The sequence below is a fragment of the Rattus norvegicus genome, chromosome 20, assembly GCF_036323735.1.
Source record: "Rattus norvegicus strain BN/NHsdMcwi chromosome 20, GRCr8, whole genome shotgun sequence".
Lineage (NCBI taxonomy): Eukaryota > Metazoa > Chordata > Mammalia > Rodentia > Muridae > Rattus > Rattus norvegicus.
In genome coordinates, this window is record NC_086038.1 from 12368065 (window position 1) to 12429012 (window position 60948).

General features: G+C 48.6%; 3 protein-coding genes, 1 long non-coding RNA gene and 2 other non-coding genes across 17 annotated transcripts in view; 4 read left to right on the forward strand and 2 right to left on the reverse strand.

Annotated features, from left to right (window-relative positions):
• Positions 1-5455, forward strand: part of Dip2a (disco-interacting protein 2 homolog A) — an 89483-nt gene extending 84028 nt beyond the window's left edge. For 3 of the 4 annotated variants that reach the window (XM_039099077.2, XM_063279522.1, XM_063279521.1), the window contains 2 exons: positions 1-87; positions 686-5455. The exon at positions 1-87 is cut by the window's left edge and continues 37 nt beyond it. In XM_039099077.2, the coding sequence (XP_038955005.1) occupies positions 1-87; positions 686-938 (340 nt within the window). In that variant the 3' untranslated portion in view covers positions 939-5455. The remainder of the gene's footprint in view (positions 88-685) is intronic. The other variant, NM_001191564.3, reaches the window with a different exon arrangement.
• Positions 4281-13095, reverse strand: S100b (S100 calcium binding protein B). 4 transcript variants are annotated; one of them, XM_008772868.3, is made up of 4 exons: positions 12906-13095; positions 11030-11145; positions 8987-9132; positions 4281-5509 (listed from the first exon to the last, which is right to left on the reverse strand). In XM_008772868.3, the coding sequence occupies exons 3-4, from the start codon at positions 9122-9124 to the stop codon at positions 5369-5371; spliced, it is 279 nt and encodes a 92-aa protein (XP_008771090.1). In that variant the 5' UTR covers positions 9125-9132; positions 11030-11145; positions 12906-13095; the 3' UTR covers positions 4281-5368. The 4 variants fall into 4 exon arrangements, with proteins under 4 accessions (XP_008771090.1, XP_063135056.1, XP_017457057.1 ...); XM_063278986.1 differs by having other exon boundaries at positions 11855-12946; XM_017601568.3 differs by lacking the exon at positions 11030-11145 and having other exon boundaries at positions 12849-13044.
• Positions 13096-19732: 6637 nt separating this feature from the next.
• LOC134483887 (uncharacterized) lies at positions 19733-22578 on the forward strand. The gene is made up of 2 exons (XR_010061046.1): positions 19733-19907; positions 22399-22578. It is a non-coding gene; the product is annotated as an uncharacterized LOC134483887 (long non-coding RNA).
• LOC120099045 (U6 spliceosomal RNA) lies at positions 19959-20064 on the reverse strand. The gene has a single exon (XR_005497869.1). It is a non-coding gene; the product is annotated as a U6 spliceosomal RNA (small nuclear RNA).
• Positions 22579-23323: 745 nt separating the features above from the next.
• Prmt2 (protein arginine methyltransferase 2) lies at positions 23324-52032 on the forward strand. 6 transcript variants are annotated; one of them, XM_063279461.1, is made up of 11 exons: positions 23324-26299; positions 27196-27358; positions 35581-35706; positions 36457-36639; positions 39787-39948; positions 41022-41186; positions 42771-42946; positions 48861-48990; positions 49654-49790; positions 50563-50734; positions 51461-52032. In XM_063279461.1, the coding sequence occupies exons 2-11, from the start codon at positions 27251-27253 to the stop codon at positions 51491-51493; spliced, it is 1392 nt and encodes a 463-aa protein (XP_063135531.1). In that variant the 5' UTR covers positions 23324-26299; positions 27196-27250; the 3' UTR covers positions 51494-52032. The 6 variants fall into 6 exon arrangements, with proteins under 6 accessions (XP_063135531.1, NP_001020315.1, XP_063135532.1 ...); NM_001025144.1 differs by having other exon boundaries at positions 26251-26299; positions 27196-27304; XM_063279462.1 differs by lacking the exon at positions 23324-26299 and adding an exon at positions 26315-26651.
• Mir678 (microRNA 678) lies at positions 51847-51929 on the forward strand. The gene has a single exon (NR_032769.1). It is a non-coding gene; the product is annotated as a microRNA 678 (primary transcript).
• Positions 52033-60948: the final 8916 nt, after the last annotated feature.

The following is a 60948-nucleotide window of genomic DNA, read 5'->3' on the forward strand; positions in this document are numbered from 1 at the left end:
CGAGACGCTGGAGCTGAGGGGCATGCGCTATCACCCCATCGACATCGAGACCTCTGTGATCCGGGCACACAGGAGCATCGCGGAGTGGTAAGAGGGAGGGCGGGAGGGAGGGCTCTCCTGTGCTGTCCGTCAGCCTCGCCCTGGGCTGGAGCACCGCCCTGGGGCAGTACCAGGCACTATTCTGGCTCCAGCACCGTCCCCACTCAATTACAGTCCCCGGCGAGCTGGATTGCCTCTTTCTCCCAGAGCTCAGGACCCAGGCTTCTTATCCGTTCTCCCACATACATTCCTACAAGACAGCACCAGAGAGTGCCTCTGCGTCTCTTCCTTCTCCCAATCAGATTAAATCACACAGTTGTCTCCAGTATACAAAGTTCTCATCTGGAGTGTTTCTAGTGTGAATGTGGTTTTCTCATTTAAACCTCGGTGAGCCATGATCTCTTCACCGTGTCAGGAGCTTGCCCTGGGCAAGCACAGCTTTCAGCAGCAAGTGCTGGTTGTTCTTGTCGAGAACGTTAGAGCAGATTCTCCCTGTGAGATGCAGTCGGCCGGGCCTAAGGTTGTGCTGCCTAATAGCAGCATTGTGCTAATGATGTGAGCGGCTGCCTTGGCTGCCTGGGTTACTGGCCGAGCATCTGCCTGCTCCTGGTGCTGACGATCTCCGCCACCGTTTATTCTCCTTCAGTGCCGTGTTCACCTGGACCAACCTGCTGGTGGTGGTGGTGGAGCTCGATGGTCTGGAGCAGGATGCCCTGGACCTGGTGGCCCTGGTGACCAATGTCGTGCTGGAGGAGCACTACCTTGTGGTGGGCGTGGTGGTCATTGTGGACCCTGGAGTGATCCCCATCAACTCCCGGGGCGAGAAGCAGCGCATGCACCTGCGCGACGGCTTCCTGGCCGACCAGCTGGACCCCATCTATGTGGCCTACAATATGTGAGCCCACTGGACAGAGCTAGCTGTGTGAACCAGCGGAGGCAAAGCTGGCTGCAGGGTTCCTGCCCTGGGGGAGGGGTCTCAGGCTTCATCAGCTCAGAGCTGCGTGCTGTTCAGACCCTCAGCAGTGTCCTGAACGACCATCATGTTAGAACGTTCTCGGAACCAACAAAAGCAGTGTTTTGGATCTGCCAGGGATATCTACCAAAACCTAGGTGACTGGGAAGGGAAGGCAAGGCCTGGCGTTCCGCTGCGGACATTGCCACGCCACGGCTGTTCTCTGCCCTACTGCAAGCTTGCACTTTTTTTAGGGTAAAAAGTTATTCCTGATTTCTAAATATATAATTTCCTGATTATTTATTCCCACTTGTAATAAGAAGCATATATGTCAAGCCTATGCTGGAGAGAACTTTTGAGCCAAGCCTGCTTAGGAAGGCTGACGAAGAGAGCAGCCCCGTTCCCCACGCAGCCACACAGCTTCCTTTGTCCAGTGCGATTACTGAAGCGGTGGCCTGCCTGTGTGTGTGTCATCACTGATGCTCAGCAAGTGCCATTTCGGACTGTCTAGTTAGATCCTGTGTCAGAGAGAAACCAGCATTAATTTAAAATTAATTTAAAGGTAACGTGGTGACCTTTAAACTGCAAGTTCTCACAACATCACAGTATCCATCCTCTCGTGAAGCATACGGAATTATTTTTGTGAACAGATCTGGACGAATGAGTGGCACCCCGAGGTCTCCTCACCCGTGTGTCAGCCAGGCCTCTCACTCAGCTGCGTCACCATGGGAGCCCGTCTGTCTAGGGTGGACATAGCTGCAGCCTCTTGGCTTTGCATTTGAGTTATGTGCCTATAAAACTTGGCCAAACCGTTTTTAGTTATTTTATCCAAACTTGAAATCCGAGTGATCTAATATTGTACTTAAGTCAGAAAAGAGAATGTAAAATCTTTTAGATACTTATAAGAGTTTGATGTCAAGCATGAATCTAAGATTATTTTTATATAACTAATGAAAGATTAATGTTATCGGGTTGTTGGGGTTTAGGGGTTTGGAAGGATGGAGATGTTTAAGAATCGTATAGAGACAGCTAGATCTTTCTAGAGTTGTCCTGGACTTGTGCTTCGGTGAGTCCAGCTAACTGGTTCTACCCTCCTATCTCACATCGGGAAGCACTACGTGGTGTAGCCCTGTTGCTCATGGTATCGAACTGTGGTGTAGTATGTTAAAACATGCTGGAGCTGTAATAATCCTGTTATAACCATGTACAGAATCCACATGAGTCTAGCAGCAGACCCACCGACAGGGTGCGCGGTGGACGGCCGAGAAGGGGCCCGAACTACCTAGCCACCATCTCAACGCTGTAGTTTTATAGCAGACGGCGCCTGTAAACTTTTTGTATTGAAAATTCAGTGGCGGTGAGAACATATCTGTTAAGATTTTAAGAATCATATTAAAATGTTTTAAGATTACTCTCTGGGAATTCTGTAGATCACACTAATTTTTTATATCATGTTAATAAAAGCTATTGACTTTGTAATTCTGCATTTTGAAGTGTGTGAAAGGGTTTTAAAAGTTTCCCAAAGTGGGATGTATTTTATTATGCATTAGTTCTTTCAGAAATATAAACACAATTATGCTTATTATATGAAATCTAGAAAACACATTGAAGGGTCAGAGAGGAAATTTAAAATCTTCCAGAGTCCTACTTACAAGTGACAGCAGCCTTAAGATTGCCAAGAATCTCAGGGGGTTTTAGCCTTTAAAACTTTTTCTAAACAAAATTAGGACCACATACTTATTTTATAATCTGCTCTTGTACTTAATAAATTACAGACTTTTGAATACATTACATACATTCTACATGTCTTAGTGACGGCACTGTGCCAGCACCGCCTCCCCATTGTACCGTGAGTCACCTCCCCGGTGCCCACTCTGATTTCCACGGTGGTATGTCTGCCTAGCCTCAGCTCTGCTTGTCGCATGGGTAGGTCGGAGTTTGCGGTGGGTGTGGTGCCTGGACACCCATTACCCCAAGAAGGGCCACATGGGAGAGGTCACAGCCCCAGCACTGGTTACTACCCCTTGGCCACTGTCACCATCCTGGGGAACAAATGGCCTCAACTCGTCCTTTCCTGTTCTCTTCTTGGGTACCTTGTGGTGAAAGCCTGGAGTCTCCTCCCTGAGCTGCTGCTCTGCTCATGTCGTTTGGAGAAGATCGGCCACCACAGAGCACCTCTCCAGAGAGGGCCAGGCTGAGAGTGCAGCTTCTCAGCAGGGTTGGCTCAGGAGCCCCGCTCACCAGAGGGCAGGACCTGGTGCCCTGCCCACACCCAGCAAATAAAGTATCACTTGGGGCGGGGACAACATATAGCAAGGGAGCTTTCATTGGTATGAAATTCCTGTCGAGCTCTAGTCTCACGGGCAAGAACCTCCCGTCAGTCACCACAGCTGCCTTCCTAGAGGGGTTCAGGAGGCGTGGCAAGGCAGATATCCTGACCATGTGTCAAAACTGTGACCATGTGTCAAAACTTGTCCCTATGAGGCTGGGGACAAGAGGACTCAGGGAGCCCCTGTAGATAGCCCTCGGCAGCTCTGGTCCCCCACAGTGCCTTCCATGTGCCCCCAGCCCCATGCATTGCCAGGTTCTGGTCTTCAGTGCTGCCCTGAACTCTCTCACCGTTCTTCATAGCTCCATGTGGTAGGCCCCTTGGTCTCCAGGAGGGCTAACTAGGAGTAGGTTGCTGGGGCAGGCCTTGAAAGGTGTACCAGTCTCCTGTCCTTTTCAATCTACTTCCTACCTGCCCCGGTGTGACCTCCACCACCATGTCCTTCCCTCTATGATGAACCTCCAAAAGCAGGAGCTAAACAAATATTTATTCTTCTTCCGTTAAGTCGGGAATTCTGTCACAGTGGTAAGAAAGCTAACAGGTGATCCAGCCAGGGCAGAAAATTGCCTGTCAGAGCCACATCATAGTCTCTGGTCATGGGGCGATCTGATTCTGTGCAGCCTTTGACCGTTGAAGAGCCTCCCGAAGTTCTAGAGTTCTAGCTGCCTTTCACCCACCCTTGGGCTCTTTTTTTTTTTTTTCCGGAGCTGGGGACCGAACCCAGGGCCTTGCACTTGCTAGGCAAGCGCTCTACCACTGAGCTAAATCCCCAACCCTCACCCTTGGGCTCTTAAGGGTGGGTGATTTTTATTTCTTCAGTGGTGATGGAGAATTGTTAACAGTTTTTATTTTACCCAAGGGCATTGTTCAGTTGTCTTAATGAACTTCTAAGTCTCGACTCCTAAAAAAAAATAATAAATAATAAATAACAGTACTAAAAAAAGAGGTGGGTGAGAGCAATTAGAATTTTCCTAGAATGGCTTTTTAATACTTGCAATGCGGTTTTTATTTATCTGTAACTTGGATTGTTTGAACCTTCGGCATTCAAATATGCAGGTTAGAAAGCATCAAGTCCGGCTTCCCACAGTCCTCGGCTCGCAGCCTTGCCGAGTGTTAAGCAGGCCCTAGGCACCAGCAGGTCAGACATGACACCCAGCAGCTAAAGGACACATCTCAGTGGCCCTTCATTCCTCAGCAGCTCACCCTGCAAGTCTCACCCTAGAGGGTCACTCACATTATGGGCAGCAGAGGGAGAGAGGAAGATACAGCTAGAAAAAGACCTGACACTCTCTCCAGTGCCCTCCTCTGTCCGTGTCCTATGGGGACAATGGTGTCATCCTGAAAGGAGACGTCTACTGAGCAGAATTTTGATTCTCGGTCGTGAGTTAGGATGCTAATACTTAGTGTGCGAGATCTAATCGTTCCACCAGTTAGAACTGTTGGTGTCAAATACGTACTTAGTAACAAACCACGGTTCACTGTGGAAGAAGAGACTTGAGTGGGCTGTCCTTTTGGGCTGGGGGTGGTGGGAGGGTGTGGGTGATAGGTCTAACTTTCCGGGGCATCGTTTGCACAGAGGACAAGCAGTTGTAAGGGCGAGCCAACCTCTTCGGGTGGCAGTGGATCCAGCTGTGGGTCTGTAGATGCATGGACAGCATACATTACACCTAAGAAAGCTGTCCAACGGAGGTGCTATTGGTAGTCTGCCTTGATTCTTACAGGTGACCCTTCCACAGGAGCATGGTGGTCTACAACCAGTGCTATACCCACAGAGTGTTGATTTCGTCCCCTCAGTGACTCTTATCAATAGTTCCCGGGACCATTCAGCTCACAGGAATACCTAGTGTAGCAGAAACGATGTGCTAACTTAAAGCAGCCCTTGGGAACGGGGTCAGAGTTTCATCCCTGAAGCAAATCAAGCTTCCTAATTAGTTATATGCGTCTAGAGAGCGCAGCTCCTTCCAGCCCACGAGCCTTCTGCCGTGCCTCCTCTCGTGGCCCTCATGTCTGCCACGGGGAAACGGCTCAGCCACTTTTTTTTTTTTGTCTCACTCATGTTCAAAGAACTCATGACAGGCTGTGGTCACCATGGAGACGAAGGCCATAAACTCCTGGAAGTCACACTCCCCATCCCCATCTTCGTCCAGCGTCTCCATCACTTTGTCCACCACTTCCTGCTCTTTGATTTCCTAAGAGAGAGAGAGAGAGAGGAGACGATTTAAACCGGAGCCGTCAGAGTGCTATTAAAAGTGCCAGGCTGGTTTGATTTGCGTCAGAAACGATCCCGGTACAGGAAATGAAGAATCCTAACAGCCCCTTGTGAGCATGGACAGTCAGCCACGGGTAAGGGGTGGGGGGAGCGGTCTGTTCTCTTCCCTTTGGCCTGGATTACTTCAAAATGGGGGGAAAGGTGAAGGAGTAACAGACTGCCCCGTGAATGTGTGTGAAGCCTGGCTCAGACTGGGCTAGTGACTTGAGAGACATGAGCTCAGCGCTTCTGAGTGTCCATGTGTTTGGGAGCTACATGGATCCTAACATTCACTAAAATACCACTTGGGAGCGTGTCAGAGTTTTCTCTTCATGAGTAGCTTCCTAGCGTCGTAGGCTTCCCCCCTGACAGTTCTGATGCCAAAGCCAAGTGAATGGTAAGGCTACTCCTAACTGATGCCCCAACTGTGCGGGCCTGAAACCCGGTGGGAAGAATGCAGGCTCTGAGCCAAGACTCTTAGTACAGCCTGCTTGAGTTAATACCTATCCCCTACCCCACCTCCCTGACAGGAGAGCTATGTAGGGAAGCCTAACTGTTTCCCTAAATACAAACATTCCCCTGGAAAAGATGGTGATTCCCAGAGGCGCACTGGAGGCTGTTAAAACATCTCCTGAGAGAGATGGGAACAGTGTCGTTCTCCCAGTTACAACATAGGTGCCTTGATTTCGAACCTACATGGCCTCCAGAGGCTTATGTAGGAGGCCTGGTGCCAACCTGTGGCACCACGGGGAGATGATAGAGCCTTTGGGAGGTAGGCAAAGTGGGAGGAAGCTGCATCATTGGGCCACGCCCCTTCATTTCTTTGCTCCTCAGTGGGTTGGTCTGCCTCATCCAAGGCCCCCAAACAGTGAAGCCTGACAACTGTGCACCGAAATCATGAGCCCAAATAAATCGTCCTTGTCTGGCCATGGTGGTGCATGCCAATAATCCCAGCACTAAGGAGGCAGAGGCAGGCGGATCTCTGACTCCGATGCCAGCCTGGTCTACAGAGTGAGTTCCAGGACAGCCAGGGCTACGCAGAGAAACCCTGTCTTGGAAAACAAAACCAACCAAATAAATCAATAAACCTTCCCTCTTTCAAGTTGATTTTCTCCAAGGCTTCTGTTGAACCAGGCCAGCAAACAGGTGAGATACTTTGATAACTTACATGAGTTATCATTGATAAATGGGCCATTACCGGCTATTTTTTTTTTCCTGTCGTCAATCAGGGGAGTAGCGAGGATCTTAAGCTCTTATCAGCTGTGCTTTCCCTAACCGTGAGGAGCTTGACATGCTCACCGTGTCCCTGCATACTCTTCTTCAAACATGAAGAGATTAAGTCAAAAGGCAGAGTGTGGGGGGGCTATAACTAGTTATGCATCCTGTTCCTGAGTCCCTGTTACCCAGTATCTGAATGTCTTAGGAATTGATCCCCAAAAGCCCACTTGAAATCTTCTCCAGCAAGCCCACAAGGAAGGCCTGCTCAGTGAGTATCAACCTACCCAGTTAACTCGGAGTATGGTTACCTGTACCACGTGAAATGGCCGTGCCCGGGAGTCAGACCCAGACTCGGCACTTGATCAAACACTGACTAGTTTTCCTCTGTCTGTGTGCTTGGCTACTTCTGTGGCCCAAGGGGGTGCTCTCTGTGGCAGGACGCATTCCTTGAGCACCGACAGCATTTCCATATCACTATAGGTGTGCCTCGAGCATTGGTCTAGGGGACTGAGGGAGCACTGGGTGACAGAAGGATTACAGTTCACCTCCACGAGAGCACTTGGTTTGCGAGCAGTAGACCCGCTCAAGGGCAGAGGAGACAGTGGGTCAGGAAGCGAATGTTTTCACTACTAGAATATTAAGTGCCCAGAGAAAAACAGCCTGTCAGGGATCCTGCAGCAGCTTCCTAGGACTCCAAACTAAACTTAGGCCCAGCCAATGTCATATACCCCGGGGAGCCTCCTGTTCCCCTCAGGCAACTATTCCCTTGTGGTTTATGCTAGCTTGGATGTTTTGCGAGCCCGTGTATCTCAAATATTGAATTATCGAGTGATCAGTCAATGTTTATTTAACCTCTGGTATTTCTTTGTAGGAGGTACCAGACAGCTAGACAAAGTGAAAAGATTTCTTCCCTGCCCCCCAAACGTCTCATGCTTTAAAAAAAAAAAAGTGTGTGTGTGTGTGTGTGTGTGTGTGTGTGTGTGTGTGTGTGTGCACGCAGGTACCTACATACTCTCATACCGTAGTACACGTGTGGAATTGGTTCTCTCCTGCCATGTAGGACTCAAACACAGATCATCAGGGTCAGGTGTGTTTACCTGCTAAGCCTCCTCACTGGCCTTTTGTGTTTTGAGAGACGTTATCCCTGTACAACCCAGGCTGGCTCCCTGTTTCCACCTTGGAAGTATTAGGTCTACAGATGCCTGCCATGACAGCTGACAGTTCCAGAGTGTCACTCGTGAGTCGTTTACTGTTCTGCTCTGCTGTCTTCACCCGTGGAGTACGGCGGTAAATATTAAACAATTACGAATAATTCCAGGCACCAGGCCACAATACCTCCTGCTACTCTCCGTCCCCGTCGGTCTCTCCCCCTCTAGCCGCGTGCAGTGGCCACCTATCTCACAGCTCTCTTGTTGCAAACTCTGCTCATAATCCCAGCATCCGCCCCCGGTGGTTATAGTCACAACTCCCAGTATCCTGGTACAATCAAAACTCAAGAAGCTTGTAATTTTTCAATAAGATTTATAGCAATAGGGGGCTGGAGAGATGGCTCAGTGGTTAAGAGCACTGACTGCTCTTCCAGAGGTCCTGAGTTCAATTCCCAGCAGCCACATGGTGGCTCACAACCATCTGTGATGGGATCTGATTCCCTCTTCTGGTGTGTCTGAAGATAGCTACACTGTACTCATATAAATAAAAATTAATAATAAAAAAAGATTTATAGCAATAAATTCTCACTCCACAAAACATCCGCACAATAAACTCAGAGCCAATTGATATTGATAGAAACTGCCCACCTAGATAAGACAAATTGTCCTGTAATAACCCATCCCTTGTAAGATATTCATGGCTACCTGTGTCTATTTAAAGCCACACAGATCTGGGTCGTCCTTCTCCTCCTCCATCTTCTCCTCGTCCCCCTTCTCCTATCTCTCCGGCCTTTCAAAAACTCTGCCCCGCCTTTTTTTTCACCGTCCAATCACAGGCCTTGCCTTATCTCGTCCCCGCCCTCGCCCGCATATAGACATCAATCCACGACAGAGTCTTAGATTCAAGGGACAGAAACAGCCCATCTGAGCTCACACTCGGAGGGCTTAGCTGTTCAGACTGACATCCAGAAGCAACCCAGGGTACCCAGAGGCAGAAACGGAAGTTAAGGACCATTTCTGGAGCAGCTCAGCGATGGTTTTGTAAGGCTTACCTCCAGGAAGTGAGAGAGCTCGTTGTTGATGAGCTCCTTCAGTTCTGACTTCTTCAGCTTGTGCTTGTCACCCTCTCTCCCTGAATACTGATGGAAGACATCAATGAGGGCAACCATGGCCTTCTCCAGCTCAGACATCCCGGAGGCTGCGGAAGAAGACACCTCTTCATGTATTCTGCCCCATTCTTTTTTTTTTTTTTTTTTTTTTTTTTGGTTCTTTCTTTCGGAGCTGGGGACCGAACCCAGGGCCTTGCGCTTCCTAGGTAAGCGCTCTACCACTGAGCTAAATCCCCAGCCTCTCTGCCCCATTCTTTGGAGAACTTAATACGCTGTTTTCAGACCTCAGAGCTCAGCTCCGATGAGGGGTAGAGAGGCCCGACAGAGACGCGTCCTGGGATCCACGCTGACCACAGTTCATCCTCTTGTCTGGGTCCACCCCCTCCCTTCTATGTCCCCCACGGGCCACAGGGCTAAGTTTCCAAGACCACTGGCTTTGGTTGGGTTTGGCCAATGAGAAACTAGGGAAGATGCTCAAAGTGTTAGGGAATGATTCCAGGTCTCCCTGGCGGCCACCCCAATCCCAGAGGTCTCCAGGATGTACCCTCAGCTGGTGGATTTAAGAAAGACACTAGGATGACTAGTAACAAGTAAATATATATATACACATGTTAGTATCAGTGAACAATTTAAAAAATGGGATAAACAGCACCCTCATATAGCAATAATATCAGGGGTTAGGAGGACAAATGCAAGCCCTTCCAAAGGATTCCGAGAACAAGAACAAGCGTGTTCTGGCTAGTTTCATATCAGCTTGACACAAGGTAAAGTCCTATCTCAGAGAAGGGAACCTCGATTAAAGAAAATGCCCCCATAAGATCCAGCTGTAGGCATTTTCTTAAGTGGTGATCGATGAGGGAGGGCCGAGCCCACTGTGGGCGGTGCTATCCCTAGGCCGGTAGTCCTGGATTCTATAAGAAAGCAGGCTGAGCAAGCCAGTAAGCAGCACCCCTCCATGGCCTCTGCATCAGTTCCTGCCCTCAGGATCCTGCCCTGCTTGGGTTCCTGTCCTGAATCCCAGTGATGATGGACTGTGGCGCAGAAGTATAAGCTGAATTAACCCTTTCCTCCCCCACTTGCTTTTTGGTCAAGGTGTTTCATTGCAGTAACAAAACCCTAACAAAGGGATTGGAGAGCTGGCTCAGTGCTCGAGAGCCCTGACTGCTCTTCCAAAGGTCCTAAGTTCAATTCCCAGCAACCACTTGGTGGCTCACAACCATCTGTAATGGGATCAGATGCCCTCTTCTGGTGTGTCTGAAGACAGTGACAGTGTACTCACATACATAAAATAAATAAATACCTTTAAAAAAAGACCTAACAAAGCTCATTTTCATATGAATTAATATATCCGTTTAAGATTTTAAATAAAAACATGAGGTTTTTTTTGGATGAGGTGGGGGCAAACAAAAAAAATAGACTGAGGGGTTGGGGATTTAGCTCAGTGGTAGGGCGCTTGCCTAGCAAGCACAAGGCCCTGGGTTCGGTCCCCAGCTCCAAAAAAAAAAAAAAAAAAAAAAGTAGACTGTAAAATTCATCCGGATTAAAGGTATCCCTGTACCAACTGTTTTGAAAAGTAACAGTGAAGCGACCTTGCAGCAACACGGACTCCAAGGTCATATGATTCTCCTGGCATGCTGACAAAGGGAGACCAAGGCACAGCCCAGCGTTCTGTGCTTACTCATTAGCCTGGCCTCAGAGTACAGCAGCTTCTTTGTGAACAGGCATGCGTGCCTGCGAGAAGCAAACAGCCTTCAAGAGAGCACCTGATGCAGCAGCCACAGCCTGGGGAATCGGGGATGGCTGCTCAACTCTCTGAGAGAGAGGCGGCCTTGGGCTCATTTCAGAGACCAGCTACTTAGGCAGAGACAGCTCCTGGCCTTGAGTTCTGATCCTTAAGCCAGAATCTGCACCGTCATAAGTAAACAAACAAAAGACACTCAAAAGTCATTTCCATGATGAACATATTAGATTTTAGTAACTTCTTACATTTTTTATGAACGATCTCAGCAAGAGAAAGGAAGGTTTTTGGCCTTTGTTGACCCTCTGGTTCCTCAGTTTGCTCGTCTTTTCCAGATACCTGAAGTACCTCCCATAAATAGAACCTGAAGGGATAAGAGGTGATGCTCTCTCTTGGTTTCTTAACTTGTGTTTTCCGTTCTTGTTGGTCTTTTAGCTAAAAAGAAACTCGTGGGGTTGGGGATTTAGCTCAGTGGTAGAGTGCTTGCCTAGCAAGAGCAAGGCCCTGGGTTCGGTCCCCAGCTCCGAAAAAAAGAAAAAAGAAAAAAGAAAAAGAAGAAGAAGAAGAAAAGAAGAAGAAGAAGAAGAAGAAGAAGAAGAAGAAGAAGAAGAAGAAGAAGAAGAAGAAGAAGAAGAAGAAGAAAAGAAACGCGTGTGTGTCTGGGTGTTTTGCAGGCTGGTATGTGTGAGCATGCATGGTGCCCACAGAGAGGCTGGGAGAGTGTCAGATCCCCTGGAACTGGAGTGACAGGCAGTTGTGAGCTGCCAGTGTGGATGCTGGGCTGAGCCATCTCTCCAGCCCTGGTTACCTTTTTTTTTTTTTTTTCCTCTTTTCTTTTTTTTCTTTTTTTCGGAGCTGGCAAAGTGCTAGGCAAGCGCTCTACCACTGAGCTAAATCCCCAACGCCCCTGGTTACTGTTTTTCTTTGTTTGGTTTTTTTATGAAACATTTAGTGGCATGAAAAGAGTGGTGGGGAAGGGAGGGGAAAAGAGGGGAAGGGAGGGGAGGGGAGAGGAGGGGAGGGGAGGGGAGGGGAGAGGAGGGGAGGGGAGGAGAAGCCAGGCGCAGAATTACCTGCCTGTTTTTCCTTTTCAGATTGACACGAGGTCTCACTGTCCCCAAGTTTTCTCCTAAATCATGATCTTCTTGCCTCTACTCTCCCGAGGGTTGGCTCGTACCCAGCACAGTTATTGATTTAAAAAAAAAAAGTCTCCAGAAACTCTGCATCATACTGATATTGCTCAAAGTCCTAACGGCTGGGGGAGGGAAAGGCTAAATGATCTTTTTGTGGATAAGGACTAAGGCTTAAGAACAAACGGTGTCACACCACATCCCATGTGCTAGGAAAGTCCGTAAAATTTGAGTTTTCTCACGACTACATTAGACATTCCAAATTTTCCCCTATTCTTTCAACTAAAGAAGTTAGTTGTCTGTCTCCTAAGACAAATGGAGGAGACTTTATAAAGAAAACACAGGGCTTGAGCTTCTTGGAATGGTACTGCCTGTCCGGGGAGGGGTTCCCCACAAAGACTGCCCCTCCCCAGGAGGGGTAACAGAGAAGTCAGGGCCACTCCCAAACCCTCATTTCTCTGCCCCAATTCATAATGATCTGAAAAGATTCAACTACTTTGCAATTTTTTTTTTTGAGCGGTGTCTGGAGATGTAGTTCTTGGCATTTCAAAGAGGGAAACTGGAAAAGCTCACCTGGGTGCTCCAGGGACCCCCGGGAAAAGCTACCAGGAGAAAGGGAGCGCTGTGGTTGGGGATTTGGGGTGACTCTATTCCAAGAAAGAAAATCCTTCCCTTAGGACGTAGAGAAGAAGCCCTAGATGCCATCTCTGAAAACATCAGTAGTCATTCTGAATCTTGAAAAAATGACCCAAGGGATCTCTGGCTTCACGAAAACAGGGACAGACACAATTCCATGGCAGCACAGATGTCAACAACTGTCACAAGGAAACAAGAAAGGCGGCCTCATCGGAAGCCTTGGAATGCAGCCAAACGTCCCCAAAGGTTTTCTAAAAAGTTTCAAAGCTCAATTCCCATCCTATCCCCTTCACCCCCTCACCCTGCAAAGAGAGAAAGAAGCGGTTTTTCTTGGGTCCTGCCAGTGACTCTTTCTCACCTCCTGGTCACCTTTTGCCGCCGGAGTCCTCTCTGGCTTCGGTGTCCGAGGACTAGGAGGGTAGACAGAGAAGCTCCTTTTTCTTCCTCCAGAGAGGACTGGGTGTGGACTTGGCGCAGTCCGCTGCAGGCTGAGACTGCGACTGCCAATAGGGGCCAAGGTTAGGGAGGAGCTGGACAACCACCGGGCCTGCATACAGGGCCCCATTGAGTGGTACCCTGGGGACCCACTGGGCAGCCACAATTGGATCTGATCTAGAAAGAATATGGGTCTGTTGGGCAGGAAATGTGGAGTCAGCTTCTCTGTGCCGTTTAAATTTAGGATATGAATATTGATGCTGTTCCAGAGGCAAGATTGGGGGGCTGGTGGGAAGAGGGGAGAGACAGCGTGGGTGAATTGATTCAAACAGCAGATACGCAGCCAAGAACTGGAAACTTCTGGTGCTGAGTGCTGGAGGCTGTGTGGCTATGGCTGGCTTCCAAGGAGGCCTCTTGAGCATCTTGCCTGCCTGCCAGCTTTCTGGTCCCCTCCTACAGGTATGCCATGCTGTGGCTGGTGATGCTGGGCAGTGGTTACCCCCAGACTCCTCTTTGAACCCAGTCTTCTCAGGGACCAGGGTGCGGTAAGTTTCTTTCTAACTTAGTACTTTTGCACAGAGGGAAAGACACGCCAGCTGTGTCTTAGGCCTCTCTCCCTTCTCACCCTGGTCAAAGGTTGAGCTGTCTGCACCAGAAATGCTTTAGAGATGGCCCGTCCTGTGCTCTTTTCACATAGGGAAGAAACGCTGTGCCTCTTGTCACAAAGGCACAAAACTAACCCAGAAGACTCCCCAGTGGAGGATAGCTTAGTCACACACGTCCCTTTGCACCTCGAGTCCGGAGTGTCTGTGGGAAGAGCTACATGACAAAAGTCACCCAAATATCACAGAGACCAAGAAGTTGACTCGACATGCTAGAGGTAGAATGAAGTTTTCCTGCCCTGGAATGTAACCTTTTCTTGAGGAAAGGTTAGCTTTGGGGTGGAGGTATAAACCCCTGCTCTGGTTCGACTCACCATTTATCTATAGGAGATCAAAGCCACTGGTCCCCAAAGATTAGGTCCCCTAATCTTCTTAGTCATCAATAGACAATAAAAGGGAGCTGACTGGGGGAGACGGTTATGATAATCATGGCTGGGAAGAGACCCTTACTTTGTGATGTCGCTTGGGGTACCGGATGATCGAGGCTTCTCTGACCCCTCCCTAGCTGTCTTCAGTCAGTTACACTGACTTTAAGTAGAGATCTTCAAACCCGAGTGCATGAACATACACACGTGTGTGCATGCGTGCGTGCGTGAGTGTGTGTGTATGTGTGTGTTGATCTTCAGATCCCAGACAAGCCCCCACAAATGTTACAGGAGTCCTATGGAGTGGACAAAGAGTTCTACATCCTGGAAAGAAGGCACACTCAAGAAAGTGAAGTGACAGTTGGAGAGCAAGACGGGCCGCCGAGGTATGGCAGTGGAAGATCCAAAGTCAGAGATGTGAAAGCAATCCCTACACCCCAGTGAGAGTAGGAGAGATCTCTGCCGCTCCCAGACACATCTAAGGCAGGGACACCAACATGGCTCCCACTGAGCCTGAGCGGGAAGTAAAGGTGCTGACAGTCTCTGACAGAAGACGCCAGCTCCGGATAACGAGGGAGGGCAGCTGACAGAATGAAGGAAAGTTCCAGACTGCATCGATCACCAAGGGAACTGGCCTTAAGTTTTTATTATTTATTAATTATTTACTTATTATTTATATTTATTCAGGTTTTTTTGAGACAGGGGTTTTCTCTCTGGACTTGGCGGTCCAGGAACTCGCTCTGTAGACCAGGTTCGTCTGGAATGCAGAGATCGACCCACCCAAGTGCTGGGATTACAGATGCACACCAGCACAGCCAAGATGTCTTTAACATCTTTTTTTTTTAAAGAGATTTATTTATTGTATATTAAGTACACTGTACACTGTAGCTGTCTTCATGCACACCAGAAGAGGGCATCAGATCCCATTACAGATGGTTGTGAGCCACCATGTGGTTGCTGGGAATTGGACTCAGGACCTCTGGAAGAGCAGTCAGTGCTCTCAACCACTGAGACATCTCTCCAGTCCCCTTAACATCTTTTTAAAGTTAGTTTTTGGACAACTTTATGATTGTAAGCACCCAATATACCCAAATATTAAAGAGGTTGAGAATAGAAAACAGATAACAAACTGGGCTTAAAGAAAATGCACATGTGTTGGAAAGACAGCTCAGTGACTAATTGTGTTGCTTACAGAGGATCTGACTTCAGTTCCCAGCACCCACACTGGGTGGCCCACAATCAACTGTAGCTTTTGGTTCAGGGGATGCAGCTCCATTGGCAGCATACCGGGGTGTGCGCACACACACACACACACACTCACACACACACTCACACACACACACTGTTACACATACACATACATACACATACACATACATACACACACTCACACTCACACACTCACACACACAAACACACATACCACACACAGATACACACACAGACACACACACACAGACACACACACTCACACTCACACACTCACACACACAAACACACATACCACACACAGATACACACACAAATACCACACAAACACACACAAATGCATATACACCCACACACCACACACATACACACTCACACATACATACACACAAATGCATACACAAATACATACACAAACACATACACAACACAAACACGCATATCACACACAGATACACACACCACACAAACATGCATACAAACACACACACACACATGTACAAACACATGCACAAACATACTTATACACACCACACACAAACACACATATGCACACACACATACATATACACCATACACACAAACACATGCACGAACACACATACATACCACACACACTGCACACACAAACATGCATACAAACACACACACACTGCACACACAAACATGCATACAAACACACACACACACGCGCACACACACGCACACACACATCCCAAAGCCTCTCACGAACTACACAAGAACCGATTGTGCCTTACATATCCCCTTACACTTTGACTTCGGGCTACTGACATCCCGGGTGGCTTCCCATTATCCTGGCCTTCAGTCTCGCTTAGCTCCTGCTTTTGGCATGGCCTACTCGAATTGTTCCTTGTCCATTTCCCCGTTCACCCCCTGGGCCTGCTATCTACCCATCTGTTGGTTTATCTGGCCCTGGTCCTGTTCTTTTGTCTGTGCAGCCGGACTCAAGGCGCTACAAGCGCAGTAGCCACGCTCGCTCATCCACAGGGTTGGTATCTTTACCTCCCAGAGACTTCTCATGTCCCAGCTTTAGCCTTTTGCCTTCTTAGGCCTCTTTGAAACTTCTTTAACAGTCTGTAGCCATTCTGCATCATGTGCGTGCGTGCGTGCGTGTCGGTGAGACGGTTCAGTGACTAAGCATTTGTATTGCTTATAAAGGACCTCGTTTCGGGTCTCAGCACCCACATCTCGTGGCTCACAATCAGCTGTGACTCTAGGTCCGGGGGATGGTTTCTAAGGTATGGTATATGATACAATTATACCTATGTAAGTGCATGTGTCTATGATACAATTATATCTGAATAAATGTGTGTAGATGTGAATAAATGTTTTGTGATGTGGCATGGAATACATGATCTGATGGTTAATATGAGTAATTAAGACTGAAATAAAAGAACCCATGTTTGCCTCAGCCAAGGTTGTATCTGGCAAATTGGTGCCATTGTAAACCAGAAGACACCCAAAGAGCTTACAATCGGGGTACCGGTGGGCACTGAGGTAGATTCTCCTTCTGGGTTAGATATTATTAGCACAGTTATTAATGTCATGTATAATTAGAATAATTAATAATTATTATAATCAATTATTAATTAATAATAATTAACAATTAATTAGAATAGCTAATAACGCCAAAGACGCCGAGCAGGGCCCACATGGCAGAGTGATGGGGGTCTCCTACAGGTTTCAGGGGAAGGGAGGCTTCATGACATACAGGTGCTGAGTAGACCCTAGTGCACTCCTGTAGAGAGATCCCCAGAGGGTGGAGATGGGGATGTGTGCCTGAACTCTGTGGAAGGAAATGTCTGGCAATGAAGTGAGGAGAGGCACAATTATTAAAAGGACCCAGTATGGTGGGGGATGTGCTACGGTTGGTAACTGTTCTGATGTCTTCAGTCTGGTGTTCTGTACATGTCTGTGGAAGTGAGATTCATGGCACCTACTCGACTCCTGGAATCTGGAGACCTGGGTATTCTATTAGAGGCCTAGGGATTCACAGACAGAAAGAGGCCGTGTTCTGATCAGACCCTGGCCCCAAATCTAACACACAAGCATGTTCACCTACGTTTCTGGGCATCGAGCTCTTACAACTGTCCCTTTGAGCTTTTGCCTCACAGGCTTTTCCACAATGAGCTTCCAAGAGGTCATCAATGGCAGTTCATGCCTCCATGTCCTGGCCCCCCAACCTCTAACCAGGGAGCCTCCATTTTCTGTAATGCCCGTTCTTCCTGAGCATTATTTCTTTGGTGGGCCTGGAGGAACTGTGGCTTCCGATTGTTCCACACCTCACTTCTGTGGTTAGAGGGATGACTCTGGGGTCTTATGGGCAGGCCTGAAGCCATCAGTGAAGTTGCTTTTTGAATATAGAAAATCCCCCAAACGCGTATAATAAAATATTGGGAACACAAAGAGCCCATTTGTAAAGGAAATGCTTACTTTCGGCCAAATAAAATGCCAGAGAGCCCAAATGCTAGCCAGAAGCTAGTGGTCTAACTAAACTCACTGTGGGTGTTGGCCAAGAAGTGAAGAAGTGAAGGGCAGGAAGTGACTGGCGAGCACTGCTGTCTCGTAGCAAAGAGTTGTCCCATGGCGAGTGCTCATGGACTGTTGAGGACCAGCCCAGAGTTCAGTCTGTGGCACTTGGGGGATGTTTGGGAGCTGGTGATGAGGGTTCAAATCCCTCTTTGTTTTACAACATGTCTGGATGCCATAGGAACCCATATGGCCTCTGATTGGGTCGTGAGGCCATGCTGACCCAGGAAATTGGGGGAGTTGGCTCTTAGACATAGATTAGAGAGTCCAGGACTGACATGTTGGAAAAGAGACTTTTCCTCCTGGACCAGCATTTCCCATTCCCGGGGGGGGGGGGGGTTGACCTGGCAGCTTTGTTTGGATACCCAGACCCTCTACCACTTTTGCCGCCATTGTTTCTGGCGTCTTAGAGCATCTCTCCCTTCTGCCCCATCCCTGCATGGTCAGCCAGCTCCTGGATCTGCTCAGTTGGAGGAAGAGGTTATTCTGGCTTGCTATTTGCGGGCGGAAAGACAGTATTGTTTTCTCATACAAAGGGCCCGCCACCAAGCTGCTCATGAGGCCCGTTACAGTGCCTGATGACTACGGGGGACAGAATGGGGATCTGTGTTCTAGAGGAAGTGTGGGGGGGGGGTGATGGGGACAAAAGCTTCTGTGTGCGAAGCCATCAGGTCAGCACAAGAGCCAACGGCCCTTCTACCCAGCAGGACCAGCGTGGATGCCGCTGCCCTGCCTGGGAGCCCCAGCATGTCAGAGCGAGGCTCAGGTTTCTCAGGCCACCACCTGGGTTTGCTTGAGCAGGAAAGGAGCTTACACATGTGCAACGTAGTGGCCCAGATATACATGCAGCACCAAGTGCCTGGTGCGCTCAGTTGATGGTCATTAATATCGGGAGAGTCACCGTTCGTGTCTATCGGATGAACCTGGAACTGTGGGGGCCATCCAGACTCCTTAGTCGGAGAAAACAGAGCTCCAAATAACAGTAGTGTCCTCCTGAGCCAGACACACTAGGATCCATTATGTGGTTGAGTCACTGGCGCAATTTGAGGGTTGTGAGTCCGGGACTACACTCCCCACCCTGCAACACACACACACACACACACACACACACACACACACACACACATCATTCATACATCACTCATCACACACACATACACACACACACACACATATCATTCATACATCACTCATCACACACACACATATCACATACACATTACACCACACACACACACACACACACACACACCACACACACACACACACACTTTGGCACGTTGTTATAGAATGTGAGTATTCACACGTGTCACAGTTTATTATTTTCCTATCACACCGAGTTCCACCAAAGCATCTGTTTGCATCCGGAAGTCAGCAAAACCCTTCCAGAACGAACCCAGTGAGCAGCTTGGAGCAGAAAGCAGGGTCCTGCCATTTATTCAGCCGGAACCCACAGAGCCCACGGGGTAACAAAAGGGCCCAGAGCAAGAACAACAGGGCTATTGTTTTTTTTGTACTTGGGTCTGAACCTTCTAAGTTTTGGAGACCACGAGAGGTGGGGGCACGAGGCACAGCCACATGAAGCCACCTTGTGAGCCGTCGCTGTACCGCGTGTCCTTGGTACTCATCAAAATCTCTCACAGGGTGAGAGAAACATTGGAACTAATGCTGGGGAAGCCATCGAAAGGAACGCGGCACTGTGGCTCGGTGGAACAATTCTGCATCTTTTTAAATTACACTTTTAAAAACTTAAAAAAATAAAATAAAAGGGAATCTGAGAGATGCCATCCAATCTCGGCAAGTTTAAGGTTGAAACGCTCAGGCTCACCGATCTCGTTTGTTTCTTTGTTTCTCTCTTAACTCAATGGGTAACATTATTTTTCACACAGTCACACGGTCTTGTGGCTTTGTCCGCTTCTTTGCTTTTAGGGTGCTCTGGTCCCAGAACGTCACACAGCATTCAGCTACACCCTTCCAAGTAAACAACTGGTTGCTAGGGCGATGAAAACTGAGAATGCTACCTCTTGATTTTGACAGAGCTCCAGTCAAAAGGGCAGGGACTGGGAAGAAGCTAGCCTTCTTTGGAGTTATAACTAACGAATCCCTAGGATCTAACGGTACCACTGAGTGTTAATATGGGTGAGAAATGAGAATGTAACCAAAATGACTTTGGGGTTAAATTTGAAAAAGAAATATATGGAATGCTTCACGAATTTGAGTGTCAACCTTTGGAGGGGCCATGCTAATCGTCTCCTTATTGTTCCAATTTCAGTATATGTGCTGCCGAAGCGAGCCCTGGGGTTAGTTAAAATTTAAAGTAGTCAGCTGCTGGTGGTATGTCTTTTTAATCCCATTACGCAGGGAGCAGAGGCAGGTGGATCTCTATGAATTTAGGGCCAGCCTGGTCTAGCCTTTAGAGTGAGTTCTAGGCCAGCCAGAGGTACTTAGTAAGACCCTGTCTCTAAAAAAAAATAAGATAAATAAAATTTAAAGGAATAATTTTTGTTGGGGTTTGAAGCTTGGCTCGCGCCCGGACAAAGCACACCAAGCCAACATGGTTCCACGTGGAGAGGTTTAATGAGGGAAGAAGAGTAGAAGAGGGGAGGAACCAAGGAGGTCGGCCATGGGCACATGGGGGGGGGGCGATAGAGAGAAGGGACAGGGACAAAGGGGGCATGAGAGCAGAGAAAAGAAGAGCAAGAGAGAGCAAGAGAAAGAGGAGGGGGGCAAGCAGCCCCTTGGCTGTTGCCAGGCAACTGTGGGGCGGAGCCTACCTGCCTGTTGCCAGGTAGCTGTGGGGGTGGAGCTTAGACAGAATACCAACAACTTGAGTAAATTGGTATATTTTCCTGACGTGTTAACATGCACAGCCTTTTAAACGAGTTATTATCGTGCCTCTGGATGGATCTTATGTGATTTTTAGGACTACATTAGCATGTACTAATTACATACAATGGGTCTCATTGTGACATTTTCATACACGCACATGATGTATTCTGATGGCATTTATGTAATATTTTCATGCCGCCTATTTAACTAATATAATCTTTACCTATCGAAGCATTCCCTCAAGATTTCTTGAAGCAGGATTTTCGCAACATGTTTCTGAATTCAGCTTGTGGGTAGTACCCGCACGGTCTCGGCTGGTATTGTTCCCCACATTGGAACATCGTTGCCTGTCTGTTTCCTGTCAGTGTGGGGCTTCCTCCAGATGAGCCACAGCGCACAAAGGCAGACAAAGACAGGGTTTGTGTAAGCAGAGCTTTTAAAACAAACTCGGACCCTCCAAGGGATCAGAGTCACCAATGCCTGTTGACGCTCCCAGAGAGAAGCCACCTGAGCTTAGTAACAAAGTTCACGTTTGCTTAGCCCTCTGCTTTAATAGCTTCACTTTCTCTGTGTGCTGGGTCATAGGTGTGTGTGTGTGTGTGTGTGTGTGTGTGTTGCCACTAGACAGTGCAGACAGGCCACTGAAACCAGTATATGTGTGGTCCTAGGTACAGTCTCTAGTAGTATGTATAAAAACTGTTTTGTTTGTCTTTTTGAGACAGGGTTTCTTTGTGTAGCTTTGGCTGTCCTGGAACTAGCTATGTAGACCAGGCTGGCCTCGAACTCATCGTGATCTGCCTGCTTCTGCCTCCTGAGTGCTGGGATTAAAGGCGTCCACCACAACTGCCTAGCTTGCTTGTTTGTTTGTTTGTTTTTAAGTCTGGATTTCCCTACCTAGCCCTGGCTATCCTGGAACTCACTTAGTAGACCCCGCTAGCTTCAAACCCAGAGATCCTCTACCTGCCTCTTCCTCCTGAGTTGCTGGCATGAAAACCACGTGCCACCATGCCTGGTTTTGTTTTGTTTTGTTTTTTTTTAACTTTTTTAAGCTATAACTTTCTGGTGATTGTTCATTCTGTAAATTATGTGTATGTGTAGTTGACGAATTGCTTTCTTTCTTTACTTATTTATTTAACGTTTTCAGCAGGGTTTTATGTAGCCAAAATACCATTTATTTGTTTTTTTTTTTTGTTTTTGAGACAGGGTTTCTCTGTATATCCCTGGCCGTCCTGGAACTCACTCTGTAGACCCGGCTGGCCTCAAACTCACAGATCTACCGTCCCTGCCTCCCAAAGGCTGGGATTAGTGTGCGCCACCATGGCCCAGCTGAGATTTAATTCTTAGGAACCCATTTCCTCTGAGGTCTAGGATGAAGGCATATACCACTCCGCCTGTTTTATTCAGTTGCTGGGGAATCAAACCAGAGCTAGGCAAACACTCCAACATACCAACCAAACTACGTCCCCAGCCCTTAACTTCTTTCTATATTTAAAGCAAGTCCTGTAGGAGAGAGAATGACCAGAAGAGAAGATGTGTGGCTTGGGAGGGTGGCTCTCCTTGGCAGCTCTCTTCCCTGCAACTGTTTGTGTTCCCAGAGTCTGTTTGTTAGGAAAGTGAATTCGGCATTCTCTAGCGTTCTCCCCTGCTGCTGGGATACAGCGGGAAGGCTGCGGCATGTTGCCCAGGCTTGGCCTTCCCCACCTCCAGAACCACAAGCTGAATACACAACTACTGCTTAGCCCAGCGGACCTGTCTTGGAATCCTCAAGCCTCACTTTTTCTTTCTTTCTTTTTTTTCCCAGAGCTGAGGATCGAACCCAGGGCCTTGCAAGCGCTCTACCACTGAGCTAAATCCCCAACCCCAAGCCTCACTTTTTCTAAGAGCATTCCGACAACTCAGTAGGATGACTTCCGGGTGGCACTTCCCGTCTCTGAGCTTTTCCAGGCCTCACAAATAACAATCGATCATAGGTCTTCCACTTAATAAGTGACATGTGGTTCTCCTCGTAGCCGTCAGAGATGATGAATGATCTCAAGAACTGGCTAGAACTTGACCACCCGTGGCTCACACTGTCCAGTTCCACACGCATAGATACATTCTCATTGACAGTTGCTATGGCTATATGCTCTCCCAAAATGTGGGGACGAGTGTGGGGGGGGACCCTACTACATTTTATTAAATCTCACGAATTCCGGGAGTTCGGATTTGGGCTGGCTTACCCTTCCACACATTGTCAACAGAGGTCACTGTACTGGTCTGGGACCTGAGCTGGTCTGAAGGATGCACAATTGGAAAACTGGAATGTGGTCTCAGCATAGCCGGTTGTCTTACATGGAGCTGATTCATAGGATGGAGGCCACCTAAAGAAAACCTGGCACACGTTTTACGAGTTCTTGTACCAAGAAACTGTACTGCATTGAGTGAGCCACCGTGCTAAGGGAGGTACCTTTAGTGGCAAACACACTCTTATGGTGTCCTTTTCACGGTAAACTTTGTGGAAAAAACCAAACCTTTTCACAAGTGTTCCTGTTCGCCCATCTCATTCTGTTTGTTTTTCAAGACATGGTTTCTCTGTGTAACCCTGGCTGTCCTGGACTCATTTTGTAGACCAGTTTGGCCTCGAACTCACAGAGATCCATCTGCCTGTACCTCCCGAGTCCGAGTCCTGGGATTAAAGGCCTGTGCCACCACTCCTGGCCACCATCTTTTTTTTTTTTTTTTTTTTTTTTTTGGTTCTTTTTTTGGAGCTGGGGACTGAACCCAGGGCCTTGCGCTTCCTAGGCAAGCGCTCTACCACTGAGCTAAATCCCCAACCCCCCTGGCCACCATCTTAACCTTGGATGGGCCATGATCTTAGGTTAATTATGCCTAAAAGCTTGACTACTGTCTTTCCTTGCACTGTGACTTTAAATCTTGCACTCTCAGAAATGTTTCTGAAGGGCTTTCCTACATCAAGTTTACAGACTCCTTGAGTAAAACCCTACAGTTTCTCGGGGGGGGGGGGGGGAGTGGGGTGGGAGGAGGGTCATTGCCTTGGGATTAACCCCAGTACTCCCTTCACTTGCTGCAGTGAAGACGTCTTAACTCTTGCTTGTACTCTGTAGCTTTGCACTAACCAAGATGTACATATTCCTTACATTTGGTTGCAAGTTGTTGCTACAGTGTCTTCCTTAACAGACAGGTTGTCAAGGCAACCAGGGATGAAAAGGAAGGCCGTTGCATTAGAATCCACTTTAAGTTTTCAATTAGCAATGATCGCACCTTGGATAAACCTCATTGGCTACACTGCCACTGCCTGTGCAAAACTTAGAATCCACTTTAAAAAAAAATGTGTGTGTGCCTGCTTATCTTTATGAATATTACACGCATTCATTGCTTATTTCTATGTAAACTACATGCATTCAGGTGCCCATGGAGGCCAGAAGAGGGTATCAGATCCCCTGGAACTGGAGTCACAGGTTCTTGTGAGCTGCCTAACCTGGATGCTGGGAATTCAATCCAGGTCCACTGCAAGAGCAGCAAGAACTCTTAGCCACTGAGACATCTCTTCAAGCACCATACTCTATTTTTTTTTTAAAAAGATTTTTTTCCCCTGTTTTTTCAAGATCAGGTTTCTCTGTATAGCCCTGGCTATCCTGGAACTCACCCTGTAGACCAGGCTGGTCTTGAACTCCGAGATCTGTCTGCCTCTGCTTCCCGAGTGCTTGGCTTAGAGGTGTGGGCCACCCTGCCTGGCTAAAAGGATTTATTTGTACTTTTTTAAAATTATGAGTAGGCGTGTGTGTTTGTGGGCAAGTGTGTAAGCTGCCCTGGGAGGCCAGGGGCAATGAGTACCCCTGGGGCTGGAGTTACAGATGGTTTGTGACATAGGTGCTGGGAACCAAACTTGGGTCCTCTACAAGAGCAGTGCTCTTAACTGCCAAGCCATCCCCAGCCCCTAGAATCCACTTCCCATGCTGTATTTACAAAACCACATTCTTCATTCAACCGCCACGGGTGCCCTTTCCTGTGTTAGGTTATCAAGGGTTGACCCTAATGCCTGGAGACTGAGCCGGGTGGCACCAGCAGGCTTTCAAGATTAGGTCTCGTGCCTGCCTAGCCTGCTACACTGGGGCCTCTGAGGACAGTTTCTCTCCACCCTGAAAGATTGTGGGAAACTCTTGTCAGCCTGTGGCATCCTGGTTCAGTGCTTCGGCACTCCTCATCTGGTGGAACTGGAGAACCGGGCAGAGAGTCTTGGGAAGAGACCACGTCTTCACACAGAACCATCCCTTTGGCTACAGTTTGGCTTCAGCCTTACCCTCTCTGCCTAGAATCAGCCAGAACTTGACCTCTTTTGAGGGCTTCTCATTCACTCAGTGATGCCCTCACCCAAACCTTCTTCACTGGTCATACACAACACTGTTCCGGAACTGAATGTAAGAGTCACCAAGGTTTGGGCAGTGGTTAAAAGCTTCCAAACATACAGTGACCAAAATTAATTCCAACTCACGTGTAACAGACCCACAGTGTCTCTGGCAGCAGTCACCCACGGTGCATCCTGCGACTCCACTGCACCGTTGGTCTGAAGGCACAACAGGTATGGCTTGCACACGCCTTGCAAACCCTGAGAAGCCTCATAGCAGGTTTGGAACCACTGTGTTAGGAGCTGAAGTGTTTCTACTGCGTGCACCAAAGCATGACGGTCTAATTACAGGAAACAAAGAATTCTAATATTTACCTATCATTCCTTAGCATGTTTCAAATTATAGTGGCTAGATTATATTAGACAAACGCATCCCCCTAATTAGTACAGGAATCTGTTTTTGTCCCTAGTAAGTGGTAAAATTACGTGTATGCCGAGTTTTAAAATAAATTCTTTTCTGATTCGTAATCAGTAGATGTTTGATTTGTACGCCTATTTTAGATACCTGGAGTCGCATAAAAACTTTTTGGGTAGAAAGGGATTGCTAGTGGAGAAAGCTTAAGAAGCCTTGCTCAGGGTCACCTGATGTCAGTGTCACCGCCCCCTCCCCAAACCCCTTCAGCATAGGCTCTTCAGGACTTGGGGGCTCTGGTGTGTCTTGTGCCTCAGTAGCTGTGTTAGTTACTGGGTTGGGCGGGGGGTGGGGGGGGGACCACTTCTGGCGGCGATCAAAACTTGGTCTGAGATCCTGTAGGAGGCCCCATTGGGCAGACGCTGATTCGGATCAAAACTAGATCAGGCGATCGGAGAAGGGCATCAGACACACCAGCAGGTACACTCAGGATAGCTAGCACTAGTACGCACTCCTGCGTCTGCCTGCCGACTGCTGCCCTGGTTCGAATCCGCTGGAGGCGCGGTCTGCACCACCTGTGGCCTCCGATCCGAAGTTCAGTCTTCCCACAAAACCTCCCGGTGAGCCGATCCTTACACTTCCTCACCTGCTTCTGGCAGCCTTGAGGCCCAATGCGACCGGCCGGAAGCAGGGTCGTAAAATGCGCTTGCGCTGAGTGACAAGCTCTCAGAGAGAACCCCGGTCTCAAGGATGTGTACAGCACCCAACACCAAGTTCATACACATTGCGCTTGCGCAGGACACCGAGGCCTGGGCGGGGCGTGCTCTTCGGCCAGCTGGAGTGCTCGGCGCTTGCGCAGGTCCAGGGCGGCGGCTCAGGCTTCGGGTGGGCATCATCTGTTCCTTTCTGGGCTAGCCTAGAATTCAGCGGAGAAACGCGGCTGAGGTAGGTTTCTTCACGGACAGCTTAGACATCTGGATCGCAGGCGAGGCAGGGCATGCTAGGCACAAGGTCTTCCGTGTGCGTATCTCCAACGCACTGAGGCCTCTGCCCCCTCTGGAGACTTAGAGTGCCCTCTCGAAGGTTCTATTCCAGCCTCCCCCTTTCTCAGCAACGCCTGCCCTCTCCCCTCTCGGTTCCGGGTACCTCTCAATTCTCCTGCGCACCTCCACTGGCTCGCAGAGCCACGCCCTTCCAGGACCACGCCCACCTGCCTTCTGTATCCCGAGCCACGCCCCCCATGCCTCTATTCTCTTGGGCTGGAGGACCCTCCAGTTCCTTGTCTTTCTTCCTCCAGGTACCCTCCCAAGCTTTCAACGGAAAATATAACTGTAAATTATTTGTGATTCTAATCGATACGAAGCAAGTATGAAGTCCAGATCTGGAAACACGGCAGGCGTTTAAACAAAGAATCGGTGTAATCGAAGTTAATCTCAGAGTCAGTAGGGGTTACATGGCCCCTGAAAAATAGAATTAAAGAATAGGAGGGTGTCCGGACATGCGGAATTCAATTCTGCTGGTGGAATAGGTCAAGTACTGGGCAAGGTGTTTAAATTTGAGTTTAAGCTGTTAAGCGTTCCTAAAAAAAAAATTGATACTGATTTATTCCTGGTTTAAAAAAATCCGGCTTCAGGGGGAGGAATGTAATACCTAACATAGGAAAAGAAGCACACAGTCTTTGGCGTTCTTAATTTTAAAAACCCTTTAATGGATTGCAATGACAAAACTCCGTCTCTGTCCCGTTCTGTACACATACATACGGTAAACTGTAGCGGCGAGGTGCGTTTAATGACCAAGCAGTGTGACACTTTGCGTTTCTCTGCCTTCTTTCTTTCGAGTAGACGTGATGAGAAGATGAAGTGAGGCACCAGTTATGAGACATGAGCTTACTGAACTATGGAGGCACCAGCTGAAGATCCCAGCCATGAGTCACAGGTCACCCCAGCTCCGGTACGTAAGAGCCACGGTTTAACGATCGTACGGAGGAGGAGTGCCAGCTCACAGGTGTGATGCCTCTTTCCTTGTCTCTCAAGGTCGTGGCTGACAGGAGGAGGGTGCTTGAATTTAGAGAACACTGAGGCAGGGGCATGTGCCTGAACATTAGGTTCACCATGCCGAGTGGTGTCGTGATCTCTTCAGGGAACACTTCAGCTTCTAAGTACAGTCTGTCCTTGTTCTTAGATGGTCTTAGCATAGGACCGGGAAAATGCTTGGTACTTGAGAAGATCCTGTGCTCGAGAGCTGTTTGCCGCCTTGGATCCGTACATGCAGTTTGACCCATGTCACCAGGGAAAAGGGCTCCTTCCCTCTTAAGGAATATTGATTATGTACAGTTAATGAAATGAATATTCAAATAAAAAGGCTTTTTAAAAAATCAAATATTTTCATGTCTGTGGTGTCAGCTTCAGCAAGTCTTTTTCCCTTTTTTTTTTTTAATTTATCTATTTATTTCATGTGAGTACACTGTCGTCAGAAGAGGGCATCAGATCTCATTACAGATGGCTGTGAGCCACCATGTGGTTGCTGGGATTTGAACTCAGGACCTCTGGAAGAGCAGTCAGTGCTCTTAACCACTGAGCTATCTCTCCAGCCTGTCTTTTTCCTTTTAATGGCTTGCCATCCTTTCGGTTTTAATTTGCTTAATTACTTAAGTAATTGATATGGGGTCTCACTGTGTATCTCTGGCTGGCCTGGAACTGGTTTGCAGACATGACTGGTTTCAAATTCACAGAGATAAGCCTGCCTCTGACTCCTGAACACTGGGATTAAAATTGCCTCCATGCCCAGCAACTGGGTATGTATGGATTGGGCATTTTTTTTTTTTTTGGTTCTTTTTTTTCGGAGCTGGGGACCGAACCCAGGGCCTTGCGCTTCCTAAGCAAGCGCTCTACCGCTGAGCTAAATCCCCAACCCCTGGATTGGGCATTTTTATATGTAGGCATTTTTTTTAAAATATTTCATTAAACATTTTGCATTTTCAGCCGCAAAATGTTTTAATTCTATGAATGCCCAGTTTTTCTTTTGAGAAACGTAACTATTAAGACGGCTACGACATCATAGTATAGACATTGAGGATCTGTCATGCCGAGGTGAAACTTGATTCTTGGTCCTAATTTCCTCAGAGCACACGCACGCACAAATAAGGTTAACGCCATAATCTGGTCTCAAACCCAGGAACCAGTCCTTTATCTCTAGGGGCAAACAACTGCTTTGTGTCTGCCTGTGCACTGTCTGTACCTTTATGAGCTTATAAGGGTCCCAGGCCAGCCAGAACTAAGCAGTCCAAACAAACAAACAAAATGGAGGATCCTTGAACAAAGTTTGAGGTTGCCGAGTGTGTTTTCTGAGGCTCCCGTAGGTGATAATTGCTGTTTCTGCAGCTGTGGAGTGTTTCCTGGGTGGTTCCACCCTGCAACTGCTGGGTTTCCTGCACATGCTCCAACTGTGAACTGTGCAGCGTCTTGCGTTTGGTGTGAGGCTGCTGGGGTCTCTAAACCACCGTGCAGCCAGTTTACATCTCACTGGTAACCTTTCTGTGGGAGTGCAGATGTAGTCCACATCCCCTTTCCTGCTTCCGCAGGATGCCACGGTGAGTACCTGTCGCCTTAGGTGGTGCCTCAGGTTGGAGACCCAGTGGTGGCTTTGTGGAGCTTTGAGGATGCAAGGACCACATACTTTTGAGTTTCCTACCTGTGGTCACCGGTCTTCAGTAGCCCACAATAGTGCCACAGATGACATGTGGTCAGTTAGGAGGCTTAGAAATGGCTTCTCCTGATTGCCCCAGTGACGTTTGACTCTTAGGAGTGGCTCAACAGTCCTACTGATACTGGCCCCTACTAGGAAAGAGGTGCTATTGTAGGAACTTATATTTTCCTTTTTCAGGGCCAGTTTTACCTTGTTAAAGGGTCAGTTTTTGTTGAGTTTCTCTCCTTTCCTATTTGATTTCTGCTTTTACTAGTATTTTCTTTTAAGATCGAATCTCATTTTTTTTTCTTTTGACGCCTTGACATGGAAGGCCGTGTCGCTGACTTTAAATATTTCTTCTCTAACTTTTGAGCTCTAAAGACTACCTTGTCCCCGAAACGCCGCTTTGTCTGCACCTCAACCATGTCCTGTGTTTACATTATTGTTAGAATATATTTTTTTTAATGCATCACGATGGAAATTAGAAAATTTGCCCGACTGTTCGGAAGTATGTTGATTTCTAAATATTAGGGAATTATCTTTATTTTGTTATTCTTGATTTGCACACGCACGCATGTGTGTATGGGCATGCAAATGCCACGGCATATACGTGGAGGTTTTCAGTACTTTATCCTTTCCTTCCATGGGATCTGGGGACTGAACTCGAGTTGTCTGGCCTGTGCAGGAAGCACTGTTACATGCTGGGCCATCTTGCCGGCCCCAAATTTGGGAACCACTACTTACGATTTTATGACTGACCTTTGGTTTGATTGCATTTGACTGGAGACTGTGACACGCGCTATAATTTTAGCCCTTGTGAAGCTCATTGTACTTGGTGGAATTTCTTGTTTTGGAAGTCGTGTTCCATCCCCATCATGGAGGTCAAATGGTTTTTGATCATAAATCCTTTTTTTATGAGTGTGTGTATAGACACCCATATGAATACAGACACATACGCACACCTATGTGTGTGTTTATGGAGGTCAGAGGGACAAGCTTTGGTGGCATCTCCAGAAATAGCATCTATTTGGTCCAGGAATCCTGATGCCCGTGTCTCCTGTGCTCTGGGGTTGCGTGCACCCGTGCAGGCCGTTTTATGTTGTTTATATTGTTGGTAGCTTCTGCCCTTTGTGCTGGAGAGTTTGCTTTATCAATGTTGAATGTAGCGAGACAGACAGCTTTAACATGCTGCTATTCTGTTTCTGTTTGTTATTTCTTGTTTATACATTTTCCCCATTTCGTCCCAGGTTTGGGGTTAATAAGACACTTGATACAATTTTACTTGTTGCATTTACTGGGTTTGTAACCATACTTTCTAAATACTGCTTTGGTAGCTAACGGGAGAGGTGGCACGCACATTCTTAACCTATTTCAGACTTTCTACTTCGCAGTATAAAAATCTTTTTGTTTTCCGGTTTCAATTCATTATAACATCAATTCCCGTGCGTGGTGAACTCCGGGAGAGATGATCACTTCTGAATTTACACGGAGCAAAAGTTTTTAAATGACGTATGAGGAGCGGTTTCTCCTCTTTCTTTTCTTGCATTCTTTAACCTTTAAAAACAAATTATGTATTTACTTAAATGTAGGAGTGCTCTGTGTGCATATACACTCGCTGCCAGAAGGGGGCGTCACGAACCACCGTTTGGTTGCTAGGAATTGAACTCAGGGACCTCTGGAAGAACAGCCATTGTCCTTCACTGCTAAGCCCCCCCTCCAGCCCTCTTCTTGCATTCTCAGTTTCCATGTAGGCTCAGTCTTTTCAGCTTCAACAACTCATTTCTTTAGGAGCATGATTTCTTGTGATGTGGTATGGCAATCTTGGTTTGAATGAAAAGACCTTCTGCTTTAATTTCTTTGGCTCGGGGACTCACACCGTAACCTGGCCTGGAACCTTTGAGTTCACACAGACCTGCCTGCCTCTGCCTCCCAAGTGCTGGGATTAAATGTGTCTGTCACAGGGTCCAGTTTTTTTTTTTTTTTTTTTTTATTAACTTGAGTATTTCTTATATACATTTCGAGTGTTATTCCCTTTCCTGGTTTCCGGGCAAACATCCCCCTCCCCCTCCCCTTCCTTATGGGTGTTCCCCTCTCAACCCTCCCCCCATTGTCGCCCTCCCCTCAACAGTCTAGTTCACTGGGGGTTCAGTCTTAGCAGGACCCAGGGCTTCCCCTTCCACTGGTGCTCTTACTAGGATATTCATTGCTACCTATGAGGTCAGAGTCCAGGGTCAGTCCATGTATAGTCTTTAGGTAGTGGCTTAGTCCCTGGAAGCTCTGGTTGCTTGGATTGTTGTTCATATGGGGTCTCGAGCCCCTTCAAGCTCTTCCAGTTCTTTCTCTGATCACATGGTCCAGTTTTTAACCTTGATTTCTGAAGGTGGTTTTAGGGTTGAATTCTTTTCCATTATTTCCTTTGTTTGCTGCTGTTTGTTTGGTGCTGTCTTGTTCTCTGCCTTTAAGAAGAGGTCTCTTGATAAACTGGGCACTAAACTGGCAGCCCAGGAGCTCCAGTGACCCCTCTCTCCTCTCCTGGCAGTGCTGGGGTTATGGGGGTCTGGAAACCATACTGCTGGTTTCCAAACTCACAGTAGACCCCGTACAATGAGCTGTTTCTCTTGGCCTCTGCCTGATTCTGACTTCACAGATTCCAAACAAGTAAGTAGGAGAGCAGGATATTCCGAAAGACATTTGTTGGAGATCTCAGAGCAGATCTGTACTGTGGAAAGAGTTCTTTCAATCCCACAGAGGTTTGATAGGGAAACAAAGTATCTAGAGCATAAAATAAACAAACATGTGTCCTATAGGGGAGCAGACTCAGGCAACATAAACGAAACCCAGAGAACAAAAGCCCCAAAAGGGCGATGGTTGAAGAACTGAAACTAAATACCCAAGACACCCTTTATAGCTGTCTCCAGCCTAAGTTGAAGCGTCGTTGGTGTTGTTGGCTGTGCTTGCCAAGCGTTGAGGCAAAGGGTACCCCATTGCTGGCAGAATAGGCAATGGTGGAAGAACATGATGCACCTTTGGAAAGGTTTATCCATTGAGCCTGACGGTCTGTCTCCTAGGAATAAATAAGGATATACATGCACAAACTTTTAAAAAAAAGATTTATTTACTTATTCTATATGAGTACACTGTAGCCTTCAGACACACCAGAAGAGGGCATCAGATCCCATTACAGATGGTTGTGAGCCACCATGTGGTTGCTGGGAATTGAACTCAGGACCTCTGGAAAAGCAGTCAGTGCTCCTAACCACTGAGCCATCTCTCTAGTCCATGTGGACTTATTTCTTTATTTATTTATGGTGGTAGGAAATGATGCCAGGAGAAACTCTGAGGCTGACGGAAGAATCAAGCAGAATTCGGTAGTTTATGAAAACATTAGCAGTTTCTACAAGACACGATCTAAGAAAACTTGAACTGTCAAAAGGGGGCAATGTGAGGTATTAGTCACCCAAAACAAGCTGTGTTGAAAGGGGGAAGTCTACTCAGAAAAGGAGTAGAGAGGGAGGGAAGGGTGGAGGGAGAGGTTGAGAAAAAGAGAGGAGATGGGGGGTGGGGAGGGAAGAAGGGAAGACACATGTGCGGTGACAGCCTGGAGTGGGTCTAAAGGGTTTGACATAATAGGAAGTGTGGTGTAGTGGGCGGAGAGGCAAACATACTCTATGAAGGCAAGTCGCGTTACTCTGATGCAATGCCAGGAGTACAGATGGGCTCTTAGCAATTAAAACAGGCCCGATACATGCTCAGAGAATCCTGAATGGCCACACTAAGGCAGGCAAGTGGAAATGCAGGACAGTAATTGGCACCCTTCAGATGGGCACAGAGGAAGGGATCAGCGCCTGCTGTTAACGAGGGACACGCCTCCTTTGTACTTACGGTCAGTGGGTCAAGTCTCCATCTCACTGAGTCCTAGTGCAGTCCTGGGGGCCCTTAGCGTTGTAATAAAAGCCATAGAAGTGATGGTCTTGGGCAGAGTGTGGTGGTCCTCACATCTAATCCTGTCACTTTGGAGGGGAAGGCTGGCACTTGAGGTCAGCCCGGTCTACACAGTGTGTTTTAGGCCAGCCAGAACTACACAGCGGACCCTTGTCTCAAAACAACGCCCTCAGACAAGAAGAGAAAGGTAGCCTTGACCAACTTTACACTTTAAGAATTTATCCGCAGGAACTTCTCAGGTGCATGCAAGATGATTGGCGTTCAAGGAAATTAATAATTGATAACAGGAGAAGCTGGGAGTAGTGTGTATATTCCAACAAAGGAGATTGGATAAGTAAGCTCAGATAATTCATAGACTGGAATACTACACAGGTACCAGAAATTTTTTCCTTTAATACTTCTGTGCATTGGTGTTTGCCTGCGTATATATCTATGTGAAGATATGTCAGATCCCCTGGAACTGGAGTTACAGGCGGTTGTGACATACCACGTGGTGGCTGGGAATTGAACTCAGGACCTCTGAAAGAGCAGCCCGTGCTCTTAACCGCTGAGCCATCTCCTTAGCCTGGAAATGTGATGTTTTTGTTCTCCAGGCTGTACATCCACTCAGGCAAAGCTAGACTCTTGACTAACGAGGAAAAGAATGGTTGGATGAGTCAGAGCGAACCCAAGTTAGTGCATTTTCTAAGCACATTTAGGGAGAGTAGGTTTTGAGAGGGGAGATGTGTACATCTGGGCTTTTGAGGTTACATTGTTTAAAGCATGTAACTTCCAAGAAAGTTTAGAGACTAAGCAGTTTAAAAATTAAGTGGTGTTAAAAAAAGACTTGAGCTGCATTACGCAGGTGGCGCTACGAGGCCCCCACACTGCTTATAGTTAGGGTTGGCAGAAATGCGTTAATGTGGTAAAATTTAAAGGCCATAACCATTCGGGTCCTAAGGAAGCATGGTTTGCTGGTTTTAGTGTCCTTGTTTAAGGTATCGTGAAGAAGATACACATTATCTCTCAGGTAGTTTTGATTTTGTTGGTTGTATTGAAGTCACTGGTTTTTAAAAAATCTTTCATTTTTTTATTTTATGTGTATGTTTTGCTTGTATGTGTGCATGTTTGTGTGCAGTCCCTGCAGAGGCTAGAAGGTGTCAGACCTCTTGGGACTGGAGTTTCAGATGATTGTGGGTGCCAAGTGGATTGAACTTGAATCCTCTGGGAGAACAGCCAGGACTCGCTTAATCACCCAGCCGTCACTTCCACCCCCAGTATGTCTTTAAGGCGTGTTTACTCTGATAGACGGTGGCTATAGGGCACAGGCCATAGACTCGCAAAGTCTCAGCCAGGCTGCTTGAGCTCTGTTTGCAGTAGGGTGGAGGATTATAGCAGTTTCCAGCACCTTCCGTAGGCTCTTGCTCTATCTGCCTGGTGCCTTAGGTCTGAAGAGACCCCTGGAGTCCGACAAGCTGTGGTATCTCTGTCACTAGTTGAGTGTCACTCTTGGGAAGCAAGCTGATAAAGCTGAGGGCCAGCACCCACTTCTTCCTGCTCCCGTAGACATTTTCTCTAAGTCACCCTGTCTCGGAGATACAGAGGTAGACCAAAGGTGAGAACGCTCGGTGGTTCAGATTGTTTGAATAACAAATACTTTCTCATTTGAATGTCTGAAGCAATCGAGAGAGAGAGAGAGAGAGAGAGAGAGAGAGAGAGAGAGAGAGAGAGAGAGAGAGGCACGTACACGGACAACAAAGCTCAGAGAGAGAGAGATGTGTACACGGACAACAAAGCTCAGAGAGAGAGAGAGAGAGAGAGAGAGAGAGAGAGAGAGAGAGAGAGAGGCAGAGGCGCGTACACGGACAACAAAGCTCAGAGAGAGAGAGAGAGATGTGTACACGGTGTACACGGACAACAAAGCTCAGAGAGAGAGAGAGAGAGAGAGAGAGAGAGAGAGAGAGAGAGGCACGTACACGGACAACAAAGCTCAGAGAGAGAGAGAGAGATGTGTACACGGACAACAAAGCTCAGAGAGAGAGAGAGAGAGAGAGAGGGGCACGTACACGGACAACAAAGCTCAGAGAGAGAGAGAGAGATGTGTACACGGACAACAAAGCTCAGAGAGAGAGAGAGAGAGAGAGAGAGAGAGAGAGAGAGGCGCGTACACGGACAACAAAGCTCAGAGAGAGAGAGAGAGAGAGAGAGGGAGAGAGAGAGAGGCAGAGGCGCGTACACGGACAACAAAGCTCAGAGAGAGAGAGAGAGATGTGTACACGGACAACAAAGCTCAGAGAGAGAGAGAGAGAGAGAGGCAGAGGCGCGTACACGGACAACAAAGCTCAGAGAGAGAGAGAGAGATGTGTACACGGACAACAAAGCTCAGAGAGAGAGAGAGAGAGAGAGAGAGAGAGAGAGAGAGAGAGGCGCGTACACGGACAACAAAGCTCAGAGAGAGAGAGAGAGATGTGTACACGGACAACAAAGCTCAGAGAGAGAGAGAGAGAGAGAGAGAGAGAGAGAGAGGCGCGTACACGGACAACAAAGCTCAGAGAGAGAGAGAGAGAGAGAGAGAGAGGCGCTCACAGTGTTGTCTTTCTGTCTGTCCCTGGCGGTGGTAGGAGGAAGACCCTGTGGACTATGGCTGTGAGATGCAGCTCCTTCAGGACGGGGCACAGTTGCAGCTGCAGCTGCAGCCCGAGGAGTTCGTAGCCATTGCAGATTACACCGCCACCGACGAGACACAGGTACCTGTGTTTGCTCCTCATACCTTGACTGAAGGAATCTCAGAATACCTCGCAGCGGAATTCAGGAATTCACGTTCACAAGATTAAACGAGACCCGCGCATGACTGTTCACCTCTTATCCTAACACACTGCCCTATCTGGTGGGTATAGAGATGCCCTTCAGGAAAACACCTCCCTGCTCGGAGAACTTGGTATAGAACCCTCCTGGTCCCAGAACAGCGAGGCTATCAAACCGTCCTATGCTCTTGAGTCTGGTAGGAACACGTCTGTGGAGTCTCCTAACTGAATCAGACACACATAGCTAGCTGCCTGCCTTTGATTTTAAAAGCGTTAGGTAAAGGCTGGCAAGATAGCTCAGTGGGTATTGGCTGACAGCCTGAGTTGGATCCCTGGAGCCTTCATGGTAGAGAGAACACTCTGGCCTCAGTACACATACTGTGGCAAATGTATGTACATGTACACACACGCACTCACGCACTCACACACACACACGTACGCACGCACACAGGCGAGTACACAGAATTTTAAGAAAAGAATGTGGATGAGGCTGTGTTCTTTCTCATGGCTGTCCCCACACAGCACTTTTATCTTGCTGTTGATCCCCTCCCCCCCGCAGGTGGTTGGTGATCACCGAGGTCGTGGTGATTTGGTCACCCACGGTGGGGGCTTACCTACCCAGTTACTGGTGAGATGCGGGTCAGCTGGACTCTCTCTCGAACTGTAACCTCTGTCTTGGTGACTGTTTTCCAGCTCAGCTTTCTGAGAGGAGAAAAAATTCTGATCCTGAGGCAAACCACGGCGGACTGGTGGTGGGGCGAACGTGCGGGCTGCTGCGGGTACATCCCCGCAAACCACCTTGGGAAGCAGGTGGAGGAGTACGACCCGGAGGACACCTGGCAAGATGAGGAGTACTTCGACAGCTATGGGACTCTGGTATCGCCTTCCAGATTCTCTGTTCAGCTGGGAGAGGGGAGGGAGGGGGAGGGGAGGGAGGGGGAGGGGAAGGGGAGGAATTGGGTGGGGAGAGGATGGGTGGGGGAAGGGGAAGATGGGGGAGGGGGAGGGGAGGGGAGGATGGGGGAGGGAGGGGGAGGGGAGGGTGGGGGAGGGGGGAGGGGAGGGGAGGATGGGGGAGGGGGAGGGATGGAGGTGGGGTTGGAGGAGGGGTGTTGGAGGTGGGGATGGGGGTAGGTGTGAGGCTCTTCCTAGTGTTCAGGGTGGGCAATACAGTCCTTCCTATTGACTCAGAGTCACCTAGGTCTGAGGATATTCTGCTCTGTCACCATGGGGTGACCAGAGCTGTGTGTGACAGTTGACGTGAGTGTGCTTGTAGTACAACAGCTCTGTGCATAGATAAAGGAATCTAAAATCCGTGTACCTCTCACATATCTCTGTATGGTTTTCTCTTTCTTAAAAGTAAGAACATTTAAAAAAATGGAAAAGCCCCTTTGGCGGGCTCATTGACCTGTAGCTGTCGTCTGCTGACCCTGGCTAAATATTAGAGTGAGAAATTCCTAATTTCCCTTCTCACGGCTTTAAGAAAAAAAAGCAGTATGTTCCATTTTAAAATTGAAATAGAAAAGTTATATAGTTTAACTGACAGTGATACTACTCCCTAAAGCCCTTTTCTCCCTCTGCTGTGGAGGTCAGTGACCCTATGGCTCAAGGTGCAGCCTTGCTTAAAACGAGGTCAAGAACAAGCTGTTTGTAAGGTGAATGTTCCAGATTCGAGGCCGAGTGGAGAAGGGCGGAGCTGGACTTTTGCCTCAGTCACTGTTCTAGGGCTATGAGGAGACACCATGACCGTGGCAACCCTTACAAAGGAACGTATTTAATCCGGGGTTCGCCTGGACATGCTATATGTCAAGATTAAATCTAAAACCACTGGTGTATGTATATGATTAAAGCCTTTAGTCCACGGGCTGGAGAGACAGTTCAGTGGTTAAGAGCAGTGGCTGCTCTTCCAGAGGTCCGGAGTTCAAGTCCCAGCACCCATATGGTGGCTCACAACCATCTGTAATTCCAGTTCCAGGGGATCTGTCGCCCTCTTGTGGCCTCCATGGGTACTAGGCATAAGCATACATGCAGGCACAACACCCATACACATAAAATAATACAAGTAAAAAAAAAAACCCATCTCTCCCCTAACAAAATGAGACGACACAGTTTTTTAGTCTCTTCAGGAAAGGTACGCAATGAAAGAAAGACAGAGGCAGCTTTGCATGCACCACCATGGCCGTTCAACTTCCCCCAGCAGCCCTGTGTGAGGACCCTCTTGGCTAGAACAGCTAGGATTCTGTGCTAAACTGTAAAAACCTCATGCGGGATTTTATTTGCTGTCAGGAATAAGATATTTTGCCTCAGTTCGCCCTCGAAATAGCCCGCGTCCAGCTCCAGTTACGGACAGATGCGGAACACATCCCACAGTGCACTTCAGCGTTTCTTTCTGGAGTCTCGTTCATTCTCTTACGGTTCGCTGCTCTGGCCACAGCTCTGTAAGGCCCGACCTTCAGCATTTTCCTTGTGGTCTTAGGTGTTTGCGGCTTTGTCGTTATGGCAGCCTTGTGCTTTTTTCTCCACGGCCAACACGGTGCCATGTCAGTGGGTACACGATTAGAAAGAAGCGATGGCGCTTACATGGCGTCCTCCTCCCTCTGGTGCGCATCTCGTTTTCTCTTTCAGTTTTGAGGCTCTTCTCGAGCGGGGCCTGTTCATGCTTGGGTACGCTTGGCTCGCGTCACTGTTGGGTGACGGTCTTCGTGACCGTCTCATGTGCTGTCTACCTTGTCCAGGTGGTGAAAGGAAGGCCCTAGAATCTCCAGCCACCCTGTTTCTTCTGCTCCCTTTGGTTGGTCTGCGTGTCTTTTTTTTTTTTTTCTCTTTTCTTTTCTTTTTTTCAGAGCTGGGGACCAAACCCAGGGCCTTGCGCTTGCTAGGCAAGCGCTCTACCACTGAGCTAAATCCCCAACCCCTGGTCTGCGTGTCTTGAAGTCCTGTTATTATCTCTACACGTATTTAGAACTTGATGCCCGCTTGATGAATGGACTCCCGTGTGGGTGGGCCCCCGACCTCAGTGTTCTTGGAACATCCTTCGGTCTGAAGTACCTTGTGTGATGTCATTGCAGCCCCCTACCGCAGCTCTAACTGGTTTGTTTTAGTACATCACATTCTCCATCTTCTCCTCTTTAGCCCAGTCTGTGTTTAAAGCGAGTGGCTTGTAGGCAGGATGGTGGCTTTTGACATTTTTTTTTTTAATCCAGACAGCCTCCAGAGGGGAGGGCAGACTGAGGATAGACTTTGTTTTCATTTTGGGGCCATGTCATTGGGAGCAGCCGTGGGGCCTCTGAAGGCCCCACCCAGACCTCCTGTTTGTGTTGATGCCCACTTGAGCGTTGTCTAGGCGACGCCTGGGAGGCAGCAGCTGCAGTTTTCTGTGCATCCTAGAGCATCTCCCTCCAGTGGTACCTCAACATTGCTTTTATAGTTTGAGTGCACTACATTGGTTCAGCCTTGTCGGCAGCCATGGTTCTGCTAGCCCCCAAAGGGGCCTTTCTCTGCTTCTTTGAGATCAGATGTTTTCTCACCTCCAAGTGAAGGTGAGAGCATTGGTGCCCACCCACCCCCATTATAGTCTTGCAAGGAATTGAGTGCTAAGCTTGAGTGACTTTTTTTGGGGGAAGACCCTGATGCCTCACTGACAGTCGATGCAGGATGTCCAGGGCTTTCTCTTGATGGATACCAGGTGAGGATGCAAAGTCCTTCCCGCCTTTAGAAGCGTGCGTGGGGGGTATTCGCCCTTCTCTTCTGTATGGTCCGCATCAACCTCATCTGACTGACTTGGGGAAGAGTATGTTGAAGGAAGAGAGGAAATCCTGGACCGATCTGGGACAGTTCCAGAAGCCTTCCTTTCTTAAGCTGTCCGCTGTTACTCTTATCTCTGGGCATACCTGATCTTTTGATTTTAAAGCCCATCGGTTGCTAATAATTTTAGGACTAGGGGTGGGAGCATAAGCCGTGTCCCCTGTTGTCTGTGGTTCGGGTGCAGGCCCCTGAAGTGATTTCTTTATGTCCTGCTTTTAGAAACTTCACCTGGAAATGTTGGCTGACCAGCCTCGGACAACCAAGTACCACAGTGTCATCCTGCAGAACAAGGAGTCTCTGAAGGACAAGGTCATACTGGATGTGGGCTGCGGCACCGGCATCATCAGCCTTTTCTGCGCTCATCATGCCCGGCCCAAGGCAGTAAGTGTGTCTGCCCCCGCTGTGCCCAGCCGTGGGCCAAGGTGGCAGCTGGCTGGTCACCACCATGTAGCTTGCTTTCTGCTCTCGGGAGGGAAGTAGGCCACTGGCCCACACATAGCTGAGATTGTGACCTACTGTACGGGTCGTGAACCATTTAAAGTGAGCAACATCAGTGACAGAGATTCTGTCAGTGGGCTACCTGACAGGGTAGCCAAGAAGCCAGTTTACAGGGAGTGCTGACTGTACCCAGTGAGGAGCAACACCCAGATACTTTTCCGGCTCTCCCTTGAGCGTCTGGTATGGCCGTAGACACACTCACTGTTTGTCTTAGGTTTTTTTTTTTTTTTCATTGCTGTGACAAAGCACGAAGACCAAGAAGCAAGTTGGGGAGGAAAGGGTTAATTCAGCTCACACCCCCACATTGCTGTTCATCACCAAAGGAAGCCAGGACAGGAACTCACCCAGGGCAGGAACCTGGAGGCAGGAGCTGATGCAGAGGCCATGGAAGGCTGCTGCTTACTGTCTTGCTCCTCATGGCTTTCTTGGTCTGCCTTATAGAACCCGGGACCACCAAGCCCAGGGCCGGCCCCACCCACAATGGCCTGGGCCCTTCCCCACTGACCACTGAGAAAATGGCTTACAGCTCATGGATGCTTCCCCTCAACCAAGGCTCCTTTTTCTCTGACAACTCCAGCTTATGTCAGGTTGACACACAAAACCAGCCAGTACACTGTCCTTTTTTGTCCTGGGCACTTGTTTTGTGGTTACAGGATGTGTGTGTCACACATGCGGGAGCCCAGGTAGCAGGGCTGAGGTCCCGGCCGCCTGCCGCTGTGCTTGCATTTGTCGAGGAGGCTCAGGGAGGAGGCGGAGTAATCAGTGGTACTTTCTCCAGTATCCCGTCCAGACTACAAGAGCGCTGATGGCTTGGCAGGCCACAGGCTTCCATTCACATCGCAGAGTCTTCTGCTACCCCTGTTCCGGGACCGGTTGTGATTTGGGAGAACAGAGGTCACAGGCCTGGGTGGGTGGGGGGTCAGGTCATGTGCTAACGGTCCCCCTTTCTGCTGCAGGTGTACGCGGTAGAAGCCAGTGACATGGCCCAGCACACGGGCCAGCTGGTCCTGCAGAATGGCTTTGCTGACACAATCACTGTGTTTCAGCAGAAGGTGGAGGACGTGGTGTTGCCCGAGAAGGTGGACGTGCTGGTGTCGGAGTGGATGGGGACCTGTCTCTTGGTAATGCCTTGGCCTGTGGTAGTGTGGGGTTCCTTTGAAAGTCACCATTTCCCATGGTTCACCAAGTTGCAGTACATAGATGACATAAATGGCCCTAGAGCAGTGCAAGCTGTGTTCACACACCCCAACCCCCTGCATCCACAACGATATGCTGGCACAGCCGTACAAGTGAGCCAGCCACAGCATGTGCTCTTGTGGACAGCCCCAGTCACCTACACTGAAGGAAGGAGGCCAACCTCCACACTGTGGGACTCCATTCAGAGAATGGAGAGTTTCCTGAATGCCGGGGCAGTGTGTGTGTGTGTGTGTGTGTGTGTGTGTGTGTGTGTGTGTGTATGTCCACCAGCAGATGTGTCAGCAGAGCTGCTGCTGGTGCTGACCTAGCTGTAGGGACACGTCCCAGGGGTACCCAAGCTCATGTGGATTGTATACCTTGTTAGGGCAGTTCTATCTGATAACAGAAAATAAAAAGTAAAGGTCACACCTCTGTTTCCTATGTGTCTTAGTCAGGGTCTGTATTCCTGCACAAACATCATGACCAAGAAACAAGTTGGGGGAGGAAAGGGTTTATTCAGCTCACACTTCCACATGGCTGTTCATCACCAAAGGAAGTCAGGATTGGAACTCAAGCAGGTCAGGAAGCAGGAGCTGATGCAGAGGCCATGGAGGGATGTTACTTACTGGCTTGCTTCCCCTGGCTTGCTCAGCTTGCTTTCTTATAGAACCCAAGACCACCAGCCCAGGGATGGCACCACCCACGTGGGCTGGACCCTCCCACCTTGATCACCAGTTGAGAAAATGCCTTCCAGCTGGGTCTCATGGAGGCATTTCCACAACTGAGGCTCCTGTTCTGTGATAACTCCAGCTTGTGTCGAGTTGACACACAAAACTAACCAGTACATTATGTGTACACATATTTGTGAATGCAGGCAGGACAGTACTTGAAAGTAATCCAGTTCCTTCAGGGGCTGGGTTTTCTTGTGATTTGCATTGTGTTTCCTTTTCTAGATCCTATAAATTCTTACGGTCTTTAGCTTGTTGTAAAACCTGGGTAGATCACTAAGAAAGTGAAGCCTTCTGCCGCTTCCTGCGGCAGAAGGCGGCGGGACCTCTAGAGTTAGCCTTTAGCCCCTGCCCTGACTCTCTCATTCCTGAGTTTGAACTAAGTCTAGGTTCAAAAGGAAGCCTGACCTGTTTGTGTTGGTCTTACCGAGTCCTAAAGATGACAGACTTCGCTGATGGACTTCCTGAGGGCTTGACGGGAAGATGGGACACCTGTTCTTCTAAGGGACCCACAGTTATGTGCTTGACCAGAGGGTTATGAAAATGCCGGGAACGCCACAGACGAGCTAATCTTGTTAGGTAGAGCCAGGGTACACCTGGGAGCACTTTAAAGTCTAGTAGCGTGACTCCGGGTGTAACATTTTCACAAGCGTGTAAAACAAACCCCAAGTTCTCACATAGGCTTCCCCACCCAGCTGGGACAGTTTCAGGGTAAGACTGAAACCCCAAGATGGGCTGTGGCATTCTGGCTGTGGGGTTCGAGACCTCGGTGATACATCTGCTCTTTCTCCTCCCGTGCAGTTTGAGTTCATGATCGAGTCCATCCTGTACGCCCGGGATGCCTGGTTAAAGGAAGATGGCATCATTTGGCCAACCACGGCGGCACTGCACTTGGTACCCTGCAGCGCTGAGAAAGACTACCACAGCAAGGTGCTCTTCTGGGACAACGCGTACGAGTTCAACCTCAGTGCACTCAAGTAGGTGTGCGTGGCCACTCACAGGGTTTATCGCTTGCTGTGTTGACCACTGTGCAGGCATTTGATGAGGGTCTCAGTGCGTCTGAGAAGCAGAGCTGGTCCTGTCCGTCAATCTTTACTCTGTGGAAGACACAGTTTTTTCTCCTTTATGAATGACATACCTTATGTGTCCTCCTGGGACCCAGAATGGACTCAGAAACATTGCTGAGATTTTCTTGTTTCTGTCTCCTCTGCCTTCCCTGCCCACCCCTCTCGACTCCTCAGGCAGTTACGTGCATAGGGAACCTGTTACGGGTGGGGAGATGTGCCTCTTCCTGCCTTCCCTCTGTCTCAGCTATGGTAGCAATCCCTATCTTGTATTCCTGGAGGAGACTCTTCAGGACACTGGTAGAACGAGCAAGTAGTCAAGGTTTATTTTTAGCCTACGTACAAGTAAAGTGTTAAGTGAGTACCCCCTCCTGGTACAACAAACAAACGAGGGTCTTCACAGAAACAGCCCGCTGCCTAGTATCAACATCCGCGTCTGTTACTTTTCTGTTGCAAGGTGTTAAGACACCATGACTAAAAGTGACTTAGAGAGAAGAGTTCATTGGGCTTACGGCTCCAGAGGAATAAGAATCCGTCACGGCTGGGAGGCACAGAAGCAGGTAGCAGGAAAAGCAGCAGGATCAAGATGCCGAGAGCTCACGTCTTCAAATGTAAGCATGCGCTCAGAGAAAGTGAACCGGAAGTGGGGTGGGGCCATCAGTGCTTAAAGCCCGCCCCCTCTGACAGACTTCAGTGGCAAGAGGGAAGGGAAGGGCTCCTCTAGTATTTACATTGCCCAACCCCGGAGCGAACCAAGCTGGTTCCTTTCCTAGAAAGAATAGATGGAGGGTTTCTTGGGGGCTATCTTTACCTGCAGTTCAATCTGTTATAATTAGATGTATTAGATGCAAGAATATGTAAAAAAAGAGGCTGGTTGTGGTGATGCAAGCCTTCAGTGCCCAGGAAGCAGAGGCAGATAGATCTCTATGAGTTCAAAGTCAGCCTGCTCTACAGTAATAAGTTCCGGGCTAGCCAAGGCTATGAAGTGAGGCTCTGCACCCCCACTCCCGAAAAAAGAACACGCGAAAGGCATAACCCATAAAGTTGAGAAGTTTACTAGAGGAGAGGGCAGCCGTGACAATGCGTGCGCTGGGGCTGCTGGGAATGGCTTGTCTTCCCCGATGTCCTTCCTCTTCCCTGGACAGTTTGGCTGATTCATACTCGGGTGTAAACTTTCATACCCTTCTCAGCATTTTGGGCCTGGCCATTTCGCTGGTTTTCACTGTAACAGAACCTAATACAGCAAGCGACTCCTTACTATCAAGGGGAAATTTGGCAAAAGGAGCCCAGAGAGAACCTCACGTCCCAAGAAGGAGGCTCTTCTCTAGAGCGGACCTTGACATGGTGGGTGGGAGTGGAAGAGCCCCTCTAAGAGCATGGTTGTCCTGAAACACAGGAATTAAGACCTCCTGAGGTGAGGCTTTGCTGGAGAGTAGACCTTGAAATGAGGAAAGAGTCCCCCCACCAAGAATGAGACTCTGTTCTAGAACAGGCCCTGAGCCAGAGCCAGAGCCTCCTACAATGAATCTGCTCGAAGAATGGACGCTAGGACAAGCCTTCTAAGTTTTTGGGTGGTTTGAATGAGAACTGTCCTCTGCAGGCTCTGGTATTTGGACACTTGGTGTCCGGCTGGGAGGTTTAGGAGGTACAGCATTGCTGGAGGAAGTCTGTCAGAGGGGGTGGGCTTTAAGCACTGATGGCCCCACCCCACTTCCGGTTCATTTTCTCTGCCTGCATGCTTACATTTGAAGATGTGAGCTCTTGGCGTCTTGATCCGTGCCTTCCAGCTGTGACGGATTCTTATTCCTCTGGAGCAGTAAGCCCAATGAACTCTTCTCTCTAAGTCACTTTTAGTCATAGTGTTTTAACACCATGCAACAGAAAAGTAACGGATGCCGAAGTTGATACTAGGCAGCGGGCTGTTTCTGTGAAGACCCTCGTTTGTTTGTTTGTTTGTGGAATGCAAAAGACTTTGGAACTTTTGGACCAGAAAAGCAATTGACTGCTATAAGCAGAGCCTAAAGGGCCAGCCTCATTGGAGTGTAGGAGACAGTGGTGCCGTAGAGACAGGAGCAAAAGAGACTGAGGGGCCTCACCCAGGAGGTTTCAGAGGGAAGCAAGGACTATAAAAGTAACCAGAGTCGCGGTCGTTCTTGTGATAGTTTGTCAAAGAATCTAGCCGCCTTCTGCCCTTGTCCTAAGAACTTGCCTGGGGCTCAAATAAAAAGCAATAAATTTCCTTGGTGGAGAAAATTTCAGGAACATAAGATTGAATCTGTGGCATGGTTGTCACCGACAGCCCTTGGGGGCCGGATCTGCGATACAAAAGAGCAAGCAGGGCAGGTGGAAATATAAAATGTAAGTTCATAGAAAATAGAGCCCCAGGAAGCTAATGTTAGAACCAAGGCAGCGCTGGCTGGAAGAGAGGCTGTGGAGAGGCCTGCTCAGCCCTGGGACAAAGGGAAGAGTGCACTCAGAATAACACCCACTCAGCCAAGCCTCCAGCCTGTGAAGGAGAGCCTTCAGGGTCTTCTGCCCATATGAAATAACAACCGAACTTAAAAAAAAAAAATCAAAATTGCTGCTAATGTAGTTCAAGGGAGCCAGGATCAGTCCCAACCTGACGTTGTCATCTTCAGTGGTTTAAATGAGAATGGGTTTATATATTTGAGTGTTTGGTCCCCAGTTAATGGAACTGTTTGGAAAGGATTAGGCGGTGTGGCCTCGTTAGAGAGGTTGTGGCATCCTTGAAGTGTGGCCTTGTTGGAGGAGGTGTGGCCTCGTTGGAGGAGGTGTGGCCTTGTTGGAGGAGGTGTGGCCTCGTTGGAGGAGGTGTGACCTCGTTGGAGGAGGTGTGGCCTCGTTGGAGGAGGTGTGGCCTCATTGGAGGAGGTGTGACCTCGTTGGAGGAGGTGTGGCCTCATTGGAGGAGGTGTGGCCTCGTTGGAGGAGGTGTGACCTCGTTGGAGGAGGTGTGACCTCGTTGGAGGAGATGTGGCCTCGTTGGAGGAGGTGTGGCCTCGTTGGAGGAGTTGTGTCAGTGGGGTAAGCTCAGAAGTTTCAAGAGCCCCCATCAGGCCCTCTCTCTGCCTGCTGCCTGCCCACCAGGATGTAAGCTCTTAGTTACCGCCCCAATGTGATCCTCACTTGCCTGCAGATGTGTCCCCTGCCATGATGATCATGGACTAACCCTCTGGAACTGTAAGCAAACCCCCAATTGAACGATTCCTTTCGTACGATGCCTTGGTCATTGTGCTTCTTCACAAAAGTAGAACAGTATCTAAGCCATCATCCACGAGATACTGGCTTTACAGGCACAAAACATGCAGGAGTAAAGAGTTTGGGGATTCTTCCTCCATAAATTCAGAAAGCCACTGAGGGTAGGCCCTGTGTGGCAGGGGAGTCCCTACGTGAAGGCATTGAGAGGCCATTGTGTGAGGCCGTGAATAGAAAGCCTGGGTTGTGGTAAAGACCCCAGAATAGCGAGGTATCTACCAAGGAGAGAGATTCATGTTGCAGGCAGCGAAACGGGAGAGCAGAACCATCCAATTCCTTTGCAATTAAAGTCTCAACCATCGGACACGGGGCTGGAGGGCTTAGCTCTCACCGTGCGGAGGTTTGGTCTTGCTCTGGTCCTGTATTTTTCCTCCACGCGCCCACTCCTAATACTTGGAATGGTAATGCATGTACTTTGTTGTTATTTTAGAAGTATGTATTTGCCTTTTGGGTTTTATAGAGGTTTGCGATTGAGAGATTACACTGAGGCCCAGAAGGGACTTTGGACCTTTAAGTAATGTTGCTACTCTGAAAGGCCGCCAGGACTTTCGAAATTGGACCAAATGCATATGTATTATGATGCGGCCATGAGCCTCTGGGGGCCAGGGAGTGGAATGTGGTTGTTTGAGAAATGTCCCACGTGGCTCTGGTATTTGAACACTTGCTGTCCAGTTGGTAGCCCTGGAGTTGGGGAGCCCTGGATGTGGCCCTGTCAGAGGAAGTGTGTCACTGGGGGGCGGGCCTTGAAAGATGATAGCTTTGATCCACTTCCACGTAACTCTGTGGTGGTTTGTGCATCTTCGGCCCAGGGAGTGGCACTATTAGAAGGTGTGGGTCTGTTGGAGTGGGCGTGGCCTTGTTGGGGTGGGCGTGGCCTTGTTGGGGTGGGCGTGGCCTTGTTGGAGTAGGTGTGTCACTGTGGGCGTGGGCTTTAAGACCCTCATCCTAGCTGCCTGGAAGCCAGTCTTCTAGCAGCCTTCAGATAAAGACGTAGAACTCTCAGCTCCTCCTGCACCATGCCTGCCTGGACGCTGCCATGCTCCCACCTTGATGATAATGGACTGAGCCTCTGACCCTGTAAGCCAGCCCCAATGAAATGTTGTCCTTATAAGAGTTGCCTTGGTCATGGTGTCTGTTCACAGCAGTAAGACCCTGAGTAAAGACACTCTTTCTGTTTCATGCTTGTATTTTGTAAATGTGGGCTCCCAGCTCCCTTCTCTGCCTGTCATGTCTGCCACAATCCTCCCCACCACAGCAGACTCTTAACTGCCCATGGAGCCCGAAGCTCAAGCAGACTCCTTTTTCCCATAAGTCATGTTTTATCATGGTTTTTATCACAGCAACAGAAGAGCAGTGCAGCACCTCATAACCCCAGGATTGACACATCCCACAGCCTCAGGTTTCTAGGTATAGTCGGAGTTAGTTCATTTGTAATTTTGCAGTCTTCAGTATTGTGTGGGGTGTGGAAACACACGTTAGTTCCCAGTGCGTGTTCTGAGTGTGTAATGAGCATGAACAGGTATACCCAGGCTGTTCAGGAAGTATCAGGATTGCTGACTTCACTTCCTGGTCCGGTGGACACCCGTGCACTTGAGCCTGATTCAAGTGATTTCCTGAGGCCTTTGGTCTTTTATAGCTGCCTCTACTAGACAGGTGGGGCGAGCCGTTCCTTCCCCTTGAGAGCAAGGTGTGAAAGCCCCTTTGCCAAGTACATGAAACTACCAATATCTTCAGGGAGGGCCAGACCAGCCTCTGCTCCTGCTGATACTTTGGGAGGGTGGGGTACTGGTGGTAAAACATGGTCCTACAGGCATTTTATCTTATTTATTTTTAATTAAAAAGTCAAAATAATAGAGAATGTGATAGAAAAGCATCACGTCCTCCCTAATGAACACATGGAATCATTGTTCCTTGTTCAACATCCCAAAGGGAACAGAGAAGGAAGGGTCCTGTCTCTGGTGGTTCTCCAGCTCATCTAGACCTGGAGACATGGTAACATGTGGAGAGCTCTTTGGCTGTACCCAGGCAGGAGCCAGGGGTAGACAGACAAGGGAAGTCCTCCACAGTGCTGGCCTCTGGCACCGTTTCCAGTGTTTCACAGCAGTGAGGCAGATAGAAGCATCAGAAAGCGGTATTCCCATTTTATAGTCCACATGCGGGCCTCCCATAGGGGGGCCCTTAGCCCTTGGCAACAGCCGTTATTACAGCGCTCAACCTGAAATCCTTGGCTTTGAAGACTTGATACATTGTTGCAATTCTCTAATTCTCTCCACCTGAAATCCTTGCCTTTGAAGATTTGATACATCGTTGCAGTTCTCTAATTCTCTCCAACTGGTCATGGTCGGCTTCTGAGTACTCAGATCTCTGTATCTGACATGATAAAGAAGGGCCCACTGACCAGTAGGCTCTGAGGACCATCTAGTGAGGCCCAGCAAGGCTGCAGAGGGCAGCAGGGGGCGATCCTCCAGGCTGGGCCTTCAGCGCTCACTTACTACCAATATATTTACTGCGAAATCCTTGCCTCACGCCTTTTCTTTAACTCTCCCCTTAGGTCGTTAGCAATCAAGGAGTTCTTTTCAAGGCCAAAGTCTAATCATATCTTGAAGCCAGAAGACTGCCTCTCTGAGCCATGCACAATATTGCAGTTGGACATGAGAACTGTGCAGGTCTCTGACCTGGAGGTGAGAGACGGACTTGCTTCTGACGTTAAATTGCTACACAACACTGCAGCGTGTGTGTGTGTGCGTGTGTATGTGTGTGTATATGTGTGTGTGCGTGTGCATGTGTGTGTGTTGGGGGAGGGTAGGCAGGGGGAGAGTGTTTTATTTTTTTTAATTTTTTTTTTTTTGGGTTCTTTTTTTCGGAGCTGGGGATCGAACCCAGGGCCTTGCGCTTCCTAGGCAAGCGCTCTACCACTGAGCTAAATCCCCCGCCCCAAGAGTGTTTTATTGATGACTAGATTACACCAATAAATGAACCGTGTTTTCCTTAAGTTCTGTTTTGGTTTTATCTTTCGCGTTTTTATATTCTTTATATTTAATCTCTTTACTGTCTTCTGTTATTCTTTTACATTTATTCGGAGTTCCCGGCATCCTAAAAACTATATAAAGTTTGTTCCATTTATTGTGGTCTGGTAATTAAGTAACACATTCTTTCAGCTGTTTCAAGCCCTGTCAATGATGAAAACTCTTGCCTCCTTTCCCATGGTTACTTAGGTCCCGTGACTGCTGGGTGAGCAAAGGAGTTCGGGATGGATGTAGACTTGCTCGGCTGAGGTTAGGGTTGGGGGATGGAAATGGGCACTGGTTTGTGGCACCAACATGTTGTCCTGTGTTTGGGGGCAGACCATGCGTGGCGAGCTGCGATTTGACATCCAAAAGGCTGGGACCCTGCATGGCTTCACAGCTTGGTTCAGTGTACATTTCCAGAGCCTGGAGGAGGGCCAGCCTCAGCAGGTTCTCAGCACAGGACCGCTGCACCCGTAAGTGAGCCTACGGGGCGGGGGTCGGGTGGACTGGGGGAGGTGGTGGGGTTAGGCAGGGGGATAAGGAGTGGATGGAAGCAGGCTGGCTTTCTGTGCTCCAGGTACCCTCAGCCAGCCGCGTGGGGTGGTAAGGGATCCTCTGGCCTCTGCTTTGGTTATCCTCCTTCACCAGGAGATTAGACTTCCTGAGAAGTTTCCCTAGCATAGAAGGGCATCCACTCCCCTGACATCTCCTGGCCCCAGTCCATGAGGTTGCATAAATGGCTGGGGTGGCATGACGCCATCCAGCCCTTTGCTCTTCCGTAAAGGTGGTAGGTTGAGTCATCTGTGTATGCCCCCCCCCCTAGCTCCCTGTGATCCAGATCAGGGGGGAGAGGATGGGCAGGGACATTTGAAGAGTGACTGGAACCAAAGATCACTCAGTCACTGTGCCCTTTCCTGTCCTCTGGGCCTGGGGACACAGAACCCAATGAAGTCACTCAGCCCCGTGTGGGACACCCAGGCGAACCTTCCTTGCCTTCTGGAAGCCCAGCTATCTCTGTAATGTCCATTCTGCTGCGTCTGGAGCAGGGTGTCAGGCTCTGTGTTGTAGCTCTGATCCTGTAAGGACTTTGGACCATAGGGTTGCCTGTGGGAGGGCAGCTCTGGTTAGCACCAGACTAAGCTCTGTGTTCCTAGGTTTCTGGGCAGGACAGGACAGGCTGTCAGTGTAGAGGACCTCGTTGGGGCTACCAGATGAGGCTCGTAGGTGACCGTTCCTGTCTTGTAGCACCACACACTGGAAGCAGACCTTGTTTATGATGGACGACCCAGTCCCAGTCCACACAGGAGACGTGGTCACGGGTTCGGTGGTGTTACAGAGAAATCCGGTGTGGAGAAGGCACATGTCCGTCTGTCTGAGCTGGGTCGTCACTTCCGCAGTTGATCCCACGTCTCAAAGGGTAAGATGCTTCTTTGTAGAAATTAGGCCCTGTAGGGGCTGGCTCTCGGGGAGACCACCCCGGGTGGTTATTATGAACGGCGGCAGATGTGTGTCCCCTGCCATCGTTGACGTAGCCTTTCCTGTAACATTATAATCTTCACACAGGACAAAGGTGTTATTAGCTACATTCCTCAGTTCATATTATGGGATGTAGACAGTTCAAGAGTGTAAATGTCTAATACTCATGTAACGTAGTTGTTCTGAGAAGTCCCATGCCTGCCCAGGGGTGCTATTTGCCCTTTTCCAGGAAGAGCCACGTGTGAGGGTGAATATTCCATACTCCATATGTGGAATGGCCTGGGTTGGGGTCAGGCCTCAAGTCTTACAGGGCTACTGGAAATGAGAGCTCTATTTTTGGATACAGCATTACTGTGGGAGAGAAAAAAAATAATAATCAAATGGTTCTATTTTGTGGTCATTTTATATTCAGTGTCAAGATGTTTGTCATTTAAGTATGGGCGCTCGGGATACCATTCCATCCATTGTTAAGTTATTTGGAAATTCTGTGTGTTAGACAGGAATGGTGAACTCTTTTTTTTTTTTTTTTTTTTTTTTTTTTTTTTTTTTGGTTCTTTTTTTCGGAGCTGGGGACCGAACCCAGGGCCTTGTGCTTCCTAGGCAAGCGCTCTACCACTGAGCTAAATCCCCAACCCCTGAACTCTTCTTTTAATTCGGTCCTTTACAGGCTGGAGAGAAAGTCTTTCCGATCTGGAGGTGACGGTTAAGCACCGCGTGGGAGTCACGGCCGTGGTGTGCATCTTGGTGGAAGAAGATGCGTCTGGCCACCTTCTGTGACGTACACACTCACCCGTCCCATGCTGACCCCTTCCCACCCAGCAGGTGACATCGGGCCCCTCACAGCTCACCCCCCAACCCCCAGTGTCATTTCTCCCGTAGGCTGTGTATATATATAGGTGTTCATCCTGTGGTGCCCGTCGCTGCCAGCCGTGTTCCCAGCCGGGAGTAGTTGTAGATCCCTCAGACACACATTTCAGCCTGTGTACCTGTGACTGTGATGTCCACACCTTGTGTCAGTGGTGTCCTTGATGCCCTCGACCAGCTGCTGCACCTGTGGACTGTGGCTTGCCGAGCCGTGCTCCGGTATGAGAGATGGCCGAGCACCCGTGTCTCGGGGCAAGGACTGGAGGTGGCAGCGTGCGCAGTGGGCTCTGCATGGGTAGCCGCGTGTAACGTCTTATGGGTAAATTATATGTGGGGCATAGTACATGCTCAATAAATATTTTTTAATGAACAAAATATTCCATCTCCTGTTCCTGTGCATATACACTGTTTCTCAGAAGCGTGGTGTGGTGGTCTGGGTGAAAATGGCCCCCACAGGGAATGGAACTATTAGGAGGTGTGGCCTTGTTGGAGGAGGTGTGGCCTTGTTGGAGGAGGTGTGGCCTTGTTGAAGGAGGTGTGGCCTTGGAGGAGGTGTGGCTTTGTTGAAGGAGGTGTGGCCTTGTTGGAGGAGGTGTGGCTTTGTTGGAGGAAATCCTTCACTGGGGTGGGCTCGGAGGTTTTAGATGCTCCAGGGAAGCCCAGTGTCATTCTATCTTCCTGCTGCCTGCCTATCTGTATATAGAACTCTCAGACACCTCTCCGGCAACACGTCTGCCTGCGTGCCACCATGCTTCCAGCCATGCCAACGAGGGACGAAGCCCCGGAACTGTAAGTCAGCCCCAGTCAAATGCTTTCTTTTATAGAGTTGTCATGGTCATGGTTTCTCATTACAGCAACAAAACCCCAACTAAGACACGTGGGATTGAGACAGCCTAGGCTGACTCCATAGTAGGCTTCAAATTGGCAGTTCAGAAGACTAGGCCTAAGACTCTGTTTCCAAGACCTGGGCAAGTCTAGGCCCGGCCACCTGGCCTGAGGCAAGGGCAATAACAGGTCAGCCACGGTTTCCAGCCCCCGCGCCCCAGCAATGGTTCTGGAATGCCCCTAGAGATAGAGCCAACGGAAGGCTACCACTCCCTGGAATTCCCTTAATGTGTGTTCAGTCAGGCCTTCGAGCCCACTCAGGCGCCTCCGTCTTGGAAGACGGTAGCCCCCCCGCAGCATGCTGGACTTCTGCAGATTGAAACGCTCTTTGCTTTTGCGTACTGTTTGAGTCCAGGGATATCGTTCTTTGGCGAATCCTGGACCCTTAACGGGATCACACACTGCCTTGTAACATTTCTTAGTATTACATGTACATTCGTGGGTTTTCTGATTGTTTTGATGTTAAATTTTCATTTAAAGTATACTGTTGCCCCACCCCTACCCCCCAAAGTCCAACAAATGTCATCGTTCAGATGGAGCCTCATGCCAGGCATGAAGGTACAAACCCTCTTAGCTCTCAGAAGGCAGAGGCAAGGGGCTCTCAGTGAGTTAGAGGCCAGCCTGGTCTACTTACTGAGTTTCAGGACAGCCAGAGCTACACGGAGAAACCCTGTCTTGAGGGGGTCAGGGAATAGGGTGGGGGGAGAAGAGACTATGGCAGTAGACACCCCGTTTATATTGGAGGACAACAAATTCCTGGTAGAGATTCTTAGACTCCAGCTGTCCATTTTGGTGTGGAAATTGGTATAGTGGCCATCCTGAGTCCCTACACGGCATCCCTCTTCCTGAATCATTTTGCTCTCTTTGCAGAAGAAGCGTTCAGAGGAAAATGCATCCTGCTCCCTGGATGTCCAGTCATAGGAGTTAAGACGAGTCAGGAAGTGTCTCTTCCATTTAGAGCTGGATTCATCTCAGATGCAGAACAAGTGCAAAGCAAAATCTGGTGTGCGTGAGCTCAGGAGAGCCTCTTCACCCCGAGACTAGATGAGGTATTATTCAAATACATGGTCCTGAGTCTTGCAGGGAAAAGAGGAGTAAGCCTTTATCAAGAGTGTTACCTGTGTCATCCTCAGAAGCATTCTACCTCAGTCTCCCTAGTGCTGGGATTTACAAGGTTGTGCCGTCACACATGGCTTGACAAAATATTACTTAAACATGTAAATAATTACGTGCCCCAGGAATAAAGGCAAGAAGCATGTGGAATTCTAGCTTGATCACATAGACGTATTTATTACAAACGTGCACATGCACGCACACACACATACCACATACCATTTTGGTACCAACTTTTACACAGGCAACCTTGAATCATTATTGTTCCTACGTACAGAAGAGTTCTAAGGCTGATACCAATGGTTCCGTGCAGAGTCTGGAAGTTAACCGTGATGACAGTCAACAGTCCTTAGTCCCTGGTGTTAGCTGACACACGTCTTTCCCAAAAAAAAAATCTCCTTAATCTCAAAAAGATTCTCTCTGGCCTCTCCCGCCTTGTTCAGATTTTCTTAAAGGACCACGAACTGACTATTAAAAGATAGCATTTTCGGGGCGGCGGTGGCGCATGCCTTTGATCCCAGAAATCTGGGAGCAGAGGCAGAAGGATCCTTTGTCTCAAATTCTGCTGTTTTTTTCCGGATTTGCCAGTAGGTGGCGCCCTCTGCGTGTTGCTGTTAGCTGGCTCTTTGCAAATCTCCTTTCCTCTCCAGACTGGAAATTTCCAGATCCACAGTCATTTTTGGAGCCACACACTCTTGGCCCCTCCCCTGGTACTTCTTCGGCCCCGGGCTCAACTAGCCTTAGTTGGGCCCCCAGCTTCACACGGCAAGGTCCCTGGGACCTAGACATTATCTCTGGTGCTGGAACTGCCCGAGAACAGAGGGGGCGTGGCGGGGCCCCTGCTCCCTGCTGTTAGGACCTCGATGGGGAGCTGGCAGGCTGTGTCTGCTTCGCTTTGCAGCAGCTGGGCTCCTTCCACTAGCCTCCTCACTGTTTGTCCTGCAGCTCTCAGAAACCCAGGACTCCCCTTCCCTTGTTCTACAACCTTTCCCATCTGCCCCACCTCTTCCAGATTCCTCCTCCTCTCACCAACCTCAGGCTGGACCATGTCCGTCCCATCTACCTCCACCCCCTGACCCCACCCCTATTTAACATTTCATCTTCTGGATCTATTACCCCTCATTTGTTCCCCTCTATTGCTATCACTGTTCCTCCCGAGAGAGACCCAGTTTCCCTAACCTCCCTCACTTCCAGCGCTAACTTTCGGTCTCATCGTGGCCCATACTCGACTCAGGTCTCGGACTTTGATTTTCTGTTGTCTGAGCCACAGACCCTTCCTAGGAACGACTTAGAGGAACAGTAGCGCCCCTTCCTGATCGACCCACGTTCCTTTCTCTACCTCAGATCTGTAGCCATAAGATTCAGACTCCACCCCCAGCCCCGCCCCACCTTTTCTGATCAGCCCCTAGCCCTAACTGCCTTCCCGGAATCTGTCTTCTGCACCCCATCGCATGACCTGGGATGGTTGCCAGTAACTCCTTCTGACTTCTGACTCTGAGAGGATGAGGTTGGAGCACAAAGTGCTCCAATCATAGCTGAGGTGGCTTTGCCACCGGGTTCCAAGATGAACTTGTTAGTGACTCCGTCAACTTCAATGATGGCACGATGAGGCAAGTATCTTCTTCTGTTTATTTTTTTAATGTCTATGGGTGTTTTGCCTGCATGTATGTCTGTGCGTGAGACATTTGTGCCCGATGCCTGTGGAAGACGGAAGAGGGTACAGATCCACTGGAACCTCGGGAATTCACCATCTTTGTGAGCAACCAGGTGGATGCTGGGAATTGAACTCAGATTCTCTGGAAGAGCAGCCAGCAGCCAGCAGCCAGTGCTCTTAACCGATGAGACATCTCTCCAGCCCCGCATATACCTTTTAGGTAAATAGTTTTGATGGAGAGAAAGGAAGATTCCCGAAAGACCTGTGCGATGCTGAAGGCTTTGGCACCAGAGAGGAGGGCGGCGGAAGAGAGGGCACACAGATGCCTTCTAAATGATTCTTTGTGCCTTGTAAAGGTCTGTCCTTTACAGAGAACAGAGAGTGGAAGCAGACTGATCGTCCACGAAAATGACTTCAATTGAAGCTCATAGCAAGAGAGAACCTTGAGGATGGTGGGGGAGTCCATTGTGACTGGAGAGTGGGGTGCTATTTCGGGAAAGATGTATGTGGTGTGTCCTTGTGTCTCTTTGTGGCCATGATAAACCACCTTGACAAGAGCAAATACGGAACCACAGATTGTTTGGGGGACACACTTCAATCACGCAGCCTATTATAGTGTCGAAGACAAAATGTCAGGAGCTTGAAGCAGCAGCTCCTGTCACAGCCACAGCTGAGAAGTGAGGGTGTGAGCTGAGAGCACTTGAATTGCTTTCTCCCTTTTATGGAGGTCAAGATTCCCACACAGGGGATAGTCTTGCCCACAGTTGAAAGGGTTTCCCCCAGATAGATTTAGCGGATCAAGATAACCCCACACAGACATCCTCAGAGGCCAATCTTAATCTAGATAAACCTGCCCACAGGTTTATCTCCTAGATAGTTCTAGATGCTGTCATGTTGACAACCGGCAGCATCCACTGAGCCCTAATGCTAGTACAAGTTCTCCGAGGAAGGGGGTACATAGTGAATGGCTCCCATTCTGTTTTTCCATAAAACAAACAAAAAACCCTAGTGTGATAAAATTGTACAAATTTATGAGGGTACACTGTGTGATGTTTTACATTATAAATATATGTTGTAACTTTCAGGTTGTAACTTTCTGCCTGTTTGTCTGGACTCCTTTTCTGTAATTATCCTTGCCAAATGTCCCTTAGTTCCCTTCACATGTGCTCACTCAATCCAGCAGCAATGAGCTTCCAAAATAACAGATCCTGCCCTAACTTATACCTTACGATGTATTGAGAGACATGGCCACTCCAGAGAGATCTTCCAGTCAGGAGAAGAGTAAGGCTGACCAAAAGACAAAAGGTGGCCAGGAGGGTTAAAAAGAGAAGCAGTAGACAGAGTTCAGGCCCGCATCTCAGACACACAGAGGTTAGATTTCAGTGTCCTTATAGGAGAAGAACCCTAGTAGATGGTGAATTTTCCTTTCACCTCTCTGACACAGTCACATTTCCCAAGACAGGCTATACCATGTGCTTCCGCATGAGCTTCCGAGCTGAGTGAGTGAGTGGCTCAGCTCGTGGTCAAGACTCATCCACACGTAGCCTCCAGGAATCCATCAGCACAATTCAGGGGTCCCTCTTACTGCCCTGCTCCCTAAAGAGAATTTTGTTGTCGTTATCACGTGATTCTCTCTAACGGCTCCTGTCTATAATCTTGTGGCTCTTGCGTTGCTCTGTGACCCCCTTTTACCTATGGGTCTAAAAAGAGCTGATGGCTTTCCAGTTCTTCAATCTCTTCCCCTCTGTTAGGATGGAGAGGCAGCTAGAAGCTTTAAGTCTCTATGCCATTAACTTGTTTCATTCTCCATTGTACGCAACACCTCTATGCTTCCTGGCTCCTGGCATTGGGCTGTATTTGTGTGTGGCTCTGTGGGTGGGCTCATGTGTTTCAGTTTGTGCCTAATTCTCCCGGTGGCTGCCTGCCACCCAGAGGGGGGAAGCCACAGTGCTAGGCCTTCCGCAGATCTCCACTTGCTCTTGATAGTTAACTAGTTAGGGTTAGGGTTAGGGGTTAGGGTTAGGGTTAGGTTGGGGTTGAGGGTTAGGGTTAGGCTCCACCTGCATATGGAGCTGATGTTTGCCTTTTAAAAACAGGAATAGCCTTCTCTGACCTCTTTGTTACTCACAGAGCAAGGGAGAAACTTAATCTACATGACTTTGAGTGGATACAGTTTCTGTTAGGCAAAGGTAACCTCACTTTGCCTGTGTTTTTCATGCACTGCACGGTTTGCTACAAGTGATGTTTTGAGGGAGGGGGAGAGGGAGATGGAGAGGGAGGTGGAGAGGGAGGTGGAGAGGGAGGGCACAGGGAGGGGGAGAGGGAGGGGGAGAGGGAGACGTAGCTGAACTGGGAAGCAAGCCAGTAAGTAGCACCCTCCCTTGGCTTCTGCATTGGTTCCCGATTCCATGATCCTGCTCTGTTTTGAGTTCATGTCCTGACTTCCTTCAGTGGTGAACAGAGATGTGGAAGTGTAAGCCGAACAAACCCTTTCCTCCCCAGCTTGATGTTTGGTCCTGGTGTTTCATCACAGCAATAAAAACCCTAACTAAGACTGCCGCTGGTTGCTATCTCTAGGAAGGCTGTTCTTTTCTGAAGGGAAATGGAGGGAGAGTGGATCTGGGGGAGGGGAAGGGCATATGGTGGAGCTGGGAGGAGCGGAGGGAAGGGGAAACTGTGGTTAGGATGTATCGTATTGTATGAGAAAAGAATTTTTTAAGACCGTATATCATCAATGACCATAGTGTTCTTTATAAAAGAAAGAACTAGGAAAAACTGAGAGTATGATATTTATTTATTTATTTATTTTATTTTATTTTATTTTATTTTTTGGAGCTGGGGACCGAACCAGGGCCTTGCGCTTGCTAGGCAAGCGCTCTACCACTGAGCCAAATCCCCAACCCCTATTTATTTTTTTTTAAAGATTTATTTATTTATCATATACAAGTACACTGTAGCTGTCTTCAGACACACCAGAAGAGGGCATCAGATCCCATTACAGATGGTTGTGAGCCACCATGTGGTTGCTGGGAATTGAACTCAAGACCTCTGGAAGAGCAGTCAGTGCTCTTAACCGCTGAGCCATCTCTCCAGCCCGAGTATGATATTTATTAAATAAATTATGGTGCATATATTATGTGGTAGTTATCGAAATAGTTAAAGATCCTACTAATGTAGAAAATGCCCATAAAATATCAGTTATAAAACACGAATATACACTCTCATTTATATAAAATCTTATAAGATTGTACGTTGTAGAAATACTTAATCCGAACCTGGGGTTTCTAGCCCACCTTAGATCAATTAGTTACCAGATAAAAGACACATACAAACTTTATATTTACAATAAGCTTTAATCAGCACAACAGCTGGGCAGTTATCTATCCTCTGTGCTATTGTGTCTACTTCCCAGCCATTAATCCCACTATATAATTTGCCATGTTTTGTGTGAGCTACTGCTCTTAACTCCTTTTAACCAACCCACAGGGCCATTATTTTATGACTCACCCAACCCATGGTGACTTCCTCCTCTCCCACCTTCTCCTCTACCTCATGGTTCTCCCCAACCCCAAGTCCGGGAACCCTAAACCCTGCCTAGGTCTCTTCTGCCCAGCTACTGGCTGTCTGCATCTTTATTCACCAATCTGAAATAATTAGGGGCGAGATCACATAGTGTCCCTTGGGCCTATGTGTAGACTCTCTTGTCTCTGGGGCAACCAGGCCTTGCTGCCTAGAAGAAAATCACACCCAGTTGTGTGCTGGGTCTTTTTGTGCTTCAATTGCTCAACGGACTTCCATCTCTGTAGGGCGCCCTCCAGTGGTGAACAACAGTACTGCGCATGCACAGGTTTTGCACTTGGTGTCAGTTGGCCAGTAATATGCTAATGAGGGGCGGTACCATGCTAGTGAGGTGATTCATTCTCCGCCAATCCCTGGAGGACAAGTAGTGGAGTGATAGTGGGATGACAGTGGGGTGATAGTGGGGTGACCCGTGCCCCGCCAATCCCTGAAGGATTATTAGCATACTGTTGTGTATATAAGGCGAGCGCTTTTGCCGCTAGAGGTTCCCTGTCCCTGTTCAAGAGAGCTGTACAGTAAAGGCTTGTTCGCAGAAGAATCCTGTTGCCGCGCGTTGTTCTTACTGACGAGACGTTGGGCGCGTGACACATCTCCTCTAGGCTGGCTTGGCTCATGGGGATGTGGAGACTACACTCTTGCTCTTTTCTCCAGCTCTCTTCCCCAGTATCTTTTCTGGCTGCCTGTGCAACGCCCTTCCTCCTAGCCAGGTGAAACCATGCCCAATTCCTCATGTACTAATCAGGGATTAAATATTACATAATTACATAATATCTTTTTAAAAATAATTTAAAAATTTTTAACTGGTTATTTTATTTATTAACATTTCAAATGTTGTCCCTCCCTTCCCAGTTTCCCCACAAACTCCCTATCCCCTCCTCCCTGCCTCTATGAGGGTGCTCTCTCCCCACCCACCCACTCCTCCCTCAGTGCCCTAGCATTCCCCTACCCTGGGTCATTGAGTTTCCATAGGACCAAGGGGTTCCCCTCCCCTCCCAGAAATGCCCAATAGGACAATCCTCTGCTATATATACAGCTGGAGTCATGGGTGCCCCCCCAAACACACACACACACACACACACACACACACACACACACGTGTACTCTTTGGTTGGTGGTTTAGTCGCTGGGAGCCTTGGGAGGTATAGTTAGTTGATATTGTTGTTCTTCCTATGGGGTTGCTAAACCTTTCAGCTCTTTCAGTCCTTGCCCTAACTCCACCATGGGGGTCCCCATGCTCAGTCTGATGTTTGGTTGCTAACATCTGCATCTGTATTGGTCCGGCTCTGGCAGAGTCTCTCAGGGAACAGCTATACCAGGCTCCTGTCAGCAAGCCCTTCTTGGCATCAGCAATGGTGTCTGGGTTTGGTGGCTGCATGTGGGATGGATCCCTAGGTGGGGCAGTCTCTGGATGGCCTTTCCTTCAGTGTCTGCTCTCCACACTTTGTCTCTGTATTTCCTTTTTGACAGGAGGAATTCTGGATTAATATTTTTGAGGTGGGTCGGTGGCCCAATCCCTCAACCGAGGATCCACTGGATATGGTCTCTACAGGTTCTATCTCCCCTCTGTTGGATATTTTAGCTAACATCCTTCTTGTTGGGTCCTGGGATCCTCTTGGATCCCGGGCATCTGGGATTTTCTTGTGGCTACCCTCAGTTTCCCCTTTCCCACTGCTATTCTTCTCCTTTCAAAATCCTGACCCTCTGTACTTCTTTTGGCTAATGTCCACTTATCAGTAAGTGCATACTCTCTCTCTCTCTCTCTCTCTCTCTCTCTCTCTCTCTCTCCCCACCCCTCTCTGTTCTCCTCTCTCGCTCGTTCACCCCTCTGCATTCTCTTGTGCACATTGCATTTCTTTTCTCAAACTCCCACACTCATTCGCACCTCTGTTTGTTCCCCTTTCACTCTCACACACATTCTTCATACACATATCCAGGATGATACTTTCAAGGTCCATCCATTTGCCTATGAATGTCATGAAGTCATTGTTTTTGATAGCTGAGTAGTACTCCATTGTGTAGATGTACCACATTTTCTGTATCCATTCCTCTGTTGAAGGGCA

Coding starts and splice junctions, on each gene's coding strand:
- S100b (XM_008772868.3), bottom strand. CDS start 9,124: ATGTCTGAGCTGGAGAAGGCCATGGTTGCCCTCATTGATGTCTTCCAT. Junction 5,510..8,986: donor AGCTCTCTCACTTCCTGGAG/GTAAGCCTTACA, acceptor TCTCTCTCTTAG/GAAATCAAAGAGCAGGAAGT.
- Prmt2 (XM_063279461.1), top strand. CDS start 27,251: ATGGAGGCACCAGCTGAAGATCCCAGCCATGAGTCACAGGTCACCCCA. Junction 42,947..48,860: donor TTCAACCTCAGTGCACTCAA/GTAGGTGTGCGT, acceptor CTCTCCCCTTAG/GTCGTTAGCAATCAAGGAGT. Junction 48,991..49,653: donor TGCAGGTCTCTGACCTGGAG/GTGAGAGACGGA, acceptor GTTTGGGGGCAG/ACCATGCGTGGCGAGCTGCG.